Source organism: Petromyzon marinus, chromosome 1 (genome assembly GCF_048934315.1).
Source record: "Petromyzon marinus isolate PM22_M1 ecotype Great Lakes invasive population chromosome 1, UKy_Petmar_22M1.pri1.0, whole genome shotgun sequence".
Classification (NCBI taxonomy): Eukaryota; Metazoa; Chordata; class Hyperoartia; order Petromyzontiformes; family Petromyzontidae; genus Petromyzon; species Petromyzon marinus.
Window position 1 is genome coordinate 20,762,453 of NC_133667.1, and position 72,089 is coordinate 20,834,541.

At 42.7% G+C, this 72,089-nt stretch overlaps 1 protein-coding gene across 4 annotated transcripts; it reads left to right on the forward strand.

Moving 5' to 3' along the window:
• The first annotated feature begins 1,193 nt into the window (after positions 1–1,193).
• On the forward strand, positions 1,194–23,652 carry LOC116952724 (GTP-binding protein Rit1-like). 4 transcript variants are annotated; one of them, XM_032972368.2, is made up of 7 exons: positions 1,217–1,338; positions 3,392–3,455; positions 5,254–5,376; positions 15,647–15,703; positions 17,676–17,749; positions 18,421–18,612; positions 19,897–23,652. In XM_032972368.2, coding segments are annotated over exons 2-7 (681 nt in total). In that variant the 5' UTR covers positions 1,217–1,338; positions 3,392–3,454; the 3' UTR covers positions 20,131–23,652. The 4 variants fall into 4 exon arrangements, with proteins under 4 accessions (XP_032828345.1, XP_032828259.1, XP_032828423.1 ...); XM_032972454.2 differs by lacking the exon at positions 3,392–3,455 and having other exon boundaries at positions 1,194–1,338; XM_032972532.2 differs by lacking the exon at positions 3,392–3,455 and having other exon boundaries at positions 1,226–1,338; positions 5,265–5,376.
• The last annotated feature ends 48,437 nt before the right edge of the window (positions 23,653–72,089 follow it).

The following is a 72,089-nucleotide window of genomic DNA, read 5'->3' on the forward strand; positions in this document are numbered from 1 at the left end:
ATAATCGTCACCATCATCACCATCGTTACCATCAGCAGCATAATCAGTCATCATCAGCATCATAGTCATCATCAGCATCGTCACCATCATCATTAGTCACCATCATCATCACAGTTACCATCAGCATCATCGTCACCATCAGCATCATCGTCACAGTCACCATCACGGTCACCATCATCACAGTCACCGTCACCACCATCATCATCACAGTCACCGTCACCATCATCATCACTATCGTCACCGTGACCACCACCATCATCGTCACCATCACAGTCACCATCACCACCGTCACCATCACAGTCACCATCATCATCACAGTCACCGTCATCACCACCGTCACTATCGTCACCATCACAGTCACCATCACCACCGTCACCACCATCATCACAGTCACCGTCACTACCATCATCATCACTACCGTCATCATCATCACCATCACAGTCACCATCAGCATCATCACAGTCACCGTCACCACCATCATCACCACTATCGTCACCATCACCGCCACCACCATCATCATCACTATCGTCACCGTCACCACCATCATCACCACTATCATCACAGTCACCGTCACCAGCATCATCATCACTACCGTCACCACCACCATCGTCACCATCATCATCGCTATCGTCACCATCACAGTCACCATCACTCTCATCACCGTCACCATCACAATCACCATCACCACCGTCATCACCACCGTCACCATCATCACCACTATCGTCACCATCACCATCACCACCGTCATCACCACCATCACCACTATCGTCACCATCACAGTCACCATCACCACCACCATCAGCATCATCACCACCGTCACCACCATCATCATCATCACTATCGTCACCATCACAGTCACCATCACCACCACCGTCACCACCATCATCATCACTATCGTCACCATCACAGTCACCATCACCACCGTCACCACCATCATCACCACTATCGTCACCATCACCACCGTCACCACCACCATCATCAGCATCATCACCGTCACCACCACCATCATCACCACCACCGTCACCACCAACATCATCAGCATCACCACCACCGTCACCACCACTATCGTCACCATCACCACCAACATCATCAGCAATCATCACCACCGTCACCACCACCATCATCATCACCACTATCGTCACCACCACCACCGTCACCACTGCGCGTGCGCGGCTCGCTTCCTGCACGCACTCCGCCGCCTGCGCCTCGAGCCGCTCCTCCTCCTCCTCCCCCACTGCTCCCCTCCATTGTTGTTGTTGCTGCTGCTGCTGTTGTTGCTGCTGCTGCTGTTGTTGTTGGTGGTGTTCCCGCCTGGCTGCCACCGCTGAATCTCTCGCGGTGAGTGGAGGCCCACGCGTCTCTCGTTCACGGCAGGCAAGCGGGCGCCGAACCGAACGCTTTTAAACGTCCACCACGAACTCGGGCGGCGGTGTTCGGTGTGGGAGGCCTTCGTCCAGCAGTGGATAGGGAACGGCGGCTGTCGCTGACCGATCATGACGACGACGATGGCCACGCCGAGATGTTAACAACATAGCACGGCCGTGGAAGTGTCCGCACTAGTTGCTAGCGCGTGACTGTATCCGTCTCATCAGCTTGTGTGTGTGTGGTCAGTCGGCACTTGCTTGTGAATCGCCGCGGTTGCGACTGTAAGTAGATGTCGCTTAAACCTATAACACCTGGGTCAGTGCCGTGCCCTGCCGAATGCTCGCTGGACGTTGACGGGCACTCGGGTGCACCTAGCCTGGCACCGGCGCCGCGGTGACGAATGGCGGTCGTTGTGTGCGCGCGTTCCGAGTGTCGTGCTGCGTGTTTTATTTATTTTTTTACCTACGTGACTTTACCGAATAGAACCAAAGAGTAAGTTAAGTTTTATTTCACGCGGCACCTTGCCACAACTTTTAAAGGCTACGCGGGGGGTGGGCCTTTTGTCCTTCGTGTGTTAAAGTTGCTGCGCGTATGTACTGTTGTTTAATCTTAAGTGCAGCACAGTGTTGTTTACTCGCACACAGCAAGTTTGCATGGCTATCGCTGCGTCTTTGTTTCCGCATGGCTTGGGGTACCGTAGCCACAGGCCCTGGCTTTGCACCCCCCTGCCGTCTTTGTCTTCCCTTGTCGTTATCAGTAATTGCATTCGCACTGGGTGGAGAGGGGGGGGGGACCCAGGCGTCTTTGTGTGTTGTTTTGGTGGTGGCGGGGCCCTGGTGAGACGCGTGGGGGCTGCCTGCTTATTGTCGGCTTAAGTGTTGTTAAGTTTTGTCACTATTGTTTGTTTTGTGCTGTTGTAAGACCCCCCCCCCCAAAAAAAATATATATATTTGGTTGCGCCGCTTGAGAACTGGGATATCTGATTGTTTAAGGAGCTCATGATTCCACCGATCATCTCGATTCGATTGTTCGAATAATCGGAAAATACGCAAATTGTAAACAAAAAGGTTAATATCTCCCAACTTGTGCCGCTGGACGGTAGGTGGTTAGCAGGGCTTTGTGCCGTCATATACATCAGCAAGGTTATGCTGTGCGTGGCTTGGGGATTTTCCTTATCGATAGCTTGGAGCTTCGGTCATGAGAACAAGGTAGACAAAATCATGCTTTTGCATGGATTTTGTAACGATTTACAAAATGCATTTACGTTAAACATTTGTAATGGAATTTTAGTGCCAGAGTAAATGGCTAAGTTAATTATTCATGCAATTACTCCCATCATGAGTGATATTTTATTGCATACACAGGATACAACTGGAAAACACCAGTGTGTGTACCTCGGCCAATTATATTATTGAAGGCGCAATAGGATACAAATGGTGAAGTAAAGAGTTGGATGTAAGCAGGTTGGAGTACTTTTGAAAAACTTAAGTTAATAAAAGCAACTCACCAATGTGCTTAAAGAATAAAGTTTTAATGAAAGCATATTACCTGCTATGACATGGATCAGAAAACATGGTCCTTAAAACAATTGTAACAAGCTCAAAGTGTGTAACGAAGCATGGAGAGACGCATGCTTAGGTTACATTGAGACAGAGCAACAATTGCACTATATAGCATACTAAGATGATGCAGGCACGGTGAGATGCAAGCTTGGACTCACATGACACAGAAATGGGCATACATGGATCAAAAGGTAACATGGATCAGGCAACAAATTCGAGACATTGTATTGGTCTACATTCAGCAGTTGATGGATCAATGTGTGACGATGAACAGTAACTTGGTCCGACACCAGTCTCGGCTAGTCCGGTGCCAGGGGCACTTGGTGTCAACTGCACTTACGTTTAATTATAAAATTGATTACCTCACGCGTGCTGCGCCTATCCGAATGACGTCATGCGTATAATATATATCATAGCAAGTAACATGCTCTCTCTGAAATGTTTTCCTTTTGACACTTTGGTAGATTGCTCTTCATTGCAAAGCTGGTCTCCAAGAGCACTCCGACCTGCTCTCATCCACCTTTAAAAGTAATACTTTTTATCCCAGTCCACCTTCAATAACTGATCTTGGTATATATCGCCCTGTAATGTTTTCCAATTGCTCCTCTGGCATGTATAAAATTGTTCCGTTGAACAGTTTATGCTTGACCTTTATTTTCCGCATTGATCTCGAACCTCGCACTTCAGTTTTCGATATGATATTCTTGTATAAGTCCCCTTAATAATTTGCATTGGTTTGCTATTATAACTGCCTTCCGCAAATGTGTATTTACATTTTTATTTAAAGCTTTCGTGACTGCAGGGTTTTCATATTCTTGGTTCTTTCGGTAAAGTCACGTAGAAGGGAAACAATGCAATGATAAAAATATAAAACAATTAAATTCTCACGACGTTTTGACTGCAACACAAGCAGTCATCATCAGGTGTGAAACCCACAGCCAAAAAAATTGAAAAAAGTGGCGTTTTTTTACGTTAGCACCACGGAGAGCGATTTGGCAGTTATTCAGATGGACGAGTCCATCTATAATAATAGGTTTTTTCCCCTTTTTTCTGGCAACAAAACTGAAACCTTTTTACGAGGATTCATGTCTGCATTAACCACAATACCTTCAGTCAAAATGCAAACAAAAAACATACTATGATAATATATGCATTGTCCTTGAAACTGATTGGTCCACACCAAGGGACGACTTTCTTTTGAGCCTCGACCAAATTGGTGCTCGACCAGATGACGCCAGAAGGCGTACAGCTCAAAGACAATGCACTATCAAAGTAATGAGGGCTCAGGGTGAGCATATACATCAATAGACCTTTGCCAGTACCAAAATGTAATAATAGGGTTTTCCCCTTTTTTCTGGCAACAAAACTGAAACCGTTTCAGTTTGAAACCGTTTCAGTTTTGTCCATCTATGTTCGGAAAAGAGGAGGGGGGAGACGAAAATAATGGATGTGGTCTGAAAGCCATCGTAAGCGTGAACAATCAATTAAGACCCGAAATGGTTTATCAAATCCTTCCAATGATTGCTAAGCCAGAATCCATCTTCTCGGTTGAAATTGTCTCTGTGTTTGTATATGTGGATAGCCTCATGAACGAATCTCTTATGGTAGCCAGATGGCTTGCAGAGAACCTCTGTCTTGGAGAAGTCAATGTCATGTGAGCCTACTGAATTATAACAGTGATCTGCCACGGCCGAGGTGTTGGTCCTACCGTGTTTTAGGTCTGCTTTGTGTTCACGAATGCGGTCCGAGACACGCCAGGGTACTGTATGTCCGGAATCACATCTTTTACAGACGGAACCAGATCACGGATTTTATGTAATGTGTTGAATCGGACCTGGATCTTGTGTTTATTCACGATTTTGGAGATATTTTTTGTGATCCCCGCAATGTAGGGTAAAGTGATGTTTTTTTATTTTATTGTTTCCCTTCTACGTGACTTTACCGAAAGAACCAAGAAATGTGTATTGGTCTATTTTATATTTTTGATATTTTCTTCTTTGGTTCTTTCGGTAAAGTCACGTAGAATGAGAATAAAATAATAAATTGATAAAATAAAATAACACAATAATATTTATTATTTTATTCTCATTCTACGTGACTTTACCGAAAGAACCAAAGAAGATGAATCATTGCAGTCACGAAAGCTTTAAATCGAAATTTTGATATTTTCTCCAAAAACACCTCCGCTGAGATTGTATGAAGGGAGTACTGAAATATTAGACGTGAAGTCGGATAAAGTGACAAGCTTTTTGCAGTTACTAAGTCACGTGAAATGTTTGACATACATTTGCGGTTCGTTTGTGTGAAATTATTTTTTATGCCATAGTGCATTTTCAGGCTTTTAAGATGGAAGACACGGCAACAGCTTTAAAAACAGAATCCAGAGGCGCAGGTGGAACAAGAGAATACAAGATTGTGATGCTGGGACCTGGTGGAGTTGGAAAAAGTGGTAAGTGTAGCCGGTCTATCCTGTCCCTCTCCTCGCATCGTGAATCCTGCAATAATGGTCAGAAACACCTTCCACCTCACAACACCGCAGCTCCCAATTCCTCACCACAAAGTCCGTCCAAATCTAAATTGGGGGGCAATGCCTCGTACTCTCCTGTGCACGTGGGGCTCGGGGGTCCAATCCCTCATCAACCATTGCATTCACTTCAATAATAGTAAAAAAAAAATGCACCTAGCTCTCCGTAGCTATCAACAGAGTGCACAAAGTATATGTGTGATTAATCACAGGTGAGCTTACATCAGCTACGTAAGCATTTTGATAACTGAAAATATTTAAGCTAGATCGTCACACGAGAATTTGTAAAGTTGTTGACCTTTGTTTTGCGCAGTGACTTCTAGTGACTTCCCAATTTGCAAATCCCTGTATTCACAGGAGCGAGTCAATCTGGAGTTCTTAATTCTATTCATAAACCCTGATAATCTATGGGTAAGATGGACATTTTCATCTTTAACGATGTTGCAGCTACACTTAAGTTTATGCCTTTTTTGTATTGAGTTAGCGTGGATTTGGGAAATGCTGCACATTGTGTTTTGTGCGATATGTTTGAGATAGTCTTATTCGCTTCTTCATTTCTGTTTTGTCCACTCAATAGCAACCGTAGGGCTGAATGACCGTCTGACATTGTCTCCTGCCTTGAATCAGTCTGGCTTTCCTACATATGCCCCCACACTACTAAGACAAAGTAATGTGGGGTCATAGAGTTATGGTAAAGGTAAAAGAGGCATGACATTCTTCACCAGATTTAACCCTTGCTCCAAAAACGATATCTCTCTTGCTGATGCATGCAAGAGATATGCAATGCACATCACACTTGGTAATAAACATGTTAGCGCACGTTTCTTAGTGCACGATTGTGCATTTTAATATGCATACCTGTAGTCTGTGCAACTGCATGCTTCTGCAACTGCACAAGCATGCACAGCCAAGTGTGTACATGGCAGCTGCAGGGGTTGCATTTGTGCATCAGAGTTTTTTTAGGTAAGCACAGTAATGGCACCAACATGCTCGAGCATGCTTGCTCAAGTCCCGTGGAATCATCTCCTACAAATCTCTACTGGAGCTTCAAGACAAACCCCCAAGTGTGGGGGAAATTCCCAGAGCACGAAGGCCTTATTTCTGCTCTAAATACAATTAGTGCAAGTGTAGCCACTCCAACTGAGTCACAGACGTTATTCTTTAGAGGCAACACATTTATTATAACACGTATCTAAAAAGGGGTAACTGCCCCTTTACCAGATACAGCCTAGGGTGGTGACCACCCAGCTAATTACACTATAACGAGGAGTTACAGCTACGAAGGTGTCGGACCCTCGCTCGGGTCCCGGCCACGTGTTGATGCCTTATAGGACATGGAGCTTCCAGCTTGTAGAACGAAGCGACCCCGGTCCTTCTCAGGGACCCACCTTATATCCTCCCGGGTCGGGGCTGGCTCTGCCCAGGCCCCGCCTGCCTTCTCAAGTGTTCTCGCTCCCTCTCATTCCCTCTCGAGAGCTCTCCCTGGACTGTGATTACCCCCTAGCTCCCCCACCTGGGGCCCTCTCTGTGGATGCTCCGGATCACGTGTCTACGGGATCAACTAGAGTGCCATGGCCCGGGGCAACCCTGTCCCTGGGCTGACACTCTCCCGCTCCCCCTTGTGGGAGCCCGCACTACACGCTATGCGTGGTGCCAGCGCTATCCCAGCGCTCACCAACCCCGCTAAGGCTAGTACTACACCCACCTACGGGGTGTACGCGATGACGGTGCATCGCACGCCGTGCTGTGCTAGAGCCGGCATCACACAGCAACCCACGCGGTGCTGTCCAAGACGTAGGAACATCGCACGCCACGACCCTCCCGGACCAGCACCATACAGTGACATCCCCGATGTCACTACACAAGCATTATGCGCAATGACGCTGTATTCTGTAGAAGTAATTGATCTGCTTTGTCTGTGTAAATATTACCTATAGGTCAAGATGCTAGTTGCAAACTTGAAGCCACATATATTGAATGTCTTTATCTAAGACTGCTTGTCTTAAATAAGAGTCCTGTAATAATTGTGAGTGCTCTTCAGTGTTAATTTTGTCACTTGGAAAGTGCCAAGTCAAATAAAGTTAACGGTACTGATAGTATGGTATTGCAATTGGTTATGAATTGCAGTTCCCTTCCACAAGTACAAAATGAAGAGACAACATTATTAATACCTTTCACTGTATGGTTACGATGTCAATACCGGGCTGATTAATTGGAGCGGGTGTTTATAAATGTGGTCATGCTTGGATATTGAAAGAGTTTTTTTTTACAGGTTTCACACAGTACAACGTGTGCAGATCTTAAAGGCTAATATATATTTTAAGATTGGTAAAAAAAAATGCTTTTAATGCGTTTCAGTGGAGTACAATGTAAGTACACGAGACCAACATGACTGTGTATTGCAACACTGTCTTGTTGTTTAATAGCACCATGGTATTTTAAAAGCAAGAATAAGTATGCTTGCGTGTTGACCTTTAAGAGTCACTGACCCTATTTGAACTTTCGTTGTCAAATGCTAAAGAGAAATTGCTTGACGTAACTAGGCAACAATCGTGTCATTGCAGACTTTAAACTTGTGTTGTTACGGTTTAATATTTACACTTGTTCTTCATGCTTTGATTATAACATTTATTGTGGCGTATTTTGCTATACACGTGCAGATTATTGTGTATAGGTGCAGTGGCATGGTCTAGCGGTAGTGTGCTTGCCACTTATTGCAGAGGTTCATGGTTCGAATCCCACTGGTCAACCGGATTAATACTGCACCATATGCTTCACAGTGGATGTTATCCCTGAAGGTAATTCACAAGAGTAGGCCATTGTGTTTGCGAAATGGTACACATTTTCCCAATTTGAAAGATTATCTTCACGTAACTTATTTTGGATTTCCATAGTAATCATCGCCCCCTCCTGCAAATCTTGGCAAGACCCTTTCTAAAAAGATTCATAAGGTTTGGTGATGCTTTCTATGGTAAACAAACAGTATTACACCATTTAATTAAAGATAACAAATATCCTAACTTACATAACTTAGTCTGTATGTGTTGATCATTAGTTGTGGGTAGCAGTAGTGTCGTGATTAGCACATTGCGCTACAAAACTAGCGACCCGAGTTCGATTTCCGCTTATCGTTAACTTCGGGAACGAATATCTGAACTGGTCGTGGGCCTTTCCTAGGTTGACTCAGCATTAAATGAGTACCTGATGTGGTGTGTAAAAATATGTATTGGGGAGACAAAGGTGGTGCTGACCACTTACCCCCTCGTGTGCCGTGCTGACCTTAATAGGTGCTCGCTAACAACACCCCAAAAGTACGTTCAAGGCCAAATTAAGAATCTTTGTTTTCATAATTAGTTATGTCTGTTGACACTTCACTTGAAGAAATAACTTACAAACCTCACTTAATTATCATACAATGAACATTTCCACAGCTGATTGTAGTTTGTACAGAACCAGGATTAATTTAATATAAAAATACTGCAAAAAATATGTTTCAAAATAGCATTGCTATAGCCTATTGTCTCTGCTAATAGCTGAACAGTGGGTGTACTGTTTTTAGTCGGAAGTCTAGGTAAGTGGCAGACCAGCACAAGAAAGTAGGTTTCCATGCAAACACAGTGCCACCAGAAACACTATTTCCACTTTTATTTTGATAAGTAATGATTGAGGTTGACACCCTGACCAAATTAACCCAAGACTCATTAACGTTCAGAATTTATTAATGAGACTGGAAACAAGCCTACAGTGTTACAGTTGAGGGACAGTGTCCATAACTTACATTAATCTATGACTTGTCAGATTAAGTATCAAGGCTTTGGGCTCCATTAATAAAAAAAATAATTCCTCAGTAAAGTGGAAAATTTATTTTTGGATTGTCACAGCAGTTCGTTTGTGATCTGTGGTTATATTTATCATTCACAATATGCTATCTGTTGATAAGTATTCAATTTATGAATTTGCTTCCTTTGGGAATGACAGTCAAAGTACAACTTGGTCATGTCAGGACTAAAACAAGTTTAATTACACAATAATTGTGTAAAAAAAGTTGTGTATCGTCACATTTTATTCATGGACAGAATGGTCACATTTTCCTATCATTAGTGCCTCATCAACTTATATTTCATATAAATGTGAAGAAATTGTAATTTTGCTGCCACATCACATCTGTGAGTGGAACATCCATGATTTGGTAATTCCAGCTATGCTGTGTATTGTGTTTTTTTAATCATCTTTAGAAGAGTGTAAAATGGCATGGATCTGAAATGTTTGGAAATCTGCACTAAACCAATGAAATAAAAGCTGGTGGCATTTTCCGTTTTAACATCCAATAGGTCACAGCACTTTTGATCTCTAACTAGAGACACACGGTGAACCCGTCATTACACTGCCGTACATCATTGCAGAGTAGAGCAATTAACCGCAGCTCCCGATGTGGAACACTTTTTGCGTCCACCACAATACATGTAAGCTAAAACACTGACAGAAGGCTACCCTCTGTCTAGGCAGTGGGACCTCTGCATGAGATGAAGCCCTTAACTTGATTTCCCATGTGTCCATAAAGGCCATGGCACACTCGGACATTGTTAGAGCGATTGTTGTTGACAGTCGTCACAAGCAGTCGTCACTCACAGTGTTTACTATGAGCAACTATAGCAACTAGATAAGGCAGTAACAAGAGTGACAGAGTTATGTCAAGCCAATGGAAACAGTTTGTTGAAAGTGAACAATGATTGGTCTACAGACTGCTGCTCCTTTTGGTAATCGAGAGACGGCTGTCTGTGACTCTTGATTGCAAGTTGCCATCCAGGTACCCACGAGGGGGAGCTGTGATCATTTGGCCAATCGATATGTATATATGTTGTACTTCTTTCGCACTGTACGAAGCCAACCTTCCTAATCGGTGGTGCCGGGGAAGGACAACAAACTAAACACAAATACGTTTACAATATAAAAAAAAATGATATGGCAACCATTGCAGGTGACTTTGCTGGCAACGGTTGCCCCAAAATTTCCCTCGTGTATTATGACCTTGAGGGGTATGATGCAATAATAAAAAAAATCTCCAAATTGGCATAGAGATGAAAGGCCAGCCCATCCTAGTGTGATTTTGCGCAGGCAATGCAATAAGTGGCCCTCACAAACTTGTGATGTTTCAGATGTATTCTTTCTCACCGTACTTAGCCAACTGTGGTAATTGGGGTGAAAGACTGCGACATTACTCGGCTCATTTAAAATTAAGAACGGTTGGTGAGGCAAGTTATGATTACAATACACATTGTTAATATTACAAGAAAACTTTACAGTGTAGTCAGAAGAAATTGCAGATTAAGGACCGTCTTTCAGGTTATTTAAGTGAACCACAGTGTACCTGAACCATATGCAGAGCTATGGGCAGATGAGAAAAAATATGTTAACCTTTATGAATGTTATATATTTCATCTTAAACTATTCATAATAACAATTTACATCCCTCTGTCAATGCACTGCTGGATGAAGGCCTGCACATGATGTTGCCACCCCTGACATCCCGCTATGCCAATCATCTCCATCTCTGTGGTTTTCACCCTGTCCGACACATTGTCCCATGCCTGCCATTGCATTACCAGGCGCGTCCATTGGCCGTCATCTCCTGTAATGTCCTGTCCAAGAAATATTTTATTGACAGTGTCTACAATTTGCATTGGTTCCTGTTTCTCAGTTTATTTGGCACTTGCTTCTTTGCACACGTTTCCGATTATGTGTTGTCAATGCCCATGTTTTCTGTCCTGTAGGGCATTGCCGCCAATGATAAAACGTGGTGTGCATTTGTGTCATTACTTCACATAAAGTCCTGGTCACAAAAGCAAAGTTTGTGGGTAATAATAGCCATTTTCTGTACTTTTGAGGCATAAGCAATTAGAAAATAACAGGAACAAAAATCGTGTTACAGAGTGTATCAAATTCAGTTTCCAAGCAATGTTCCATTCTAATTTGGTTCACCTCTTACGTTGTTTTGATCATGATTCAGCTTCTATTATTGCCCCAAGTATACTTATCCTGCTGTGTAATCAACTTTTTGCCCCCTCTATAGGTTACTTACAATAGTTAATCACATTTGTTATTTATAACTTCTACCTTGCTCTTGTTTATCATTAGTCTACCTTTGTGGTCCTCTTCATGCAGTTCATCAATCATTTCCTGCAATATATTGAAATGTATTTATTATTGTTTTTTTATTTTATTAGAAGACGATCTAGTTAACGATTCGTAAATATGATATTGAAATAGCTTTGACACAAACTTAACCGTGTGTTTACCCTGTCTCACGTCTCGCAATGTACACCACTCGTGCCTCGGCCTTTAAGGAAATAAGATACACATGATGGTGGGATGGCACTTAGACTCTGGAACATAGTGGCCTTAATAACATGCTTTTAGCCTACGCGTGGGAGGAAAATTACATTTATATTGTCACAATGATATTTCTTCGTCAACGTCCAGCTGGAAAGTGTACAAAGGACCATTGATGAGGTACATGTGTGTAATTTAAATGAGAGCAAGAGAAACACATGGTTGGCTGCGTACGGTGTGAAATACGTTTCAACAACCATATGTATGCAAATTAGAAACAATATTAACCATGACGAAAAGCGGGATTGGGCAGGACACATGACTGGCGGTCGAGACTAATGCCAGAGTGGCATGCAAAGCTGGAACGTGCTCGTGGAGATACCCACCATGGAGATGGGAGTGCTGAAATTGGCTCATTGGCATATCACGGGACCTTGAGGGATTACATTGCATTGGGGAGGCCATCATCCAGCAGTAGGTAGCTCATGACGTTATGATATTTAACACTTACACTTCTGCGACCAATATCATCCATAATACAGGTTTTTTTTTGGGTTAGATTGCGGAAATATATAAATGTGTCGTTAAACCCGTCACTACGCGACACAGCCAATTAGTAAGGGTTGTTACGTAAACAGAACATGCCAATTCGTTACTAGTGTTGAGGCGTAAATGATGACTCGGAGGCAGATCTTCGTGTAGGGGCTTGCGCCAGTTTTATTAAGACCTCTCTTCGCACACGACTCCGTGTACTGCACACTCACTGCCTACACTCCACACCCCAGGGGAAAGGTACTGGGGAGGTCCCTAGCACACCCACAGGCTACCTTAGCCTGGTGCCAATTTCCCCCTACCCCGGGGTCCCATCGCTCCCCCGGGGGAAGGTTACTGGGGAGGTCCCTAGCACACCCACAGGCTACCCTAGCTTGATGCCAATTTCCCCCTACCCTGGGTCCCGACTTCCACCCTTCACGTTCCTGGACTCTCCAGACGACCCTGAACCCGTGACGGGTTCCAGCTTAAATCCCCCAGGGGGACATGACGTCACTGTCCCGACCCCTGTGCATGACGTCACCATCCGTGACATCATACCAGAAGGCGAGCGTGACATGACGTCACTAACTCCTACTCTACACTAGTACAGCACACCGGTGTGTTGGAGAGACAAGCCACAAGATCAGTGGGCCCACAGAATGCGCATTAACCCCCCCCACCCCACTTCGAGCAAGTGTTGTCACATCTACGCTTCTATTTAAGGAACGAAACAGGTGGACATCTCCACAAATCTGGCTGTCGCCTGATGAAGCTAGTTGCAATTACTGGCAAAACTTCATACTCAGATTGTAAATGCTGTGGCTTGGCTCTTCAACACACCAGTGTGCTGTACTAGTAACTAATTGGCATGTTCTGTTTACGTTACAACCCTTATTAATTGGCTGTGTTGGGTGGTGGTGGTATGTGATCTAACCCAAAATAAACCTTTTATGGATGTTATGATATTTGTTTAATTTGCTGTGCATAGGGATTTCTACTTATATTCATGAGTTACTGCTCTAACGTTATAATGCAATGCCGTGTACTTGGATATCTTGATTCACCATTTGATTTAACATTCTCCAAACGTTTTCCTTATAAGCATTTTGCAACTTTACCAAATGCATCATAACCATATACTGCATATGTTTAATATGCTACGCTCTTTATTGAAGTGCACATGTTTCCTTAGTTACTGGTTGTTGTATGGCTTGCATATTTTTTGAAGACACAGCAACTGTTTATATAGCAGAATGGTATAGTTCTATTTATGTAATCTGTTGTAAAAGGACTTCACAAAACTTGAAATGGACTATACAGTCTCCACTATTAAATAGTATACCTTGCTGTGATTAAGGTATACAGCAAACACAGTGAGAAGTAATCAAAAACTTGGCAATTGTACAATTGTACAATTGCCAAGGCCATACCCACTGACAATTTGTGAAAAGTAGGTGCCCAAAATGTTTACCATTAATCAGAAGTGAAGCACAGTCAGGCATAGGTGCTCCTCAACCATTACCAATGACATTAAGAACAATAAATCGCCAGTTTTGTGACAGTGGATGAAACATGGGTCCATGATTTTTATCTGGAAATTAAAGCTTTGAAAATTGAGTGAAAGCACCATGGATCGGCTCTACAAAGAACATGCATTCTGATGAGTTATTTAGAAGAGAGAGCAATATTAATGAGGGGCACGATTTGTAAGTTATGCAGTACACAACTCCTATTCTGTGATTGTTGCAAAGTGGTTAATTTAATTGAGAACAAAGTTAGCCAATGCAGTCAAAGAAAGGCGAGGAAAGTTTTGATATCATCTTCAACCAGGATGTCACTCTAATTTGCACAATTTGAGTTGCCATGGTTGGAATTCATGATGTTGGATTAAAATTGGTTGATTACCTTTCACAATCACCAGACTCAGCTTCAATAGACTTACACTTTTCCATTGTTAAGAATAAGCACTTGCAGGAAAATATATTTTAGTGACAATTAAGCAATGTGTGATTGATGAATGGTTTTATGAGCATGACAACGTTCTTTTGGCTTGGAGATTAAAGGACTGAAACGTCAGTGGACCAAGTTCATTGTGCACAGGGAAGATGTATGAAAATAACACAACTATATTGCGGTCCGTCGTGCATCAGATGTCAAGCTGCAGACATTTTCACCTCCCCTTGTGTATACTGTGCATATGTTTTTATGGTTCGTTTTGAAGCGTGGACTAATACATTTATTTATTCATAATAAAGGATTTTGGGTTAGATCGCATTTTTTATAAATGTGTCATAACCCTCCACCACCCGACACGGCCAATCAGCAAAAAAAGTGTCACGTTGACAAAAGACAAATAGTTCACTACTTTAGCCCAACGGTGTGTTGAAGAGTGAATCCACAACATTTACAGTTTGAGTAGTACGACGTTTCGCTGGTCATTACATCCAGCATCATCGGGCAATTCGCCAGAATGGTAAAGCCCTCACTTGCTCCCTGTCTTAAATAGAGCAGCAGGGTGACGTCATCATTTAACTCATTTAAGCCTACGTGTTAAAATGTATTTCTGTTGCATTTGTTGTTGTGCAATGCATTCAATTGTGCATCATGAAAGTGCACTCTGATGATGACCACTGGGGTGATCTACATCTAAAACTGGAGCTAATGGCATAGAGTGGTTATCAGTAAATTTTCTTAAAATAAGCTGGCAAAACAGACAAGTGGAAAAAAATACAAAGGGAAGTATCTTCAATGGCCAGTTATGCCACAGTGTTAGTGGTCTACATTTTTCAAGACTTCAACAAAACAAAAACGTGCATTCAATTGTATGGATTTTTAATATATGTTATGTGGCAATGTTAAACATCTGTCAATTTAAAGCTTTCGTGACTGCAATGATTCATCTTCTTTGGTTCTTTCGGTAAAGTCACGTAGAATGAGAATTTATTTTATCAATTTATTATTTTATTCTCATTCTACGTGACTTTACCGAAAGAACCAAAGAAGATTAAACATCTGTCTCTTGATGGCACTGAGCTATGGTGAAAATTACCCTTTTCAATGGTTGTTACCAGTCTCGTCATTGAACAACCACTATTAGCTTACCATAAAGTTGTAGTATTTGATTAAACCTGGAGGAATGATGGAATCGGTTTGACCTGCAACCCAGAAACTTAAAATGTTGTTGACCGTTCTTTAGATTGCATCACCCTTTCAGATTACATACATACGAGTCACTGTGTTTACTGTAAGTATTTGTCAATGTTAATGAGTCAATGGCTAGAGTTATTAAAATACAGCTGTGTTCTCACTACTCTACATTATTTTTCTTCAGCAATGACGATGCAGTTCATCAGCCACCGCTTCCCTGAAGACCACGATCCAACTATCGGTAAGGACATTTCAATTCACGTCTTCATGTTATAACCGCGATATATTTACAATTAAGCAAAGACTAATTGTGTATACCACTTGACCTACACAAGAACATAATGCCTTAACTGGTGCCATTCAGTCCAGGTCGCATTATGGGTATAATATTTGACTTTCAATAAAACATTCAAATCCCATTCACCCAGTATGAAAGCTTCAAATCAAATCAAGATTTGCTTGACATAATTATGACCTTATGGGAACTCGACAGTGGATGACTTATGGCAACCACTTACCTTGGCAGATATCAGCCCAGCGAAGATGCAACATTCCCAGATGGTTAAGTAGAAGGTCGTATTGGATAGGAAATAGGAGTCACGTTCTGAAGACTGGTGGCATTGGTCCCCCAAATATACATGCATATATTTTGGCAGGACAGCTAAAATCAATGAACTGGTGTATGGAGGAAAATAATTTGACCTGGTTGCTATTGGTGGTAACAGAGAGGATAACCCCTGTCTTCACAATACACTTTCAACATTTTACTTTATAACACTGTCCACTGGGTTGAGAGCTCTACACCTAGCTCATTCGCTTGAATGCGGAAACCAAATTACCAATAGCCAGTTAATGAGCCACACAACTCAAATTATGAAGCTCTGAAATTTTTGAAAACAAACAGGCATCAGTCCATTATCTCCATTAACAGTCCATTTTGCGAATAGGGAGCTGTGTGCTTAATAATGGTACATGGCCTCATTGTTCTGGCACATGGACATTATTCTTGGACTATGAATTATATTTAAACACTTATACTTAAATTACGATACCTTCCAAGGTCATTAGATGAGATGCTTTTCTTACAACCATGTGGATATCCGAAATATTTAGTAGTCTTACACTTTTGGAACAGTGATCATATCTATAAGTCCAGAAAGTAAACAATTGGATTGATGAAGATTTTTTTATGGCATCAATCGCATGATAGATGATACATTTCAATACCTTACCCTTCGCTTACTGGAGTTCATCTTGCTAGGTTTATACCAATCTTAACCGAGTGCAAGAGATGTTCTAAAGGTGCACTGCGTTACTTTGCGCATTCTATTGGGGTCTCGCCCTCTATCTTAACAGAGTGTGTATCAAGACCACTTGATCATAACATCGTACCCTTCCCACAGGCAGCCGTTCTCAGAGAACCCACATACAGACACGAGCTGAGACCATGCATCATTTGCCTCTATTTCAGCGGTTGTCATAAAAGCCCCTCCCCCTCTCTGGCAGAGTGACGGAGGAACGTGAAACATGAAACATGTGGCAACTGCAGAGCACACCTCGCCCACCTGATTAGGACACAATCTCTGCCGTCAAGGCTCTGCTCCTGGGCCTGTAAATGAATTTGTGTTGCTGCCAATATTTTACTTTAAAGTGCTGAAAAACGTGCTTTGTTGGCCTTCGGTGTTCGTATTTTTTGTGTGGAAACTTCGTAAACAGAAAATGTAATATGCAGTTGTAGGACAATGTAAAATTGAGTTGTGATGGGTGTGATAGCCTTGGTACATGCGGGGAGCGGTAGTGTAGCGGTTAGAATGCTGTGCTACGAACCTGGTGACCCGAGTTTAATTCTTGCTTACGGAACTGGTCTTGGTCCTCCCATAGGTCGACTGAGCCTCAAATGAGTACCTGGTACGGTGCATAAACTTCACCAATGGGGAGATAAATGCGGCCAGGATAGTGCTGGCCACCCACTCCTTCATGCGCCGCGCCAGCCTTCATAAGTGCTCGCTAACAGCACTTGCCCAAAAAGTCTGTTATGGCAATATGGGGGGATCTTGGTCTTTGTTGTTGACATGTGCAATGTATAGCTCAGTATTTGATCATGTGAATGTCTATGTATAACCCTTTTTTATTAAACAAGAGTATTAAAGTGAACAAGCCTCCTGCCCCAGCTAATGTTTGTGATAACTGACCTTATGTACTTTGTTTTATAGAGGATGCCTATAAAACACAAGTCCGCATTGATGATGAAACGGCACACCTTGACATTTTGGACACTGCAGGACAAGTAAGGCGTACATCACAATTCTGGCTATGTTTTGCACTGTATAACCATTGTTTAATTTCCGTATTTTCAGCCAAGAAGTAATAAGAGTAATCCGTTGCCTATTGTTCCATGTAAGAAATATGGTGAATGGAGAGACAGTATCTCTCAAAGGCTGTATGCCTGTAAGCCAAAGGATTGTTATGTTAATCATCATGTTGCTCTGTAATCTGTAGTGGGAAAAATATAGAAAACAATCAAAGCTTTCTACGCAGGGGACATTATGTTTGTCTTTTAATAGACTTGCCTGCAGGCTTTTTAGAATGGACCATTTTTAATACTTTGCCAGAGGTTTAAAACAAAATATACTTACGAGTCTTTTTTTTTTCCTTATGATACTACCTTTACAGTTGTACTGTGCAATATACTTATAATGGTATGACCTTTTACGAGCTCATTTTGAAACCTGTAATTTTGGAGAGAAAGAAAAATCACTTTTCTGATTCATGTCAAAGGATGTGTAACATTTACAGCAGACAGCATACACTGTCATCATTCCATGACTGCTTGACAGAAGGATTCAATTAATCAAACTTATGCAGGGTGTCTTAGTACGAATGCATGTCATATATTTGTTCATTTCATATAAATGACGAACATTAAACAGTTTACTTTGCCATTTAATTTTCCATTAGGCGGAGTTTACAGCCATGCGTGACCAGTACATGCGCGCAGGCGAAGGATTTATCATCTGCTACTCCATTACCGACCGCCGCAGTTTCCAGGAGGCTGCTCAGTTCAAACAGCTCATCTATCAAGTCCGTCACACGTACGAGGTTCCTGTGGTGCTTGTGGGCAACAAGACCGACTTGGGAGAAATTCGCCAGGTGAACAAATCACTTAAGTGGCATTGAACAAACATTAACTACGTGTTAAACTCAAATGATCAAACTGAATTTGTGCACCTAATTCTATTTCAGCCTCATGTTTACTGATCATAAAGTTTATTCCAAGAACTCGGTGGACCATGTATAGGTACCCTACTGAAATAGTATGGAGAAATTATACAGGAAACAACAACATATTTCAATGCCTCTTCATGTCTCCCACCAATCCCAATGCACTTTTTAAAAATAATTAAAACCACTGTTCTCTAACACATGGGGCAATCGCTTTCACACATTCAATATCATGTCGAGAAGAAATTAAGAGGATCATTAGAAATCAGTGGTATTTATATAAATAGATCACCCTTTATTCCAGCACTTTCATTATTTTGGTGTAGACTGAAATATGCAAAATCAGGATATGGGAAGTACAAAGATTAGCATTTTTGTAACAAAGTATCCCATTAGATTAACCAGTGTTTTTTTTTCTCTTACCTTTTTTAAAGTCCATTTTTACTCATGGTATAAATTTAACATAATGCAATATAGACTTTAATCATAACGATTCACTGGCACCACCACAGCAATAAATGTGCAATTCAGCTTCAGATTTTAGCAGCATTTTCTGGCATAAAATAGGATGAGTGGTATTGCTCTATACCTAAGTGGATTTTGTGTGCCGTGACCCTGTGATATGGCGTATAGATGGCAGCCTGAGCTATTTGCGAGTGTTCAGAGTGGGGTGATAGATTGTTCTGCTGTTTATAACCAGTCTTTATTCTTTGAGATGTGTGCTTATAATGAAAGTCCACAAAGGGGAAGTAAAATGTGGAAGTTTTTTTCGTTGAAAAGAAAAATAAACTAGTGTTTTGGTCAATATATTCCATTGCCAATTGTGCAAGTCAGCATACTTGAATACATTTTTGTCAGCATTCAAGAGCAGACCAATTAGCATACATTTGGTAAGTGCATGTTTCCAGAATTGAGGCATTTAGATCATTATATTGTAAATCACGTGAGATCTGTTAATGATCCAATTAATTCAAAAATAAAAAAAAAATGTACGTACACAAAATTGTCGAATGAGAATATTCGAACAAAACAATATACTGGAACATGAATCATTGTGACAACTGCATCTGCAGATACATGGATACACTGTGCTTTGGAGAGCACATTTGCTCACATTCATATGCTTATGGGTGTGCTATTTATGCAATGATGTTTGTGGTCGTGAATGGATCACTAACCCAGGCCTATCCCAAATTGCTCTGCATTCTGCAGGTCTCGCAGGAAGAGGGCCGATCACTGGCACGAGAGTTCAGCTGTCAGTTCTTTGAGACATCAGCCGCGTTGCGGCAGTACGTGGACGAGGTATTCTACGCTGTCGTGCGGGAAATCCGCCGCAAGGAGCACGACGCCATGGTGGCGATGGAGAGACGGTCCAAAAGGAAAGACAGCCTTTGGAAAAAGCTCAAGGGCTCCTTGAAGTCTAAAAGGAGAGAGAACGTCACATGAGTTACACATCCCGCATATGCCTTCGGCGGCTGAGGATGTTTACACCTCGCAAGCTGGCACTAATCTCTATAAATCATAGGTTAGACTCGTGCACTGTGGCTTCATGTGTTTCTCAATATTTCATCAGGTTTTGTTTGATTAGTTTGAAGCGGGGTTTGTTTACGGCACGTGGAACGGTGCCACGTACCGTGGAACCCGCATAATAATATACAATTTATGAATATTATTCACCACCCTTACACACATCACTGACTTAAACATCTGTGCTTGATGCAAAGTAATATTGAAATACTTTATCTTAAAAATGTAAAAGTCAGTGTCTCCTCGCTAAATGAGCGTGGGGAAGTGCTTTGTCTCCCTTTTTGGAAGGTTTGAGGCAGCGCTGGAACTTCCACATTTCTCAACAGTGGCACTCAAGACGGATGAAAGGCCGAGTCTATTCTGGCCCAAATGACCAAGTCGCCCAGTATAACTGCGCCGAATAAAAAAATAAGTGTTTTACCTCCTCTTGGAATATGTTGAAAGCGCTGGACAAGAGTGGCAAGTTCTCAAGTAGGAAAAAACTAATTGATTTGAATGAATAAATTGGTTTACGCCGCTAATATGGGCAAATTCTTAACCCTCCAGCACTCAACATAGCCAAACAAATCACATTTATTTGGCTGTGTCAATTGTGAATATTATTATTGGCCATGAAAGCCTGTGATAAATTATATTGTTGTTAGACAGAAAAACATCACTTCATCTCCGATAGGCAATGACTGTTCTAATTTTTGCACTTTTATCTTAGTAGCATTTGTACAATGATCATGCATTTCTCACCCCATTGAAATCACAAAATGTCTTATTTTGAAATCTCGTCTTGAATGCTAAAATGAATAAGAATGTAACTTACCTTGTATGTTTACATAACAATGGTCACAGGTTTTCCAATAATATACACACATCTATTTTCCCAATGTTTAGAAGGTCACCTGTTTTGGGGTGAATATACCTTGAAGTATAAGGATGACTTTGCATCAAGTATGGGTAGCTAACTACTTTGCATTTTATTTGGTCAGTGTGAAACTTTTTTTGGCACAAATACAAGAGTGATGTTAAGGGGTGGTGGGTGCTGTAGATTTGAGGGTATTTTCCTTGTTTGTAATTTTTTATGATCGGGAAGTTAACCGCCAGTTTACTTTTAGGACATTCTTTCAACTGAAATATTGACTTGTGCTTAGAATCACTGTATTGCTCATTCAATAGTTGTTTATTTATATGACCACTTCAAGTAAATTATAAAGCAAATTTGCAACAACAACAACAAAAACGTCAAAGTAGTCTTTTGGACATTTACATTTCCTTAAACTTGCCTTATGTTTACTGTAGTTCAACAGAATTATGTTCCAAAAGTTCAGTTAGCATGGTTGTTCTCACTGTGAGAAGGGTAAGACGCTTGAACGTGATTACATTTGGCTTTCTAAATATTCTATTTTATAATCCATTTGCCTTCATGTAGACATGGTAGGGCAATTTATCACAACTGGACACCTACCTTTTTATTCCACGTGCTTTTGCATTTTAAATTGAATCAAATATTGTTATGATCGAGTGTCATGCAAAACTGATGACATGGTAAAACAAACTGCTGATAATTTCACAATAAACTGTAGATGTTATAGTTGGAGCTTATTTATTTTGTTTCAGGAATGAAATGCTATTTTTTGTTAACATTGCTCAAGTTGTACTTATTTATAATCCATTTATAATTAAACACATTTAGATGTAAATGCAAATAATTACTAACATAGACTAATACCAAAAACATGTTGTTTACTGTTAATTTTAGTTGACACTCTAAATTTCAAAGTTTGTCATTTATATATGTAAAAAACATACAATTAAAAAAAAGCTGATTCCATTAAAGCAAAAGTATTAGAAAATTATGAACAAATCCTTCAGCAGTGACAGTTAAAGTTATTGTGGACTATAATATGCTTACATATTCAGTCCTTCAAAGTAATCTTCATTAGTTGAAGATTTATGATCTTGCTCCATATCGTTAATTTGTAATTTTGAATTCACCTCAGGTCTACGTTGCAAAGCAAAATGACAGTTGCAATACAAAAGGTTATAAAAGGGTTATTGAAAGAAATCACCAGTCAAAACTGACAACTGGAATGGGGTGTCCAGAACATGGTATCCACATCATGTTAATGAAGACTAATGTTCATATCACCAAGACTGTTTGCAAATGGTAATCATGTTAACTAGTACTCTTTGGTTCTTGCGGTATAGTCAGGTAAGTATAAAATAATTATTTGTTTTATTTTCTACCTACGTGACTTTACCGAAAGAACCAAAGAGTATGGATTCCTGCAGTCACGAAAGCTTCAAATCAAGATTGAATGTTAACTCGTGTTCAAATGCTTGTAGTACATGTTACATGATGTATAACGGAATTAAGAATGCATTAGAGGAAGATTCAGTGTGGTCAGGACTGTCTTAAATACTCCTGAATGAGGCTTAACAGGAGGAATACGTAGCCTGATGAGACATTCCTATATCAAAAGCTGGATGAATTCAATTCACTCAAATGCCTGTTTTCTAAAATGTAAATATTTGATTAAAATCCCAGTTGATGACGTTTACAAAATTGAGTCAGTGACCAGAGGGTGACATCTGTAATGTTTTCTTCCAATCAACTGGAACAAATGCCAGCCTACGTTCATGTATTGCATAATAATACAATTCAGAGTCTACCTACATTTGCCTTAAGAGCTATTTTTTAGCCTGTATATGGAAGCTATTATTGTACTTGTGGTTTAGAAAATGATGTGTATTTGGGAAATAATACTTTTTTAATAGCAGCTTTGTCTAGAATCTAGCAGTAAGAAACATTGAGAAAATTATCACTTGTTTAAGTAACTTGTTGTAGCCCATAATACTATGATCAAGCAGTTTGCCATTAACATGTGTATGTTTAAATGTGCACAATTTCCAAAGTGCATACTTTAACAAAGAATTATGCTGTGGCTACTTTATTGTCAGCACAGTGAAATAACTTATTTAGGTGCCTTTTCCATGGGGAGCAGTAAATAATTTTTGCAATTTACAAAAAAGATACTGTAAGTTAATTGCACATTTTTGGTTTTAAAATTCCTGCACGAAAAAAAAATCTTAATAAAAGGCCAATACATAAATGAATTAAATAGAGATATTAAGATTTTCAATATGAATTGTATTAAATGGTAGCTTTATGTTTATTGAGTAAATAATTAACCGCATTTTTACAATGGGTTATGCCGTATTTTTATTATCTACTTGGATTTAAAATAGGAAAAATATAAAAAAACTCGCCCCTAAAAGTGGTTATTTTCAGGATGAAAACCAAAAACGGGTAATTGTGAACATTGAACACTGTTGCTTGGTAGCTGTTTTATGCGAATCGAGATGCCATCTGTTTTTAATTTGTGTCAAAGCTGTTGAAGCCTGTTTTTACAGTTCTAATAAATATTGTTTCATTTTGTCTGTTAATAAGTCTTACAAAGCGTTGTGTTTGTAATTTAAGACGTGAAATTTTGTTTTAATTAGTCAACTTTAAAATGTCTGTTCTAAAATGTAGCACATGCCATAAAACATATAATTCTGCAAGGATATTAAATGAAGTGTACAGTAATATTTTACAGCCCTTCTGTCAATCCACCGATGAAACCCATCCCAAGTTATGTTGGTCGCAAGGGTTGTCTAACGATGTTCACTCCTGTGCAGGCTGGTGAAGTGTGGCCCCAGATCGGTTGACAGGGGGAGATATCTTCCCCATCTGTACTAAAGTGTAACCCATCAACATTTATAAATTGGTAGCCAATCCAAAATGTGCCACTTTGGGTGTCCATGCATTGTTTTGTTCAGAGCAGATTCATGGGAAATGGGATAATGTCCAGGATCTGCAGTTATAAGCTTGCATATGATATATTTTTGTAGCCACAATATTTACTATTTATGCATCTGAGTAGGATGTTAAAAGTAAGCGTGACTTATTCATAACGTGTATGTTGAACTTCTTTCGCACCATACGTAGCCAACAGTGATAACACTGTAACACAATTTTTGTTCCTGGGTAATGTTATTTCGTAATTGCTTATGCCTAAAAAATATAGAAAATGGCTATTATTCCCCACAAACTTTGCTTTTGTGACCAGGACAGTGATATTTTGAAATTTACATATTTTTCAATGAGAAAACGGGCAAATTTGTGTCTTTTCGTTCACATAGTCAGAAAAACAACATGAATCAATATTAACATGTATTTATACTAAAGTAATACAAAAAATACTACAAAAGAGTTAGAAGTGAGTAGTTTTTCGAAATTTACGATTATACTGTAAATCACTTTCACGAATCAGCCGCCAAATGTAGTCTCCCATCATGTTCTCGTTTTCTGTCCTTGGTAGCGGCGTTCAAAGTCTAGTATATCCTGGTGGAAGCGCTCGCCTTGCTCCTCCGAGTACGCTCCCATATTCTTGAATTTATAAAGATGAGCATCAAGGATTTGGACTTTTGAGGGACATCCTACAGCCCATTGTGTCGTAGTTCTTCACCAGTCTCAACCAGCTGCACATAGTTTTCGACCTTGTGATTGCCCAGGAAGCCACGAACCGCTGTCCCAAACCGCTTTCTCCTTACTAGTGAGCTTCTTGGGGAATTCATTGCACTCCAGGATCCTCTTTATCTGTGGTCCATTGAAGACACTGGCTTTGACATTTGCCTCAGACAGCTTAGGGAAGAAGTCTTGAAGTAACTTGAAGGCTGCCAACTCCTTAGCTACAGCTCTGACAAATTGTTTCATAAGGCCCAATTTTACATGCAGTGGTGGCATCAGCACCTTCCGGGGGTCCACCAGTGGCTCCCACTTGGTCCGCGCTGTGGCCAGTCCCGCCTGTGGTAGTGCACCTTGGTGTCCCTGCTGTCCCAAAGACAATGATAGGGAAACTTGGTAAAACCGCCTTGGAGACCCATCAGGAATGCCACCATTGTTAAGTCTCCGATGATCTCCCAGCCGTACTCATCATACTTCAAGGCATCCAGCAAGGTATTGATGCTGTTGTAATCCTCTTTGAGGTGCACCGAGTGAGCCAGGGGAAGAGACGGGTACTTGTTACCATTATGGAGCAGCACGGCTTTGAGGCTCCTGGATGAGCTGTCAATGAAGAGGCGCCACTCATTCTGGTTACAGGTGATTCTGATTGCCTCGAATAGACTGGACACATTGTGGCAGAAGCAGAGCCCATCTTGACAGGTGAAGAAGCTGCAAAAAGGTTGGTGATGCATCCTCTGATCTGCGACTTGCACACTTTCATCCAACAAGTTCCACTGCTTAAGCCTAGACGTCAAAAGCTCGGCATTGGACTTGGTGAGACCAATATCTCTGATCAAGTCGTTGAGGTCTTTTTGGTTGGGGTAGTATGGGTTGCTGTCCTCAGCTCCACCTCTGAAATTGTCATCTGGATCTCCAATGTCTTCCTCGCTCTCTGACTTGCTGCTCCTAAAGTCGGCTGCTCTCTCTCCAGGGGAGTGGGTATGGGGTGCTCATGGCAGTGGCACCGGGGCAATGGATGAAGGTCCGGATATGTGATAGGTGCATTCTTGGAAGGGTCCACCATGCAGAAGTAGCAGTTTCTTGAGTGGTCAGTGGGTTCCCGCCAAATTCTTGAGATAGTGAACTTCATGGCTCTATTTTCCCCTCTGTACCATCCTACAAAAATACATTTATTTAACCCATGACTAATGTGTAAGAGATCCTCGCAACATTGTTCATATATGATATATATTTTTTCAATAACATGGAAAATTGTAAAACATTTTAAATTTAAAACTTTTCCAATTAAAAAAATGTTAACTAATTTAATAGCATAAAATTCCGAGCAACATTTGTCCATCTTACCTTCCAGAGTTTTTTTGCATTGCTTGCAGGTGACATGAGGTGCGTTTGTCTTGATCCCTGACAGGCATGCCGAAATATGCTTTATAGGCATCACACATCTTAGCAGATGCTTTCAGAGTACTTTTTCGCTCTTGTCTTGATAAATTGGCCGCAGACATTGCAAAATGCATCTGCCGGATGCTTGCAGCCTCTTGATGCCGTCTCAGAAAAATGCAGATATGTATCCACTTAGCTGGAAGCCTACCGAAAGAACCAAGAATATGAATCACTGCAGTCACGAAAGCTTTAAATCAAAATTGAACTGGTGGGCTTAAGGCCCCTGTATTTATACTACTATTTGTATTACTGGAAAGTTCTGGAATGTTCCAGAAGTTACTCCAAGTTTACTCAGCACTGAATCTATCTGGAATATTCTGGAAAATAGGTAAATTTCAAAATATCACTCTCCTGGTCACAAAAGCAAAGTTTGTGGGGAATAATAGCAATTTTCTCTACTTTTGAGGCATAAGCAATTAGGAAATAACACTTACTACCCAGGAACAAAAATAAAATTGTTACACAGTGTAATCAGAAGTATGGATACAATAATACTTAATTTTACAATATTCACTATCAATGTACTTTTTTTTATAATATGTATTTTACATAACACTGGCTTAAAATGGAATGACGATAGGTTATTTCAACATTGAACATGATCACGTGAAAATGTTTTTGCTAATATATTGTAGACGACTACGGTGTATATGAATTCTGAGTTGTGAAGTGAAGCTTAAGCTTGTAAAATGCATAACTAATTAAACTTAGGTTGCTGTTCCTCTCACATGCACACTTGTGGTAGCAGGTTTTAATTTTGCATCCGTGTCTTGCAATTTTCTTTTCAAGTTTAATTTTGGCTTTATTTGTGGAGAGACCGTTAGAAAGTAAATTGCGTATCTTTTTACCTATATTCTCCGCAATGATTTTGTGTTTTATGACTGGCATTTTTTTCTGTGTAGTCTGGAAGAAACTATAATCAACAATAATTATGCTTATGTATTTTCCTGGTTGCATCAAATCTACACTTACGATTAACACCGTTGTCTACGTACGGTGCGTAAGAAGTTCAACATACATTCACCCTATGTTACCTATAAAGAGAGCAGTGCTTAGCGATCAATGCTTTCGCTGTACTAGTGTAGATGGAACACTTAAAGTTTGTATCCTCATGTTCTACCCTTGGGAGTAATGAGCCCTGTCTGCCTGAGTGGTGCATCTCAGACCGCAACGTGGTCTACCATGCATTTTTGCGCAAAGACCACCACATGCTGTCCTGCTTATCAGTGCTAAGCCTGTCGGCATTGCCGGTAATAGAATTGGGGTCAGGAGCACCAGATGGCAGAAGTCTGCTGAAGCCGTAAAACTCCCTCGGCTCTGGTTGGGAGTGTTTTTTTTTACCTTGCTTTGAAGGTGACAACAAAGTCCTGCGTGTGGACTCATTAGTACTTGAGCTCCGGGATAATCATGGTATAGGGCAGCCAACTCGCAGCATCAACGACGGCCAATGCACTTAGGCTTTTGGGCTGCAGCAAAATCCAGCTGGAGTAACCCCAACAGCAGTAGGCATGGCCTGGCATACATTAGCAACACATTGGTCGGTGCAGATGATATTACAAAGTCTGAAATCCCAGATGGGCCGTGCTTGTCCCGATTCCACACTGTTTAGAGAAACGCAGTCAACAGATGAAGGCTATGGTCGGGCTCCAGCCACGAGCCACATTTGGTGGGGCCCTGTCGTGAACTGCACCCTCACTTCCGATGTGGGCTGTGCAAATTTCTGCACCATCACCAAGCTTCCTTTATAGAATGACCTTAATCCGCACTTGGGTTCAACCGCACTCGCACAAGGCATGACTGTGGGCCCGGAGTGTCCACGATACTTTTACCTAGTGGCAGACGGTGCACCTCAAGGTGTGCTGTGCACTGCAAAGAGCAGGTGCTTGGAACCATGTTCTCCCTCCTTTCCAGATCCGCAGCATGGCCTTGCTGGCTTCCAGGACAGTCGAACCTCTTTTTTTAGTTATACCTGGGGGATCGGTTGGATATGGTTCTCTGCACGCTAAACCTGTTTGGTGAGATATACCATTGAGTATGTAATGGTGTCGGTGCTGCCAAAGGAATACAAAAAGTAACCACTCATGACTAACTCCGACAGTGAGGCAGACGACCAGACTCCATCAGCACAAAATGGAGGGACATTTGAGAATTGTTGCAATCAGACCATGTTTTTGATGATTCCTGTTGTGAGAAATGGTTGGTCATTATCAAAATCCCTAGTTGATGGTGGTGGTGGGGCAAGAGTAACAGTTTTGCGCAATGCTTTGGTGATGATTGTGAGGAGTATATTGTGCCTGTTGGTGGAGGTGAGGAGCGATTTCATGCCTGGACGTGGTCACAATAACCGGTCTTGCCCTTGGTGGTGGTATTTGTCAGAAAAGCCATCTCATGCCTGGTGGTCTCATACCGAGTGGTACGCCATGGTTATGTGTTCGCGAGTGACACCATCATGCCCCTGGGCGGGTAGTGGTTGGTTTTGGTTGTCACGAGGAATGATGGCCTTGTACCAGGTGTCAGTGGTTGTTACGGATGTCGCTGCGAGGAGCAACCTTGATTAACAAAAAAAACATTACTTTGCCCATAATTGGCCTGGGCGGATCACATGAAACGACACCAGGGAAGCGCGCAAGTTGGAGTAAATGTGTGGGGGCTGATGCCCCCCTCCCCACTCGCCATTAGGTGGGGGCTGATCTCCCCCTCCCTCACCACGAGCGGGGGGGGGGGGCGCCACGTCTACTTGGTGGGGGCTGATGCCCCCCCCCCCTTCACTCCCCATTAGGTGGGGGCCGACCTCCCACCTCACCCACCCCGGGCGGGGGGGGCGCCACTTCTAATTGGTGGGGGCTGATGCGGGGGGTCATTACGTAATTGTTTGACTCGCCGCTGTGTGGGGTTTAATTAATAATTTCCACTAAGCCGTTGTGTCAACAAGGCGACCGCTCCCGGGCGCGCGGCACCTCCCACCCACGCGGTTTCTCGGCGTGACACTAGAGCGTGTCTCACAGCTAACACTGCGGTGTGCACACAGATACACGTGACACTAGAGCGTGTCTCACAGCTAACACTGCGGTGTGCACACAGACACACGTGACACTAGAGCGTGTCTCACAGCTAACACCGCGGTGTGCACACAGACACACGTGACACTAGAGCGTGTCTCACAGCTAACACTGTGGTGTGCACACAGACACACGTGACACTAGAGCGTGTCTCACAGCTAACACTGTGGTGTGCACACAGACACACGTGACACTAGAGCGTGTCTCACAGCTAACACCGCGGTGTGCACACAGACACACGTGACACTAGAGCGTGTCTCACAGCTAACACTGTGGTGTGCACACAGACACACGTGACACTAGAGCGTGTCTCACAGCTAACACCGCGGTGTGCACACAGACACACGTGACACTAGAGCGTGTCTCACAGCTAACACTGTGGTGCGCACACAGACACACGTGACACTAGAGCGTGTCTCACAGCTAACACTGTGGTGTGCACACAGACACACGTGACACTAGAGCGTGTCTCACAGCTAACACTGTGGTGCGCACACAGACACACGTGACACTAGAGCGTGTCTCACAGCTAACACTGTGGTGTGCACACAGACGCACGTGACACTAGAGCGTGTCTCACAGCTAACACTGTGGTGCACGCACAGACACACGTGACACTAGAGCGTGTCTCACAGCTAACACTGTGGTGTGCACACAGACACACGTGACACTAGAGCGTGTCTCACAGCTAACACTGTGGTGTGCACACAGACACACGTGACACTAGAGCGTGTCTCACAGCTAACACTGTGGTGTGCACACAGACACACGTGACACTAGCGTGTGTCTCACAGTTAACACCGCGGTGTGCACACAGACACACGTGACACTAGAGCGTGTCTCACAGCTAACACCGTGGTGTGCACACAGACACACGTGACACTAGAGCGTGTCTCACAGCTAACACTGCGGTGTGCACACAGACACACGTGACACTAGAGCGTGTCTCACAGCTAACACTGCGGTGTGCACACAGACACACGTGACACTAGAGCGTGTCTCACAGCTAACACTGCGGTGTGCACACAGACACACGTGACACTATAGCGTGTCTCACAGCTAACACCGTGGTGTGCACACAGACACACGTGACACTAGAGCGTGTCTCACAGCTAACACTGCGGTGTGCACACAGACACACTAGTGACACTCACGTGTCTCACAGCTAACACTGCGGTGTGCACACAGACACACGTGACACTATAGCGTGTCTCACAGCTAACACTGTGGTGTGCACACAGACACACGTGACACTAGAGCGTGTCTCACAGCTAACACTGTGGTGTGCACACAGACACACGTGACACTAGAGCGTGTCTCACAGCTAACACTGTGGTGCACACAGACACACGTGACACTAGCGTGTGTCTCACAGCTAACACCGCGGTGTGCACACAGACACACGTGACACTAGAGCGTGTCTCACAGCTAACACCGCGGTGTGCACACAGACACACGTGACACTAGAGCGTGTCTCACAGCTAACACTGTGGTGTGCACACAGACACACGTGACACTAGCGTGTGTCTCACAGCTAACACCGCGGTGTGCACACAGACACACGTGACACTAGAGCGTGTCTCACAGCTAACACCGTGGTGTGCACACAGACACACGTGACACTAGAGCGTGTCTCACAGCTAACACTGCGGTGTGCACACAGACACACGTGACACTCGCGAGCGTGTCTCACAGCTAACACCGCGGTGTGCACACAGACACACGTGACACTAGAGCGTGTCTCACAGCTAACACCGCGGTGTGCACACAGACACACGTGACACTAGAGCGTGTCTCACAGCTAACACTGTGGTGCGCACATAGACACACGTGACACTAGAGCGTGTCTCACAGCTAACACTGTGGTGCACGCACAGACACTAGTGACACTAGAGCGTGTCTCACAGCTAACACCGCGGTGTGCACACAGACACACGTGACACTAGAGCGTGTCTCACAGCTAACACCGCGGTGTGCACACAGACACACGTGACACTAGAGCGTGTCTCACAGCTAACACTGTGGTGTGCACACAGACACACGTGACACTAGAGCGTGTCTCACAGCTAACACTGTGGTGCGCGCACAGACACACGTGACACTAGAGCGTGTCTCACAGCTAACACTACGGTGTGCACACAGACACACGTGACACTAGAGCGTGTCTCACAGCTAACACTGCGGTGTGCACACAGACACACGTGACACTAGAGCGTGTCTCACAGCTAACACTACGGTGCGCGCACAGACACGCGCCGGCGCGGGCAGCCGTTGATATTTTAATATGCGCGCGCGTCACACCCACACTGATTTATAGTCGCCCACACACCGTCGTACGCCGATCGCTGTCCCACCGCTCTAAACACGCACGCATGCACCACGCGTCACGTCAGTCTGTGCTAAGATTTATTTCCCGGAGCGAATAGGGGATTCCCTGTTTATGTCCCCCTCCAGCCAGCACCCTTCGGACAGCGCCTAACCTCCTATCACCTGGCCGTCGCAGAGTGCGTCTATCCTCCAGCTCGAGCTGACTGCGAGCTGGGCTGAATTGGCCCCCTCCCCCCGTACTGACTCACCTCTTCAGCTGCCCGATGGGGGCTGGGGAAGATGCTCGCCTCGGAGACTTTGCCTAGGCAATCGTTTTCAGCTGCACCCTGCAGGCGTCCCACAGACGCTGAAGGCGGCTGGTATTCTCCGCCACTCCAGAAGAACTCTGATCCCATTTGCCCTCCTTCCTCCCTTATGTTCCCAAAGCCCGTTAACCCCCTGGTCATATGACGTCATCCTGCGCATCCAATCAAATCCTCGTTGCAGCCGTTTTGAGCGCTCTGGCCGTTGGGTGAGGGGGGGGGTGACGTGACCCCCCCCCCTCACCCAACGTCCATTGTCTCTGTACCTGCGTTCCCCACCGTTGACTCACCGATAATCCCCTCGGGTCCTCTCTCTTAAATCCTCCTATATGCCTAGGGGCTTTTCCCTCCCACCCCACTGTCTACACTGCCGAAAGGTGCTTGCCTTGGGGTACCATCCCCCGTGCTGTGTATGCTTCATTGCGGCCGGCCTGTAAAGCTCCATGCCCCCCTTTTAGGGGGGGCCGCCATGTAATTCGGTCTGGGGAGCTCAGCCAAATTCCTGGTCCGGGGAAACCGTGGAACATCCCTGTTAATGGGGTCCTCGGGTGAAAACCCATCTTGCCAGGTGATCCCTCCTAGAGACCCTACGGGGGTGCATGTGAGTGTTTAGTGGGGCGTGCGTGCGTCGTGGGGGGGGGGGGTGCAAGGAGAGGGTAGCGCCGGCCGAGCTGCTCCGCTGTGGTGGCACCACAAATGACGTCACACCAGAGGCTGTAGCCTCCAAATGAAGTTGCTTTCAATTGAAATACAACATTAATTATGAAGTTTACAAGGAATATGGGAACAATTATACTGCTTGGCAAGTAGTCATAATGTTCCTGTCAAGTATCCGAGAGGGGGTCTATACATCCTGTTGGGGCGGGGGGGGGGTGCAGCATTTGGCTTGCCTTTGCTATTAAAAAAGATTGCAGTGCGTCTGCCTTCCTGCCTGCAACTCCACATGCCTCACGCAATTCTTGTCAGTAAAATTGCACAAATCAGTGTAATGATAATAACAATATTCCAGGCATAGAGCATACAAACGGGCATGAGTAAGCATACGTGAGTATCGTTTTGTAATGAAATGTTCTCGTTTCAGCACAAACCATGCTGTGCATTTGTTACCGGGCAACTCTTCCCACAAATCACTGATAAGTTTCGATGGTTTCAAATAAAATAATTGTTGGTTGTGTTTTTTTTCCCAGTTGGGTCATAGCCAGTGGTGTCACTAGTGGGGTGCGGGAGGTGCGGACCGCACCGGGTGACACCACCACAAGGGGTGACACCAAAATAACTGTCTATAACATTTTTTTTGTGCAGTGTTTCAGCTGAAATGTGTTATTTTAAATAAAAATATCCCCGTAGTTAGTTATAACAACAAAAGCATTTTTCGTAAGTCCAGCTTACATGTACTGTATCAATATACCTACAAGGATTAAACTCTATGCTAATTTGCTTTTTTAACCTTCTAATGCGCTCCGGTCAGAGCTGTCATTGTTACCCAACTACAGTGATGCTTCGAATCACGTGGTTTCGTCTGCACGCGTTGCAAGTGTAGCATCACTATTGTGTACACGAGATGGCGGCGGCGTGTGTAACAGTGTGTGAGTTGTTTTTGTGAGTTGTTTTGCGTGAGTATAAATTGTGCGTGAGAATGTGTGAAAATGTGAGTGAGAATGAGCTGTGTGTGAGCTGCGTGTGAGTGAGCCGTGTGAGGGTGAGCCATGTGAGAGTGGCCGTGACGAGAGGGACTTCTGCGTTCGTGTGTGTGTGTGATGGTGTGGTGATGTGCACTTTGTGTGTGTGATGGTGTGGTGATGTGCACTCTGTGTGTGTGTGATAGTGTGGTGGTGTGCACTCTGTATGTGTGATAGTGTGGTGTGTAGGGGCTACCGTTGTGTGTGTTAGTGGGTGCCAGCCTATTCCCCCTGGGATCCTAGACTGAATTTACTCTGCCTGTCGCTCCGCTCTCCACTCTCGATTAAATCACTCAAACTCACTTCTCTCTCACTCGCGCTTACTTCCACTCTGCTGCGCTGAACGCTGTAGAAGAACGAGGCTGTGGGTCGTCTCCGTAGAGGGTTGAGCCTGGCTGCGCTGGAGCTCATTACACGGACGTCTCTCTCTCCTGCTCCGTGGACCTTGATGACTGGAAGAAGAACTCTGGTCCCGCTACCCTAAGCCTCCGCGCTTTTATCCACCCTAAAGGCATTCCGTTGCTCTCGCGCTTGCCCACCCGTGCTCTTTCATATTCGGATCCGTGACCTTACCTAGAACAAAAGCTATTTAGATGCTTCCGCACCTGTGCCTGCCCTGTCCATTCAGAGGCTGAGTTATTCTCGTCTCTTTCACATTCGGATATGTAATCTTACCTGTCACAAAAGCGTTCCGCTGTTCCCACCCCCCGTGCTGCCTTGTCCATTCAGATTTCAGAATGCTCCTGTCCCGTTGTTATTGGGGTCCCTAATTCTACCTATAACAAAGGCGTATCGCTGTTCCCACGCCAAGTGCCATGTGTGTGTGATCTCATCCGCGGTGGCTTTACAGCCCCCTGCCGTGGCTATGTAATTATAATATCAGGCCACGGCGCCGCGGTGCTGGTCAGCCTCGGAGGTAGGTCACCCAATTCCCCGGCCGCAGGAAACCATGAAGCTCGATCCCATTAGGGGCTTCTGGACGAAAACCTGTTGGCCAGGTGACCCACCCCGCGGGCCCTATGTGGGGCATGCGTGTGCGGGGTGTGCGTGTATTCATGCGGGGGGGGGGGTGGGGAGCGGCGAGGGCGCGCAGCGGCGGCATCGTTACTCCCCGGTGGCGGCGTCACGGCAGTGGGTACGGCCCCGACGGAGCGGCTCCGCTGCAGCGGCACCACAGGTGATGTGCACTCGTGTGTGTGTGTAATGGTGTGATGGTGTACACTCGTGTGTTTGTGTGTGTGTGATGGTGTGATGGTGTACACTCGTGTGTGTGTGTGTGTGATGGTGTGGTGATGTGCGCTCATGTATGTGTGATAGTGTGGTGATGTGCACTCGTGTGTGTGTGATGGTGTACACTCGTGTGTGTGTGTGTGATGATGTGGTGATGTGCGCTCGTATGTGTACCTGGCACAGCCTTAGTGAGGCCTGGTTGGTTGCGCACGTGGCGCAGCCTGAGTCAGGCCTGGTTGATCGTGCACCTGGTGCGGCCTGGGTGGGGCCTGGTTGGTCGTGCACGGTGACACTGCCTGAGTGAGGCCTAGCTGATCATGCACCTGGCGCAGCCTGAGTGAGGCCTAGCTAATAGTGCACCTGGAGCAGCGTGAGGCCTAGTTAACCATGCACCTGACGCAGCCTGTGTGAGGCCTAGGTAATCGTTCACCTGGTGCAGCCTGAGTGAGGCCTAGATAGTACTGCACATGACACAGCCTGAGTGAGGCCGAGTAAATCGTGCACCTGGCGCAGCCTGAGTGAGGCCTGGTTAATCGTCCACCTGGCGCAGCCTGAGTGAGGCCTAGTTAATAGTGCACGTGGCACAGCCTGAGTGAGGCCTAGTTAATCGTGCACGTGGCACGGCCTGAGTGAGGCCTAGGTAGTACTGCACATGACAGCCTGAGTGAGGCCGAGTAAATCGTGCACCTGGCGCAGCTTGAGTGAGACCTGGCTGATCGTGCACCTGGCACAGCCTGAGTGAGGCCAAGTTAATCGTGCACGTGGCGCAGCCTGAGTGAGGCCTAGCTGATCGTGCACCTGGCACAGCCTGAGTGAGGCCTAGTAAATCATGCACAAGGCGCAGCCTGAGTGAGGCTTAGTTGATCATACACGTGGCGCGGCCTGAGTGAGGCATGGTTGTGCAAATGACACTGCCTGGGTGAGGCCTGGCGGATCGTGCACCTGGCGCAGCCTGAGAGAGGCCTGGATAATCATGCACAAGGCGCAGCCTGAGTGAGGCCTGGTTGACAGTGCACCTGGCGCAGCCTGAGTGAGGCCTAGTAAGTCGTGCACCTGGCGCAGCCTGAGTGAGGCCTGGTTGATCGCGCCCATGGCGCACCCTGAGTGAGGCCTAGCTAATAGTGCGACGGACCACAAGCTGTGTTCCTGCCAAGGCAGCATTGCCACGGACCCCAAGCTGTGTTCCTGCCAGGGTAACATTGCCACGGACCCCAAGCTGTGTTCCTGCCAAGGCAACATTGCCACGGACTCCAAGCTGTGTTCCTGCCAAGGCAACATTGCCACGGACCCCAAGCTGTGTTCCTGCCAAGGCAACATTGCCACGGACCCCAGGCTGTGTTCCTGCCAGGGCAGCATTCCTACGGACCCCAAGCTGTGTTCCTGCCAAGGCAACATTGCGACGGACCCTAAGCTGTGTTCCTGCCAAAGCAACATTGCCACAGACTCCAACCTGTATTCCTGCCAAGGCAACATTGCCACGGACCCTAAGCTATGTTCCTGGAAAACTTCACGGAGATCGTCAAGACGGCCAAGGGTCGTGAATGAAGAGTCCCCTGTGTGGGCTTCAGTGGGGCCGTCTGGTCGGGCAGCAGAGACACGAGAGGCCAAGAAACGACATTCCAGTCGTGGGCTGAGCTCAAGGAGGGCTAGCTCGAGTACCATCCTGCAGCGGGGAAAGCGGTACAGCCGAGCCCACAACAGCCAAGAATCTGCTGTCCCTGTCTGGGGGGGGGGGGGCGCTGTTCAACCCTAGCACATGGGCGAGAACCCGTGCATGTGTGACGAGTGCAGCAAGACGTTTTCTCGCGCTCGGCCTACAAGTATATATTTTTTCTTTTCCGCTTGTGTGTTAATCTGTGTTTACCCCGGATATTTTAGAGATGGCAATTCTCCTGCTGTGTATCCTACTGCTGTCCCTCTCGGCCATATCTAGTGCCACACTCAACTCTACAAACGGCTACCCTCGTTACTTTGCGTCCATACTTGTTGCTCGATTTGCCACTACACCTGCTAATGGAACAGCTCATAGACACTTCTACACTCCATCATTGTATCCTTTAAAACCCTATATTTGTCCCATTACTTCACCAGCACTCCTTCCAAACTTCATTCTGCTCTTAAAAATAACACCATCTGCGAGCTACTGCTATTCGTCCAAGGTTTGTCGCTCTTCATTCTTTCACAGAAAATACTTGTGCAAACTATTAATTCTACTTTTCTTATTTCTGGGTGGAATTGAGCTTCATCCTGGCCCAAATGAAAATTACTTGTATAATTCTGTAGATTTTTCTGTCAGGAAAGGTGTTGGTGTTCTACATGTCAACATCAGAGGGCTCGTGATTAAATTAAGTCAACTAAAACTAGAAGTGGCAAATCTTGACCCAGATATTTTTTACGTAACAGAAACATTTCTCACTCCTGCCATCAATGACTTGCAGATTGCGATTGACAACTACAACCTTTTTCGGCTTGACCGAGGATCTAAAGGAGGTGGAATTGCCATCTATGTTCGTAATACTATTGCACGTTCACTAGCTCACTCCTTGTTTAAAAAATGTTGCTTTGAAGGTTTTGCTCTCAGAATAACTCTCCCAAATAATCAACAGATATTGGTAGTGTGCTGCTATCGACCGCCTAGTGGGAAGGATGTTGAAGCTGCATCTGCACTGAGAGAGCTTTTTGGGGGCCTCCCTAAAGGTGAAATAGTTTTAGTGGGTGATCTAAATTGTAATTGGCTAAACCCACCGGCCGTAGCCACATATTTTGCAGATGAATTTAATCTGTTTCAATTAATAAATGTCCCCACAAGACCCAACCTAAAAAATCCGGGACAGTCATCTCTGCTTGAAGTCCTATTGATAAATGCCCCTCACAATTTCACACTGATTGGTGTTCTGGGAAATAGCCTTAGTGATCACTCCTCAATTTTTGGGGTGAGATCATCAGCCAGACACAAAGCCCCCCCTAAATTGGTTGACAAGCACTCTATGAGACACTTCAGCACTCAGGCATTTACTAATGATGTGCTTCACTCGGATATTGATAAGGTCTGTGATATCCCCAACCTGACTACGGCTTGGGAGACCTTCAGGTACACGTTTCTCCAAATTCTTAACAAACATGCTCCATTGGTTAGATTTATAACTAAAGGCAACCGCCCACCATGATTTGATCCTTTGATTACAAAGCTCATGAAAACTAGGGACAAGGCTTGGGCATGTGCTCAGAAAAGTAATTTGGTCAATGACTGGCTAGAATACAGGATTTTAAGGAATAGATGCATCAAAATATCAGGCATGCAAAAAATGCCTACTTTTCCTCCACTCTCCTGGAATCACATGGAAATGCCAGGATTTTCTGGAAAACAATCAAATGTATCGAAAAGGCATCCAAAACAGACAATCTGCCCGTTCAGCTTAACTGAAATGGGGAATATTTTTCAGATCCCTAAAAAATAGTTGACAATTTTAACCTTAATTTTTCTGAAGCTGGTATTCTTTTTGATAATGTATGGGGAGTCACCCCTGCTCATGCAAATTCCTACACTTCTGTCCAAACATTAAACGAATTTAGTTTCCAGCCAATCCACGAAAGTAATGTTCTGAAACAACTGTCCTACCTCAAAGGGTCCTCCTCTACCGGAGCAGATAGTATTCCCGTCTTTGCTCTACTAACTGTTGGTCACCTAATATGCAAACCTATAGCTCATATTTTCAACCTGTCCATCAAAGAAGCATCAGTTCCTCTAGAATGGAAACATTCCTATGTCCGTCCACTTCACAAAGGGGGCCCTAAAGATGATCCAAATAACTACCGAACTTATCTCAATTTTGTCCCCTTTGATGAAAATTTTTGAAAAATTATTGACCTACCAAATTAGCAGTTTCCTGTCCACCAACAATCTACTACATCTAAAACAATCTGGGTTCCGAAAAAAATACAGCACCACATCTGCTGCATTAGACTCTCTGAATCACATTTACAGTAGCCTTGATAATAAGCAGTACTGTGCCTGTCTTTTTCTAGACCTGCCCAAAGCTTTTGATACAGCAGACCACAACACCCTGCTTAGTAAACTAAGTTGCCTCGGTTTTTCCGAAAACGCAGTAAAATGGTTACAATATTACCTCTTTTCTCGCACCAAAACTGTATTCACAGATGGTTGGAGGTCAAACAGTGTTAAGATAACAAAAGGGGTTCCACAGGGTTTCATCCTCGGCCCCCTTTTGTTCTCTTTTTATGTCAATGACTTGGGCACTGACCTGAATCATTCCAGGGTAAAAAAATTAGCAGATGACACGATACTGATTACTGCTGGCTGCTCTCCGGATTACGTGATTGCTAAGCTACAGGGTGATTTCAACAAACTACAACATCAGCTAGTTGCTCTTAAACTTGTCATGAATACCTCCAAAACCAAGGTGCTATGCTTCTCACCAAGACTAAAGCAGAAAGTTATTTTTCCCCAATTACATTCCTTAAATAATTATCAAATAGAGCAAGTCAAGATCTATACGTATCTTGGGGTCATCCTGGATTCAAAACTGAATTTTGAAGATCACATTGATTATATTGGTAAAAAGACAAAAATAAAAAGGGTTTTCTGTATCGACACAAGCACTGCTTCCCCTCAATGTTCCGTTTGTAATTGATAAAAGCTACCATACTGCCTCTACTTGACTACTGTGACATCGTGTATAAATCAGTCCCAAGTACTGTACTGAAGAAGCTTGATTTCATCTATCACTCGGCCTTAAGATTTACATTGAACTGCCCATATAGGACTCACCACTGTGATCTCTACATTGGGTCAAACTTAACATCTCTTAATGTTCGACGGCTTGTGCACCAGATCTTATTTATTCACGATGTACTTACAAAAAAATCCGCAGACTATCTGCTGGATCTCCTCTCTGTTTCAAAGAACAAATTTGACCTCAGGTCTTCGCTCATTTACCAGCTTCACATTCCCTTTTGCCGTACAAAAACTGGAGGAAGAGCCTTTGCTATTGATGCCCCCGGGGTCTGGAATGCTATTGCCAATAAACTGCAACTTGAATCACTACTTATGAGATCTTTACTCAATACTGCTCTAGAGGAGTTGTACACCCCTAGCTGCCACTGCTATTCATTGGCGTAAAATAAAATGTTTCACTCTGGATGACGCTGCAAAGTATTATCTGTATTTTGATTTAACGTGCTGATCTTAAAGGTGCATTGAAAATTTTGATACTCCGACTGATGCTTCTGTTGTTGTGGAGTAACTCATGCAGCCAGCTATGGCTCTAGGATTTGGTGTTACATGTTATTTATGTAGTTTATTGTAAAAATTCGGTCACAGTCCCTATGATCACTGTTACATTGCAATTATGGCTTTATGTTTTGGTGATTTCGACAACGTTTTTTGGTTTGGACATGTTTGTTTTGTTGTAGTATGGAGTTAGACTGATGGACTTAATCTAAGTTTTCTTGTGGTTGTGGTTGTTGTTGTTTGACTTGCATCCCACTGGGATTTTTTGCACACAGCGTTGGTGTACGGTGCTTTTTTCAGGAATATTTTGCTGTTTATTTTTTTCATGGATTTTCTGTTTGCACAGTCACATAGTCACTTTAAGATGTTTTATTGTTCGTGTTTTTGTGTTTTTGTTTGTTGTGGTTGCACCCGATTCAAGAGCCGAATGGCTCACAGGGCTATACCAAAATAAATAAACTGAACTGAACTGAACTCGAAGGGAGGCGTGGCCGGGGCGGGACCTGGGCACGCCGATGCCCATATAAGCAGCCTCCTCACGAGGTTCGAGGCTGCTCGTATCAAGAATGAAGATGCATCGTGAAGACGCCAAGAAGAGTCAAGCCTCCAGTCAGTGGACCTGCCAGTAGCCCACCTGGCTGGGTCACGCTAGAGTATCTGAGAGTTAGAGAAGTGTGTGTTAGCTAGAGTAGGTCGGTGGTCCCCACCCTATGCGTAATGTAAGAGTTTACTGTTGTGTTCATTAATAAATAAGTATTGCCTCCCAAGAAGTTGTGTGCGCCTAATTCGAATCCACTACACAAGCACGCGCTGTTGTTTTTGTCGCTGCAGGTGTTTTTTGATCGTCGCTGATTTTGTCAAATTTTCTGGTGTTTTAGCTACAATATTGTGGTAATAAGTATTTGTGAACCTATATCAATAACTTTTTTGAGAATGAAGAAGTAATTAAAGGAAACATTGTAATTTAAAGGTGTAATTTAAATTTTGCTAGTTGTTTACGTCACTACTATTGCCATTATATTCAGTGATATACAGGAATTACGATTTACGAGTAACAGTACAAAAAACATTACTATGGATTCTGTATGGTCTGGTTCGGGTGTAGATCCATGAGGGGTGACACCATGAGTTACCGCACTGGGTGATACCAACCCCAGTGACGCCACTGGTCATAGCTAATTTAAATTATGCATTTTTACGTATGTGCACTGATTACGTATGTATTTATGTTGAACTTCCTTTGCACCGTACGTAACCAACCGTGCTAATCGGGGATGCGGGGGAAGAACAACAAACTAGATGTAAAAAGCGTTTCTAAAGAAATCAGTTGTCAATCTAGATTTTAAAGGGCATACATAGCTCCATTGGCTTCTGAATAATTATACATCTGTGGTTTCCAAGTTAATTGTCATTAGATAAAGGGCACAAAACTTACATCTTTGCAGTAAACATTATGGAATAGGTGGGATCACGCAGTTCACCCAACCACACGGGACCTGCCGATCGATTTGCCCATTGTTTCAACTTCCACATCAACAGATTAAATCAGTGATCTTTGGATTGCAAGTCCAGCGGCAGCATCCCAATAATGCCCAAATAGTTTTATGAAGTTCCTATCTTCAGTATACGGATATACTCAAAGGCCAGTATATTTGTTTGTAATAACTTGGTTTTATTAAAGTCAGCTCCCTGACCCATATATTTATAAAATCTAGCTTTTTGGAGTGCCTTCACACAAGTCATTCCATTGTAGCGTTGCCATCTGTCTGGGTCAGTCTGGGAGTTATCATCTAAGTTTGGGTGGCAGGAATCGATTTGTACCAAGATCTAGTGGTATATTGTGTTGAACTGGTATTATTATGTTTTATCGTTGTGTACTTGTTTACCCAGGAAGACTAATCGAGTCTCAATACTATTTTTCAAGTGCTTGCAGTAGGGGCAATATTGCCATGTGTAATCCCAATTTAGTAGTTTGCAGGTAGCTTCTCGGCATTGGGATGTTTGTCCAATACCAGTTACATTGCAAGTTTTGTTTTAGCTAAGGGAAGAAACCGGAGAACCTGAAGAAAATGCATACAGAGAGAACATACATACTCCACACAGACAGGCGCCCAAGTCAGGAATTTAACCCATGCCCTTCTTGCTGTGAGGCATGGGTGTGGCCACTGAGCAACCCTGCCGCCCAGGCTTTATTACACAATTTCCGCATAGGTGTTGATAGACGTCGGCTGACTTGAGAAATGTGTCTAGGTCTGCTCTGTCGAAAAAGGTGACAACCCTTGCCCAAGGAACTTCACAATGAAAAAAAACCCCATGGAACTCTACAAGCATGATAATTACAACCGTTTAATTTTTCGTTTAAAGAGGGGGACAGAGGGTGGGGGGCATACATTTTTAATTATTAATACTGGTACCCCATTACAATAATAAAAACATGCTTTTCAAAGAAGTCCCACCGCAAAGTACTTGGCAATGTGCCTATTTAAGTGATCACGCGGCAAATGAGTCAGACAACCCCAGCTCCAAGAGATCTTAAAATCCCTGCTTGCAACTATCGTCAGCTAGCTGAGACCAGACCACTGTGGGTTTGAAAGGGGTCCTAGATGGACACCCACCACTGGAGTGAGTGGAAGAATGGCAGGCGCATCTTACAGATGACAAGTCGATGGCCAGTGGGCAGATCAGCTCCACGGTAGGTTCTGGTGTCAAGGACATGAGCCTGCATCCGCTGGTCCGTAATTATGTAGTCCAGCAGATGTTCTTGCTTGGACCTGGCGTGCATCCATGATGTAGTGTGGATGCGCCGATGCCGGAACAGCGTGTTCATAATTACAAGCCCATTGGCTGCACAGAAGTCCAGCAGCCTCCTCCCGTTATTATTGAGCTGATCAGGCCCATGCCTTCCAATCACTCCAACCCAAGTGTCTGCGTCATGACCCACTAGGGGGGGTCATAACCGTTACACATACATAAACACACACACACGTGCAGGTGGATGCACTTTTGGCTGAAGAACCAGGCAGGTTTCAGAATAGGGCAGAACTCTAAAAGAGAGGTTTTCAACTAGTAATGTTTGACAAATATTGAAACGATCAATAAAAGCGTACACCATAATTTAGTTAACTTCAAGAGAGCCTTTCATCATGTATGGCAACAAGGACTATGGGCAATAATTATAAAAACACAATATAATCTCGAGAATAGTAAGGACAATCAAATGTCTCTGCATAATGCAAAGAGCACGGTACTGGTGAGAAGTACACTTAGCGACTAGTTTTGTAAAATAGTGGGGGAGTGTGCCAAGGCTGACTACTTTCATCAAATCTCATGAGTCATTCCTGAGAACACATTGTGTCAGATGTCTTGGAAAATTATGAATGTTCAATGATTGTAGTGAGGAATATCTGCAATCTTAATTTCGCGGATGACATGAATTTGATTGCAGGAACAGTGGCATATCTAACAGAGCATGACATCATTTGACGTGATGGATATGATTGCGGTAAAGAGGAAGGTTAATATAACAGAAAAAAAACCTGTAGACAATCTCATAACTGATATCTGCATAGGTGGGAAGAAGTTGTAAAGAGTAAAATCGTTCACTTCGGAGCAACCATCAAAGATAAGACAATGAAATCAACAGCAGACTAGCTGCTGCAATTCTAGATTTGAAGCTTTCGTGACTGCAAGGATTCATACTCTGTTTTTTTCGGTAAAGTCACGTAGGTAAAAAAAAGAAAACTACATTAAATCACGACGTTTCGGGCGCAACACAAGCGTCCTTCTTCAGCTGGGGACAACGTAGCGAAAACACAAACGCTTAATAAGTGTGTCTCAGAGATGGCTGTGACGAGGGATTATATAGTCGCGGGGCATGGAGAGAGGGGGGGCATGGTGAGTGTGGGGGCGGGGTGAGGGCTGGGAGGTGAAGTTGGGAAGCCGAGGGAACGCTGGGAGGCAACGACTTGGGCCGAAACTGGGGCTTTGTGACTAGCAAACGTCAAAAGGGTATGGGCAAACACGTGTATCGTTCACATCCAACATCTGCCTGCTACGAGCAATAGTTATTTCTACAGTGGTATGTGGCTGTCAATCGTGGACACTTACTGCAGAGACAGAATAAGGAATACTCGAATTCGGGATAAGATCCCTCAGAAGATTACTACAAATACCATACACAGTTGAATTCACAAAATGGGAGAACGCCTACCACTGTTGACAATGGCGCTGAAAATGATAAGATGGCTTGGACTGGTGACACGAAAAGGGGATCTCTCCAACATAATTCCAGGGCATGGCGGAAGGATGCAAGTGGAGGATAATCCAATATCAATTGAATGACAAATGTGATATCATGGATGGATAAGCTGGTACAAAACCTGACAAGGAATGCAAAGGACAAGGAAACGTGAATAAAGAGTTGACAGCAGCGGCTTCACTGGCGCTCCCACCACCATTGCAGTTACAGGAGAGAAGAAGACAACCATACATATATACGTACAAATATCATCACCAGACATTGTCTATCCAGTGTTGGATGAAGGCCTCTCCATGTAGTTATAATTCGTGATCCTGTAATGCCAAAAATGCTCCGGTAGATGAGGTGCCCTCATTGTTCAATCTTCATGGTGGAAATCTTCTAAGATATGTTTTTTTTCCTTAGGCTGCCACTCCATCACCATTTTCATCCATCAGCTACATATTCCTTCAAGCCGATGCATGCTGCCCAAGTCTCGTTACTTTTGATAACTGTCAACAAGGTGTCGCTACGTTTCGATTTGTTCTATGATACAGTGAGGGAAACAAGTATTGATCCCCTGCTGATTTTGTACGTTTGCCCACTGACAAAGAAATGATCAGTCTATAATTTTAATGGTAGGTTTATTTGAACAGTGAGAGACAGAATAACAACAAAAAAATCCAGAAAAACGCATGTCAAAAATGTTATAACTTGATTTGCATTTTAATGAGGGAAATAAGTATTTGACCCCTCTGCAAAACATGACAGTACTTGGTGGCAGAACCCTTGTTGGCAATCACAGAGGTCAGACGTTTCTTGTAGTTGGCCACCAGGTTTGCACAAATATCAGGAGGGATTTTGTCCCACTCCTCTTTGCAGACCTTCTCCAAGTCTTGATTTAAAGCTTTCGTGACTGCAAGGATTCATATTCATATTCTTGTTGTGGTTTTCACACCTGATGATGATTGCTTGTGTTGCAGTCGAAACGTCGTGAGAATTGTATTGTTTTATAATTTTATTATTTCATTGTTTCCCTTCTACGTGACTTTACCGAAAGAACCAATATAATAAATACATCTCCAAGTCATTAAGGTTTCGAGGCTGACGTTTGGCAACTCGAACCTTCAGCTCCCTCCACTGATTTTCTATGGGATTTAGGTCTGTAGCCTGGCTAGGCCACTCCAGGACCTTAATGTGCTTCTTCTTGAGCCACTCCTTTGTTGCCTTGGCCGTGTTTTGGGTCATTGTCATGCTGGAATACCCATCCACGACCTATTTTCAATGCCCTGGCTGATGGAAGGAGGTTCTCACCCAAGATTTGACGGTACATGGCCCCGTCCATCGTCCCTTTGATGGTCTATGTAGTGTATCTAAAACCCATTGTGCAAACAATGCTTCTCACGTCCTCCTCACAGATTTCTATCGTATGCACATGAATACTCAAATACACAAATTACTCTCCTGCCTCTACTCTCTGCACGTTCACGAGTGCCATCCCTAATAAATCTACGGCAATCTCTCGTTAATCGCTGAGATTAGGTTCCTGGAAAATGCCGCATTAGGCAAATCTGTGGTTGGTAAAGTCCAGGGCCTCTGGGAAATAGGGGGTTAGGGGAACCACAACTATGGTCAGACTCATCATAGCCGAACTAAGTTGCCTGTTTATTAAACACTGAATAAAATGCAGTACATTACACAATAACATAAATAAACATTACATTAACTTTACATAGCTTTAATGTTAACAATGATGATGATAACAATAAGATAATGATCCGCGGTTGGCGAGGGATTCTTGTAATCAACTTAGTTTTGGAATGCTCACTTTAAAGCCCCATGCATGTAGAGCTAGTTAATCAACCGGTGGTTAAAGGCCTACCCAGGCCATGCAGATCGTGGAGTTATTTGACCATACTGGGGCACCGCGGTGGCAAGATGTTAACTACTTTGCCTGGTATACAGGAGGCCGTGAGTTCAATCCCGACCCTGATACCTGTACATTTGGAATTTAGAAGTTCTCCCCGTGGTCACGAGGATTTTTCTCCGGGTCCTCTGGTTTTTCCCCACCACATTTGAAAAAAGGGGTTAAAGTATTTGGCTGCTTTAGATTTCCACATGATATAATTTGTGGCTGGGTTTATAGTTTATAGTAGTTTTAGTTTACTTCACTATGGCGATCAGTGTGGGTTGTTGAAGGTGGGGAGCATAATATTTTCTGGCACGTGTCTTGACGGATACTGTAGAATCCGTCCAGGTCTCGTCGAGCTGCATTGGCTTCTGGTTGCCGAACGAATACATAAGGTCGCACTTATTACACAAAAACTGATTGCCACAAATGAACCACAATACCTTGCTGATCTTGTAAAGGAGCATAAATTATCACGTGAACTCCGGTCATCCTCGCAGCGGCTTTTGGCTAAGCACTGCATCGCGTGCTTTCAGATGAGCTTCTGCATCCATCTGGAACGCTTTTCCTTCCAATATTAAGAAGCCACTGGAGCTATCCACTTTTAAATGTAGATTTAAAACTCATTTCTTTAGAACTGCTTTTTGTGCTTAGTTTGTTGTCCTTTCCCCACATCTGATTCGCACGATTGGCTACGTACGGTGTGAAAGCCGTTCAACATACAGTACGTAGATGCAGAGCAACAGCTACAATTTCACATTCAAGTGATTAAGTCAGATATCCGTGTCACTAGCAGGGGAGTGTCTCCTTCGTATTTGTGGATCGGGCACTGCGTCGTTAGCTGTTGTTCAGCCTGTTCTTGATGACCACAGTCGCACACCGGAGAGTTTTACATTTTCCATTTGTGGAATTTATAGCCACAAATTTTGATGAAGATTGTTCGAATGTGTTTCCTTTGTCAGCATGGATTTATTTTAGCATCATATGCCTTTGTAAAAAATATGTCACTGATAATCTCATCACAAGCATGTACAGTAATTAATTATCTATAAATATGAATCCAAAGCTAAAGATAGTTGAAACCGTGAGACCTTCCACCCCCTTGTGGGTATCACTGGTCATAATTGGTGTTGTATTGTTAGCTTCAGATGGAAGGTCATGCAGTGGATGCAGTGAATTTATTCGCTGTTAGAATTGCAGACCAAAAAGTGGCAATTTGCACCTAACACATTCAATGAGGTGGGAAAAGAGAAGAGGATTATAAAGCCCGGAGTATATTTGCATGGGGCATGAAGGAGAAACATACGAACAGGTTTCCACTCTAACATTTTACCAAGGTGTCTCCATATTGAAATGAGCGTGGAGTAGGTGCCATGTTTCATTGGAAATTATACATGAAGAACAGTGGAGTAATGTGAGAAACTTCCAAAGAGCTATGTGTCATGGAAGTACAGTGAGGGAAAAAAGTATTTGATCCCCTGCTGATTTTGTGTGTTTGCCCACTGACAAAGAAATGATCAGTCTATAATTTTAATGGAAGGTTTATTTGAACAGTTGAGAGACAGAATAACAACAACAAAATCTAGAAAAAACGCATGTCAAAAATGTTATAAATTGATTTGCATTTTAATGAGGGAAATAAGTATTTGACCCCTCTGCAAAACATGACTTAGTACTTGGTGGCAAAACCCTTGTTGGCAATCACAGAGGTCAGACGTTTCTTGTAGTTGGCCACCAGGTTTGCACACATCTCAGGAGGGATTTTGTCCCACTCCTCTTTGCAGATCTTCTCCAAGTCATTAAGGTTTCGAGGCTAACGTTTGGCAACTCGAACCTTCAGCTCCCTCCAAAGATTTTCGATGGGATTAAGGTCTGGAGACTGGCGAGGCCACTCCAGGACCTTAATGTGCTTCTTCTTGAGCCACTCCTTTGTTGCCTTAGCCGTATGTTTTGGGTCATTGTCATGCTGGAATACCCATCCACGACCCATTTTCAATGCCCTGGCTGAGGGAAGGAGGTTCTCACCTAAGATTTGATGGTACATGGCCCCGTCTATCGTCCCTTTGATGCGGTGAAGTTGTCCTGTCCCCTAAGCAGAAAAACACCCCCAAAGCATAATGTTTCCACCTCCATGTTTGACGGTGGGGATGCTGTTCTTGGGGTCATGGGCAGCATTCCTCCTCCTCCAAACACGGCGAGTTGAGTTGATGCCAAAGAGCTCCATTTTGGTCTCATCTGACCACAACACTTTCACCCAGTTGTCCTCTGAATCATTCAGATGTTCATTGGCAAACTTCAGACGGGCATGTTTATGTGCTTTTATGAGCAGGGGGACCTTGCGGGCGCTGCAGCATTTCAGTCCTTCACGACGTAGTGTGTTACCAATTATTTTCTTGGTGACTATGGTCCCAGCTGCCTTGAGATCATTGACAAGATGCTCCCGTGTAGTTCTGGGCTGATTCCTCACCGTTCTCATGATCATTGCAACTCCACGAGGTGAGATCTTGCATGGAGCCCCAGGCCGAGGGAGATTGACAGTTATTCTGTGTTTTTTCCATTTGCGAATAATCGCACCAACTATTGTCACCTTCTCACCAAGCTGCTTGGTAATGGTCTTGTAGCCCATTCCAGCCTTATGTAGGTCTACAATCTTGTCCCTGACATCCTTTGAGAGATTTTTGGTCTTGGCCATGGTGGAGAGTTTGGAATCTGATTGATTGCTTCTGTGGACAAGTGTCTTTTATACAGGTAACAAGCTGAGATTAGGAGCACCCCCTTTAAGAGTGTGCTCCTAATCTCAGCTCGTTACCTGTATAAAAGACACCTGGGAGCCAAAAGTATTTCTGATTGAGAAGGGGTCAAATACTAATTTCCCTTATTAAAATGCAAATCAAATTATAAAAATTTTGACATGCGTTTTTCTGGATGTTGTTGTTATTCTGTCTCTCACTGTTCAAATAAACCTACCATTAAAATTATAGACTGATCATTTCTTTGTCAGTGGGCAAACATACAAAACAAGCAGGGGATCAAATACTTTTTTCCCTCACTGTATATTACATATCCTATCTTTGGTTTCTTCCCCTTTTCCTCGGTCTTTGTTATATTTCTGTTTAATCTCTTCTAAAGAACATGACAGAGTTAAAAAAAAAAAGAAATGGGAGAACTGGTCTGGGCAGTCCACGCGGTCACGTAGACAGGGTGCAGTATTACTCTCAAATAAAATTACAATCAAACTGGGGCTGACAAGAGGCATGCAACCTTATTAAGGTCGTGAAGCCAAATTATGCTGGTCTACTATAGCATTCACACCATGTTGGTGTTATTGCTGCCTGTGCTCTGGTATAATCTTCCGTGTGCTCATTTTGATATGGTTTTGGGGGAGACAATGCAGGGTTAATAACTACGAGGTCACAATTTCTGTTTATGGCTTCGAATCTGAAAGTGAATAAAAAATTGCGGATTTTTTATGATTATTATAGCGTGCACATCGGTTGTATTATGGAGGTCATTGACCCTGGGCAAAGGGATATGGAATTTACATCACTGGCACATAGCCAAACCCGCACATGAACACGATACAATGTACATTTCAGTGGGGATAACATGAATATTAATTGAAAATGCACAATACGCCACTATTCAGAGAGAGACTACCTTGACACCTCAGCTGATGTGGCTACCGTGTTACCTTGAAATGTCACCTATGCAGTTCAAACTACATTTTGATGAGTCAACGTTGAAAGAATATGCCATATTTAGCATTTAGTAGAAGTGTTAGTAAATTAGGGCTATGGCCTTGCACGATACAATTGAACATTCAGTGCTGCTATATATTACGAGTAAAAGAATGCTCGCAGTAGACCCAATATGTTTTTCGGCAAATAAACTGTATCGGTTTGAATTATTTGTGCATGCACTGCATTGAGACCCGATCAGGCTCAAGTCATATTCTGACTGGTTGATTGAAGGATCCCATTTTCAGATTAGAAATGTGTCATATTTCTTCATGCTAACGCATCAGTTAACTGTAAACAAAATAGTGTTGTCAATTAAACATTGTAATACAAAATAATTCGTGTAATTGTCTCCCCTCATTAAAATAAACATGCAACCCATCGGCCCAATGGTCATCTGGGAGGTCATAATTTCCGCAGCATTGATTCAGTACGTAATTTCAACAGTTGATGAGACTATATCTAAACGGATCCAGAGTTTGCTTGTATTGAATAAATGCTGCTGAAATTGTGCACTAACAGAAGGCAGTGGGGCCGATGGGTTGTGTAACATATATATGTTTTTTTTACGTGGAGAGATAGACATACAGTGACTCCTCTACTTACGAACATTCGACTTACGAACTTGCAGACATACGAACATATCTGTCCATATATCCAGTTGCCTGTTCGGACCAAGAGTCATAAGTTCGACCGCAATGCAATAGATGGCGGTGGTGGCATCCAAATCTTGCAGAATAATGAAGAACCAGTAGCATCTGTATCTACAGGAGATTATACAACTTTTTAATCCATTCCCCATGTTTAGTTTACATGTTGTATAACATGTTTGGAATCCATGCTCTTTGGGTCTTTTGGTAAAGTCACGTAGATAGAAAAATCATAAAATAAAAAAACCACGACCTTTCGATCGCAACACAAGCAATCGTCTTCAGGTGAAAAAATACAGCAGGTGGACTGGTGAGGCATGAAGAAATATAGCGCTATATATATTTCTATATATAGCGCTATATATTTATATATATTTATATATATAGCGCTATATATATTTCTATAGCGCTATATTTCTATAGCGCTATATTTTTCTTCCTTCTTGTCTGTTGAGTCTGTCTCTCCCCGGTTACTTTTTGCTTAACTGTGAATAACACAACCAATAATAGATATTCATTGTAATTTTTATAAATACATTACCCCCCCCCCCCCTCTTTGGTCTTCGCACCTGATTGGGTCACAAGTGATGACATCACATTTATACCTCAATTTAAGACCGAAACAGGAGGATTTATCCACAATTCTGGCTAGGATGGTTGTAATTATCGCCGAAACGTCATCCTCCAATTTTTTTTACGTCATGGGTTTACTCTCCAACACACCGGTGTGCTGAACTATGTTCTGTTTACGTGACAAACCTTACTAGTTGGCTGTGTTGGGTGGTGGCAGGTTTAACGACACATTTGTATTTACTTGATGTAACCACAAAAAAACCCTCTGGATGATGATTATGATTATTATTACAGCAGTTAAATTACTGAGAAAATACCTGAGAAACAAATATTTTTTTTCCATGAACTTTAAATTCAACCTCGATTTGAAGCTTTCGTGACTGCAGGAATGCATACCCTCTGGTGGTTTCGGTAAAGTCACGTAGATAGAAAAAACAATAAAAGAACACGACGTTTCGGTCGCAATACAAGCGTCCGTCATCAGGTGAGAAAGAATGATCTGTTGTTGTGGCTTTATATAGGCACCTGACGGTGCTCTAAGTCATCTTATTTTATAACAGCCACATCTCCATGTACTCAGACACAATGGTCCCAATTTATCTATCGTTCTCCTACATGCTTTTGCATAATTTTGCCAACAAGTGCAAATTCTGCAAAAAGCAATTTCTCCATTAAATGTATCGGTTTTTTTTTATCCCAGTTAAATAGGCTTGGTGGGTGAAGTTGGATGGTGGGCGGTAATTGAGGCATTGGGGCGTGATGAGTCATCAACACCTGAACATTTTAATGCATTTAGAAGTTCATTTGTAGATTGTCGGACACATTTGGCCTCCCGTTACATGGCTGCACAATGGTAAAACTCATTACATTTCAGTCGGATAACTCGCAAATTAACCTAATGCTTTAAGAAAAATGAGGACGCTGATGACTCAACTATGCATGTATGTGCTAATACTGTTTAAAGTGAAGAGGTTTAAGTTAGGCAAAATGTGTTTCTTTACAATGGCTTTGTGGAACCAAACACAAATTACAAATGTAATTTCTGACAAAGTAAATCGTTTTTCTCAGAACAGTGCAAGTCAACAGAGAGAGAATTACTGTGAATAATTCGTCCTATGTTCAATGTATCAATGTTTCTGACACGTATTAAGCAGACAATATGCTTCCTTCCAATATTTGTCTCTCCATGCAAAACATTTTAAAGTATATATATTTTTTCACAACCCTTTCAGCAGGATTAGTTTAAATACAAGCAAACGCTGGACTGGTTTTAACACCATCCATTATGCTTCACGAACTAAAGCTGTTGTGACCCTAAACATAGCTCACTTTATAATAGAGTCATAAATTATGTAATAATTCGCAGTCATTCTTGATTGGAAGCTTTCGTGACTGCAGGAATCCATACTCTTTGGTTCTTTCGGTAAAGTCACGTAGGTAGAAAAATAAAAGAAAAAAATATATGTCACGACGTTTCGATTGCAACACAAGCGGTCGTCCTCAGGTGGAAAAATAATCCAGCAGTGGAACTGCTGAACCAGGAAGAACACAGCGAGAGAGCTGTTTTAACAAGACGTTATATATGTGGCGAAGGGCAAGCAGGCGGAGTCTGAGCTGGAAAGGAATTCCATCCCCGCACGCAAGCACGTCAGTTGTGTTAATGGGGGAGATTAGGGAGAGAGATAAGCATGAAATGAGCTTCCGTCGCCGCATAAGAGTATCGTCCCCACATATGCGCACAACAGCAGTGTTAATGGGAGATTAGCACTATGTTGATGGGAGAGATTAGGCAGAGAGATTAGCGGGATTAGCAAGTTAATGTCATGTCTATGTGTAACACAAGCTGCTGCAGCGCTGCCAACTGCGCTGTGAGAGGCAAGCGCGTGCAAGCAAGAGAACCACCGCAACGGTGGTCGCGCCAGTGAGACACACAGCCCATCACACAGCCAGAACCATCGGTACATTGAGGCTAAGGGAGCAGAAGTGGCCATGTTAGTGAGACCCCAGCCCGTGAATGCAGAGGCACCAAACAGGGCAATGCATATTTTGATTTAAAGCTTTCGTGACTACAGGGATTCATATTCTTGGTTCTTTTGGTAAAGTCACGTAGGAGGGAAATAATAAAATAATACAAATAAAACAATAAAATTATCACGACGTTTTGACTGCAACACAAGCAATCATTATCAGGTGTGAAAACCACAGCAAGAAAATTTGAAAAAAGTGTGGTTTTCACACCTGATGATGATTGCTTGTGTTGCAGTTGAAACGTCGTGATAATTTTATTGTTTTATATTTTTATTATTTTATTGTTTCCCTTCTACATAGAAGTTCTATGTGACTTTACCGAAAGAACCAATAATATATAGGGCAATGCAACTCAGAGAGTCGGAGATAACAGCCAAACGGCAGGGAAGAATGGAAGCACCACAGCAAGTTACGAGTTTGCTTGGTTAATAACGTCCTTCCAATGATTGCTCAGCTTATACCCATCTTCTCGGTTGAATTGTCTCTGTGTTTATATATCTGGATGGCTTCATGGACAAATCTTTGATGGTAGCCCGACGGTTTGCAGAGTACCTTGGTCTCGTAATAAACAATATTGTGCAAGCCCACTGCGTTATAACAATGATCAGCCACGGCAGAGGTATTGGTTCTGCCGTGTTTCAAATCTGCCTTGTGTTCGCGAACACGGTCTGAGACATGTCGTTTCGTTTCCGCAATGTAACTGCTGCTGCAGACACAACTTAGTTTGTAGACAACAGGGTATTGCATGTGAGGAATGACATCCTTCACAGGTGGGATCAAATTTTGATTTAAAGCTTTCATGACTGCAGTAATTCATATTCTTAGTTTTTTCGGTAAAGTCAACGTGACTTTACCGAAAAAACTAAGAATAGGTGGGATCAAATCACGGATTTTGTGTACTGTATTGAATCGGACTTGGATCTTGTGTTTGTTTAAGATTTTGGAAATCTTTTTGGTAACACCTGCTATGTATGGCAAGGTGATGGTTTTGATTGGGTCCTCAGATTGTGGTCTCCCCATGGTTGGAGATACAGCTTTGCGGATTGTGCGGTCTGAGTATCCATTCATCTTGAGGGGCTGGTACATCAGGATTCAGTCCCTGTCGGACCAAGTCTTCAATGATTGCTATGATGTCAGGTACAGGTATCTTGGTGAAGAGAGAGTACATCGAAGTTGACAAGCAAAACATCTGGAGATAGTGAATATCCTTGATTAGAGAAACCAAGTGAGCTGAATTAAGTACTGCTGAGGTGGTCTTGCCCGTGAATGGAAGCAGGGTCTCAGACAGAAATCGGGCCAGTTTGTAGGTAGGTGAGTTAATGGTGGAAACGATAGGACGGAGTGGAGTACCTTCGCAGTCCTTTGTCAATCCAGTAAGGGATGAAAGTCTACCAAAGCTGCATCAGTTGTTTGGCCATCCTTTACCGTACTGGACAGTATGGGTTGGTTGGGTGGCCCAGGACTGGTTCAAATATCACTTGCCACTGTTATCAATGGCTGGGAATTGGACTCAAGTCACAAGGTTTATTGCTAAATTCGCTAACCGCTGCAGCGCTACTTCACCATATTTTTTATATTATTTTTTGTTATTTATTCCACATCCTCCCTCACATCATACATTGTAACATGCTGACATTCTGGACAGCATTACCAGTTGTAGTGACGGTATCAGGCATACCGGACTCATCAGAGCAGGTGGGGGGTGGGGGGGATTTTCTTTGGGGGAGGGGGGTGGGGTGGGGTGGTCAGGTCATCGCCACTCTGGGCTCAGGTATTTAAGACTGGTCTAAGGTTTAAGAATTAACCCCTTGTACGTGTGTATTCTTCTTTCTTGTCTCTGGGCTTATAGCTCAGATGCTCCAGTGCTGAGGTTGGGCCAAATTAATACAACCATTGAGTATGGGAAGGGGGGTTCGTGATCCTTCCACGCACTAAATATGTTTTTTTCTGGCTGCTGTATTGAAAGTCCTTAACAAAATATTCTGTTCTCGAGTCAGTCCCACTTCTCGTAGGCCCATAGGATAGTTTCCACACTTATTTTTACAGATGTATTGTTAATCTTATTAAATTACCCCCATTATATGTTAATAGAACTCAGAAATAGTCGGACATGAACGGAAAGCATGTTCATTATATATTTTTGTAAATTCACAATATTTTACATGTACAGTATTATTTAAAGCCAGAGAGGGCGGGGACTGATGACAGAAGTTCGATTCTAGCCACGGCTAACGTCAGTGGCAATGAATAACCTAGAAATCCTGTTCGTGCCCACTCAATCTCAAAGCCGCCGCATGTATTAGCATCGTGAAGGACAGTCAGATAATGCCATAACTGACACGGCATAGGGGGGGGCCTTCATCCCATAGGGGATTCACAAATCAACTATTGCCACGCACTGTCCTTGTCATTTTGAGGTTACGTAAAAGCTGGTATTAATCATACTCGGCAAACGTATCACTTCACAACTGTGTACATTCAGACCACTTCAATGAATGTGTTTCACTTTCCTTTATGGCGCAGTTCCAAAGAACAGTTAATGCTGCTGAAGGCAAGTATAATTGCCGAAATTGATTTCCAGCAGCAGCGAATAATGAATGCATGGTGATGCCACTTGGACAAATTGCCTGAGATACATGTCACCATTGACGTCATTGCGAGCGCATGGCAGCTGTAAGTCATCACGGCGCAGAGACTCATCTTGTCACGGCCATGGTGAATATCATTGTACAGCCTCGATGCTTCACCGTAGCATGCCGTGTGTAAGTTGTTATTTGAAATGTGTACATTTGTAAAATTATTTCTAACCGCAGTCCTATTTATATGTAATTTATTAGCTATAAATTGACTGCAATATTTAAACACGAGCCACCGTAAAATGGGTTGATTTGTATTGTTGTATTCGCATCTATGTTAAGGCGTTATTGAATAAGATCATCTAGCTCTAATATATTTACATTACATCAGCCAACGAGGGCCTGTTTCATCCAAAGCCGTATTAGAATTGACCATAATTAATTGCACACTAATTAATCTATTACGCAGTAGTTGATGTATAATTAAAATGATCGCTCATATTGTGACTGAATTATCCTGATCCCTTTAGACTTTGTGGTTTATGCATATGAATTAATTAAACCCGTTATAACCAGCTTAGAGTCCACCGGGAGCAGTGGGCTTAATCCATGTGTTTGTGGCAGCTGTCTTTATTTTGAGTAGAACACTTTTCATTCAATAAATAAATAAATGTGCCGTTTAAAAATACATTTATGCAAACCAACACACCTGATGATGACCGTTTGAGTTATGGTCGAAACGTCGTGAGAATTTTTTATTGTTTTTTATATATATATTTTGTTATTTTGTTGTTTCTCTTCAACGTGACTTTACCGAAAAAACTAAGAATATAATAACAAACAGCAGTTCATTTTACAGAAAATATTGGTGAGTTTAAACTGCCTTTCTACCAAAATTTGTTTTAGGCTTTCGTCGTACTTTGGATGAGGCTACTTAAGAAGATGCCCTCCATCCCCCAATATTCACGTTTTTTTTCCGCACTAACGCCCCACGTAAAAAAAAATATCCATGAATATTGTCACAAAATTAAGTCAGCTCTTAAAGTTTCCGGACACGAGTCCGTTATGGTCGAATTCTCCAAATCCAGCGTTCTCAGAAGTGTTCTGGCATTGCAGGGATGTGTGCATTGTTGTCATATTAGATACACCACTTTGAATACATAGATACGTGAGTTTAAGTGATAAGAGACTGGTGTTCGAGGCAGGAATCGTGTCTAGTACTGTACAGATCAGAGAGCTGCACTTTAACAAAGCAATTCGAAAATAAGTGTCTGTTTTTTTTTAAACACAGGTACCTGTAGAGGATACACAGAATGTCATAATGGCAGGATAGGGTAAGCTTCAGCCAAATCCCACAACTGCTGCACATTTGACAGCTGACCTCAAAGGTCCAATGACTGGATCCTTCCATCTCGCTTTAGGTCATCACCTTGGCCACCAATCCCTGCTTCCCACAGATAATAGATTAAAGGATTTTTAGCGGATATGAAGTAAAACCACAGCACTGCAATTGCTTCCTCACACGACTGCAGGTAGGAGGGCCTCCACTGGAGGGAGCTTTAAAGAGCTCCTCTCGAGGTTACTTGGCCTACTCTTCCACACTGGCCAGGCGCCTTGGAAGAGGTAGCCTTGCAATCATCTAACTGCGGTGTATAACCATTTATACTGCTGCGTGGACAAAGGTGAGGGGATTTAAGCTGCCCATGGCTTCCACAGCTGCTCCAGAAGGCCTAACCAGCGACACACCACTGCATTTGCATTGTGCAAATGCAGTGGTGTGTATTATTGTATTCAACAGTCAAGCCATGAATATTATTTAGGTATTTATTATATAACTGATGCTAATCATATTTTCAAGAGAGGCACCAAAGGTGATTTATTGTTGAAATGACCATTGAGGTGGTTCTCATCTCCTATTTACAGCTCTAAGCCACAGGAATAAATCAACATTCCTATGGCAGGGGTAAGTCTCTCCATAGGACAACCACTGTTAACTTCCCCAGAAAGTTGTACTTATTCTATTGACCCCAGAGGGATGATGGGTTGAGTCAACAACCAACCAAGATTTGACCTCGCAACCTTCAGATTGTGAGTTGCAATCGAGCGTGACATCTGGTCTACCACTGCGACACCTGGGAATTACCGTGACGCACATTTATCTTGGATCACGATTTAATTTTGCTTCATGTAAGTTTTTTAAATAGTGCATTAATTTGTCTTAGTGATGCTGTGATTAAAGCCATCGACCCACACTTGTGTAGCGTACTAATTCACAGACACTTGGAGGAGGTACTCTTTAATTCCGGCCTATCACAGCCTTTAGGGGATAACCACCCACCGGGTCGGGACAGCCAACATGCTGCCAGACCCACAGCTTGAAGAGGGTGAAGATCACAACGACGAATTCCACTCCAGATCGCAGCAGCCCCGATTATGAGTCGGAGCACGCCTTATATCCTGAACAGCGTGGCCAGGCTCCGCCCTCGTCCACGCACCCCTCTGGATCCCCAGATGGCAGGTGCAACTGGTAGAACGGGCTGTTATCCCTAATTCTATTGTCTACCAATCACCCAGCGGCACGCGCTCCAGCGACTCATCCCACGTCACTACACTTGGACTGTTTGAAAGTTCACAACCAGGTTGGGGGTACACTCGGCCCATCATCCACCTTGGCTTGATAAAATGACACCCAGTGAGAAGGCAACAATGGTTGATAATGAATATATATTAGCTCCTACCATAGAAACATGGAATTTCCACCAATGGCTTAGTGCTGCCAATGGTAATAAGTACTGCCCATTAGTTTCACCATGGAGATTGACATGTTGAAATAACAGTGAACGAACAGGGGTGTAAAAATAAGGGGATCGACCAAACACATATTTTTCATAAATTACCCCCTGTCTGATTATGCGTGTCATGCGCACAATGCACGCGGTTTGACAGCCCACAAATAATTGAGTCTGGGGTTACATTTTTTGCCTTATTTCCGGATAATGTGTGACTCTCGTATCTGAAGTCCATCAGTAATGTCAAAAACAAATCTCACATTATCTGCACATCAGTATCACTTGATAATAATATTCGCATGCCAAACATTCTTAATTGTTTTTCATATTCTTTGGTTGTTTCGGTAAAGTCACGTAGATAGAAAAGTAAAAATAAAGTGAATTAAAAATAAAAATAAGAAAAAAAATAAAACCACGAATGTAGACTGTAGCCTGGTTCTTAATCTGAGTGAGTGTACTGGCAGTCTATAATGTAGGCTGTAGCCTGGTTCTTAACCTCGGTGAATGTGCTGGCAGTCTATAATGTAGACTGTAGCACATATGCCCCGCCCACTTCGTTCTGACACCACGACGTTTTGTTGGCACTGCATGTTCCATGCTTCCACCGCCGCAGCGCTTGTGCCACGCCCACTTTTTTAAACCTTTAAAAACGGTTGCCTTCAGTGACCTCCCTCTTTCCTCCTGAAGACGATCGCTTGTGTTGTGATCGTCGTGGTTTTTATTTTTAATAATTTTACCGAAAGAACCTAAGAATAAGTCTACATTATAGACTGCCATTACGCTCACTCAGGTTAAGAAGCAGGCTACAGTCTACATTATAGACTGGCAGTACGCTCACTCAGTTTAATAACCATTGCTACTGTCGACATTATAGACTGCCAATACGCTCACCACGCTTAAAAACCAGGCTACAGTCTCCATTATAGACTGCCAGTACACTTACCCAGCTTAACCATTGCTACAGTCTACATAATAGACTGCCAGTACACTCACCCAGCTTAATGACCATTGCTACAGTCTAAATTATAGACTGCCAGTACACTCACCAAACGTTATAACCAGGCTACAGTTTACATTATAGAATGCCAGTACACTCACCGAGGTTAAGAACCAGGCTACAGTCTACATAATAGACTGCCAGTACACTCACCCAGCTTCATAACCATTGCTACAGTCTACATTATAGACTGGCAGTACACTCACCAAACTTAATAACCAGGCTACATATTCTTGGTTCTTTCGGTAAAGTCACGTAGAAGGGAAACAATAAAATAATAAAAATATAAAACAATAAAATTATCACGACGTTTCGACTGCAACACAAGCAATTATCATCAGGTGTGAAAACCACAGCAAGAAAAGTGGCTACAGTCTACATTATAGAATGCCAGTACACTCACTCAGATTAAAAACCAGGCTATAGTCTAAATTCGTGGGGGTTTTTTATTTTTTTATTCACTTCATTTTAATTTTTCTATCAACGTGACTTTAACAAAAAAAAACAAAGAATATGAATTCCTGCAGTCACAAAAGTTTGAAGTAAACATTCTCAATTGTGTTTATTACTTAAATGCTATGTTTGTATTAATTAGCTATGCCTTAAATATTGTGAGAACATTTTTTTACTTGAAATTAAAATTGAAATGAATCTATTCTGTCAATAAATGTATTTTTGGTAAGGCCCTATTACAATACAGTACTTTAACATGTCCTTCCATCTCCATACTGTACAGTGCTTGCATTGCTATTCACTTTCCCTTTATCTCGTCCCCAGCGACTGCACAGAAATTTCCTTTGCTGACGTATTCGTGATTTGATGTAAGCACCACAATGACAGACTCTCTATGTAACCCTTGCAGTGAAACGACCTCATGAGATTAGACATCACGAGCATTATTATATGCTAACATGACAGTACTTTATTTATAAATGCATATATTAAACATAAATACTTTGTTTTTAGGAAATATATGTATATCATCGTTTTCATGTTCATGCTATGCGTTTTAGGAAGAGCAATGTGGCTCATTAAAATAAGGAATGATAGCCACGGTAGAATGCATCTACATGCAGTAGTTAACAAAAAAACAGCAGAGCATCATTAATTTAATAATTTAATATTGTGGTGAAGAGGGCCTCAGAAGCAAAGCCTGGAATGACATTCCAGCCATCGTTGGAGTGGCAATACAGTTCATTCAAAATAATCACCTTATATATAACTCATTTGTCACAAGTCAATTACTTATATGTTCATGGCTGGATTGATGTATGAGAAAAGTACACCGTTAAGTATGTAAGACAGGACCTTTAATAAAGGAGGCCAAATGCCAAATTTGTGTTTTCATTGATATGTTCTCAGTATGATTATATTGTAACAGTACAAGGCACAATGATAAAAATTATAACTATATACAATAAAAATACATGATCTATTGAGCATTGGATCCAAACTGTTTCAATTCAAAGAAAATCAGATAACATTGAATGATCGGCGAGATCATGATTGGGTTATAACCTGATTGGCTCGTTAAAATTCATGATAAGCTAGAAGGGATGATTGTATTTTTTTATGGTAACAGAAATGATACATTTCTATTTAAAGCTTCCGTGACTGCAGGGATTCATCTTCTGGGTTCTTTCGGTAAAGTCACGTAGAATGGAGATAAAATAATAAAAATACTAATAATAACAGAATAAAATTCTCACGACGTTTCGGCCACAACACAAGTAGCCTTCCTCAGGTGAAGAAACAGGACTGTCCGGAAGACAGCGCTTGAGTGAAGCCTGCCAAGCTTAGCTGCGTCTTTTAAGCTGTGTGGGAGGAACAGAGCACCTTGACAAAGGAGTTTACATATAAATTAGCATGTAACTGGGGGATTAGCATGATGTTGATGTGAGGGAGAGATGAGCACCATGGAGAGCGACGAGCTCGGAATGGAGGAGGGGGGAGAGGAGTTTACATATAAATTAGTATGTAACTGGCATGATGTCGGTGTGAGGGATTAGCACCACGGAGAGCGACGAGCTTTGTTCAGACGGACGAGCCCATCTATGTTTGGAACGGAGGAGGGGGGATAGGAGTTTACATATCAACAGTAAATTAGCATGTAACTGAACAAAGCTCGTCGCTCTCCGTGGTGCTAATCCCTCACACCAACATCATGCTAATCCCCCAGTTACATGCTAATTTATATGTAAACTCCTCTCCCCCCTCCTCCGTTCCGAGCTCGTCGCTCTCTGTGGTGCTCATGTCTCCTTCACATCAACATCATGCTAATCCTCCAGTTACATGCTAATTTATATGTAAACTCCTTTGTCAAGGCGCTCTGTTCCTCCCACACAGCTTAAAATACGCTGCTCAGCTTGGCAGGGTTCACTCAAGCGCTGTCTTCCGGACAGTCCTGTTTCTTCACCTGAGGAAGGCTACTTGTGTTGTGGCCGAAACGTCGTGGGAATTTAATTATGTTATTATTGTTATTTTTATTATTTTATCTATATTCTACGTGACTTTACCGAAAGAACCGAGAAGATACATTTCTAATGTAAAAAAAATCCTGATTCTACGACAGATGTATTTAAATATTCCATTATTGAGTTCACAATACTCCTGGGTTATATTTTTTGGTGAAGAAAACACTTTAATTTACAGTACTAAAGTAGTTTCAGCAGCAAAGAATAATAAATGTGTAATAATTTCAAATGTGAGAATGGGGCCAATCCACTGGGATTATTTTAAAAAATCAGGGTACTCAGGCATCTAGCCACGGCAGGACCGAGTGGGCAGACCCTCTAACTATGACGCAGTTTTGAACAAGTGGCAAGATAAATGTATAATGTATAAAAGATCAAGAGACTTACACCTGTCATGGAAATGTGGACATTTTCGCCATTGTCTGAGTGTCGCTACAGGAGATTCGCGACATCATTATGCTGTAGAATGTTGTCGCCATGTGTGTTTTTGTTCATGCTGCGTTTTTTGGGGTTTTTTTGCTCCGCAAAATGTACAACTTAAAAACATTGAAACAATCAGTTTCTGAAGAAGCTCCCAGCATATGGAGAGAAATGTTGGACATCATGCTGAACAATACTCGGAGACTGCTACCCCATTGTTCATTTTGGCTGAAAAAAGCCTTGAATGTTGCTATTCAGTAATTATAATTGGGCTAATCCAGATAAATGATACCATTTATATGCGTTTTTGCCCATTATTCTGACCTTTTTTCATGGACTAGTGGTGATTTTGTTAACAATTGGCGTGATTACATTTTTTGGAATTCTAATAGGGCCCTGTTCACTGCTGGTGTGTTGCATTATGCAATTTTGACGTATTCTGCTCCACCATAATTTGACAGGAATGCTCCCACAAGATGAAACTTGCTTAACCATACCAGAATGCGTTACACTGCAGCAACGGATATGATGAAGAACCATCATCATCACCACTATTATCATAAACAGCATCGTCATTCCACTTTCTCATCGTAGTCTTACCCACATGCATGGTTTCTCCCCTGGGACACATGAGAGGTAAAGAACAGCGGCTTTTAGCTGGCCATTGAACGAAGGCGGTTACTGCATTGCGCACTTTCAGATGCGCTTCTGCGGCCGTCTGGAACGCTCTTCGTTCCGATATTAGGAAGCCACTGCAGCAATGCACTTTAAAATCTCGATTGAAAACTAATTTCTTTTGAACTGCTTTTTGTGTTTAGTTTGTTGTCCTTCCCCCACACCTCCCATCAGCAGGGTTGGATGCGTACGGTGCGAAAAAAGTTCAACATGCATAGTACATGCAAGTGGCTTCTCATGCTTCTGTTGGTTGTTCAGCAGCTCACCTGCATCACACCCCACAATGACCACCCGCTCTGCAGATATGGTAACAACCGCCTCACTCCCCAAACACACGGGAACCATCGCTGCAAAATCTTCTTTGGTTCTTTCGGTAAAGTCACGTAGAATGAGAATAAAATAATAAATTGATAAAATAAAACAACACAATAAAATTCAATTTATTATTTTATTCTCATTCTACGTGACTTTACTGAAAGAACCAAAGAAGATGAATCCTTGCAGTCACGAAAGCTTTAAATCGAAATCGCTGCAATAGTTGGACCCCACAGTCTGTAGATGACGGCGAGGTGGGTGAACACTGCTTCCGACGGTGTCTACATTGGCCAGGGAGAAACTAATATTGACCTATATTCTTGGTTCTTGCAGTAAAGTCACGCAGAAGGGAAATAATAAAATAATACATTACAATTCTCACGACGTTTCGATTGCAACACAAACAATCATCATCAGGTGTGAAAACCACAGCAATCAAAACGTCGTGAGAATTGTATTTGTATTATTTTATGACTTCCCTTCTACATGACTTTACCGAAATAACCAATAATATGAATCCCTGTAGTCACGAAAGCTTTAAATCGAAATGTAATATTGACCTGTTTTAGCTCTCAGGGTTTCCCCTGGTTAAAGCGAGCCCCTATCAACCCAATAGTTTTTATCTGATGTGGATTTTTTTTTTACACAAAATTCTGATATGAAATGATCCTGAACAGAATTGATGGTGCAGCTCCAGAGGAAACAGACCTTGTATTTGTGCTCAACAAATTTACCCCTTAAATATTTTATATATTTTGAGCCAAGACATGACACACACTGAATTTAAAGATACATTTTCATGATTTATTTGAATAAGCACCAAAAATCATTTAGACTAAGGTGTTATGTGGTCTTCAGCCTAAATCTTGCAACCTGCAGCTTGATATCCGAATGTAGACGATATTCATAATTATGCATTAATTATGCAGTGTGCAGAATGACAACGCCAATTTCCCCTGAATAGGACTTCATGCACAGGCAACTTCTACAAATAATACACAGGTAGTCTGGAATAAATACGAACTCAGATATGCAGAATTACTCTGATTTGGGATGATGTGATTTTACATTACTATTATCCATGCATATTTGCAACACTAAATAAGTGTAGCTGTGGAATTGTAGTTATAAATGGAGCATTAATAGATGCAATAGACCACATCAAGTGGAATTATACATTGACATTGATTTATTTATTATATCACGAGTTGAGAATCCATTGAGACAACAGGTCTCTTGCTAGGGTCACCGTGGTCAACAATTGTAAAAAAAATCTAGTACAATTATTACATAGACATACTGAGCTAAGGGATCTACTAACGATATTCCATTGCCTTTCAGCAGTAGTAAGCAATCTGAGGCGATCAGACCATTGCACTTGAAAAAGTAGTTTAATAGTCATGATTTCCCAGTTTTTGAACCCAGGATTTAATTGACCATGACCCACCTCACGGCATGACTCAAGTTGGAGTCCCGCTCATGGCCAACACCAGTGACGTATATTTCCACCTCCGATTAGCACGGTTGGCTACATACGAAATAAGTTCAACATACGTTGGTGATGGCTCACATTGGACAAGATCATTAGTTCTGAGCCACTGGGCCACCTCCCATATATTAACATCGCAACCTATAGTCCACAAATATTGGCGAGCAAATATAACACAGCATTACTATTGTAGTGGATTAACACGCGCATGCAGTGGGGGAATGGTAAAGACGCGCGAGTTATGGACAGTGGGGGGGTTACGTGGGGCCGGCCAGGTGTGGCGGCAGGAAACTGTGCGGTAATGACGGGCCAATTAAGCCGGGGAGCGATGTACGGCTGTGATTGGCTGGGGTTGGTGTCAAGGGCGAGGTGGCGCCGGGATGTCTGGGAATAGAGGGGGGCAAGTAACAGGTGCGGGGGGGGGGGCGTCGGTGGCACGCGGCCTAATTGATTGGTGGGTAATGAGAACGGGGATATATTCGGGAGACACGGGAAGAACGAGTTGAGTTGTCACTGGGTCTGGAACGAAGCAGGTCGGGGAGAACCGGAGCGAAGACATCGCAGACCGAACAGGCTAGCAGTAGAGCAGAGACACGCAGAGAGAGAGACGGAGACACGCAGCAAGAGAGAGACGGAGACAGAGGCGGAGGCAGAGAGAGACAGAGGCGGAGGCAGAGAGAGACAGAGGCGGAGGCAGAGAGAGACAGAGGCGGAGGCAGAGAGAGACAGAGGCGGAGGCAGAGAGAGACAGAGGCGGAGGCAGAGACGAGGCGGAGGGAGACGGACGAGCTGCGGAATGACGGAGTCCCAGACGTAATGTGAAGAGTTGTAATAATAAAAGTGGTGTCGGAGAAAACAAGAACGTTGTCTGTGTCAAGTCGACCACTACACTATTGGGGCCATTTTACACGAACCAGAATTCACATACTTTGAGCAGTGAACGGTAACCAGGTGCACAAGTTGTGCACGTTAAATAACTGGGTCCACAAAGTTTAAAAGACCGTAGTCGAAAAAAAAACCCGTTGTCATCTGTGTTCAATAGTTGCAATAGAAAAACGTAACTTTAATTGGATACGTATATTTTCAGTCAGGGCATGGTCCAAAAATAGCGCTGCTTTTTGGATTATTGGACGGTAAATTTCCACCATGCATCGTGGCCATGAAGTCTGAGCCATACAAGTACTTAATATAATTTGCACGTTCTGTCATTGTTATACGTGCAGTACAAAAGGCGGGCATGACGGCGATGACCAAGACAATTTGCAGTTGTTGGGATAAAATATTAAATATTTATATTCCACATGGAAACATGACGATACGCATAAAATGATTCAGCAATTGTGCAATCTACAGTTTTAATTTAGATTGTACAGCCAAGAGCTGTATTTCACAGCAGGCATCCATTCTTTCCGAGTGATCATTGAGATGAAACTGCGAATTAAATTCAGTCAACATGGCAAATTATATCCCAAAATTATAACAATACACACGAAACAAAATCATTATCATACATTGTTTATCCACTTCTAGATGACAGCTTTCTCATTTTATTGCCATCAGTTACAACAACATATGAATTACATATTCTAAAAAGGTACCTGTAAATAAATTTCCCTCGTTTCAAGATTAATATTTTTGCTTGCATACATTTACATAAATTAACGTTGTGTATCTCTATTTTCATAGAGCAAAAATTATATATGCAGACAATATTCCCCTTCAATTTAGATATTTCAATGCTAAATTCTATGCTAATTCCTTTGTCAAGGGGTGCCTCTGCGGATGTGTATGCTTTAACTTTAACATAGCCATTTCTGTGACCAGTCACAAGCTAATCACTCAGCCATTTCAATGCTAAATGATATGCTAATTCCTTTGTCAAGGCGCTTTGTTTCTTCTCACACAGCTTAAAGGTCGCGATCTGAGCGTGGCTTTTTCACTCCAGCGCTGTCCTCCAGACAGTCTCGTCCCTTCACCTGATGAAGGCCGCTTGTGTTGTGGCCGAAACGTCGTGAGAATATTATTGTGTTATTTTATTTTATCAATTTATTATTTTATTCTCATTCTACGTGACTTTACCGAAAGAACCAAAGAAGATGAATATTCCCCTTCATATATCTGTTTCCACATAATACACTAATAAACTATTTATTATACATTTAAAACAATATTTTGTTCTACATTTTTACGTGAAAAGAAATAAACGTAAAGGAGACATTTTCTGCTTATCTATTTAGGACCCATTTCTAAGACCCTTGCATAATAGTGGTTTTTGGGTTAGATTGTGTAAATATTTGTCATTTAAACCAACCACCACCCGACACAGCCAACTAGTAAGGGTTGTCACGTAAACAGAACATGCCAATTCGTCACTAGTACAGCACACCGGTGTGTTGGAGAGCCAAGCCACAACATTTACAATCTGAGTACGACATTTTGCCAGTAATTACAACTAGCTTCATCAGGCGACAGTCAGATTTATGGAGAAATCTTACTGTTTCGTTCCTTATATCGAGGCGTAGATGTGTTGACCACACTTTTGCACTCTTGCACAATGTGTGGGGGTGGGGGGGGTTACTGAGTCAACGTACATTATGCATTCGCATTATGCGAGCCCTTTGAACTTGTCCTTCCTGTCTATTGTGTTTATTAAAATAACACTACCAACGGTAATCGCTATTGAGGTATGCTGCCCTTTGTAGGCATGCATGTAAACAATGGATTATTTGATGATTCACTTCCATGCAGCACTAAGGCGGTAGCTATCCGAACGGTTAAAGTTATTTTGATTTATTTCAATTTCCATAGATTCTCTAATTAGTCTTGCCTAGTCGTAGCTAGTTTTACACAAAACTTCAACATTATCAAAATCAATTAAGTGTCCTTGTTGGCACGCCTGTTCTGCTTCTGCTGACAGTTGTATTTGAGAGAATTTAATATTTCTCTGTTGTTCTTTCAGTCTCGTGCTGATCATTCGTTCTGTTTGCCCAACATAACATTTACCACACGGGCAGTTAATCTTGTACACACCTTCTGTTGATAGCTTTGGTAATACATCTTTTGTACCAGATATTAATTTCTGTATTTTATGTACCGTGCCAAATCTGACTCGGATGTTTTGTTTTTCCAAACATCTGGCTAGTTTATCAGTTACTCCCGCAATGTACGGTATTTTGATCGTTTTAATTAATTGGACAGTTTCAATGCTCTTGTTATTTTATTTGGTTTTGGTATTCAATGCCCTGTTGATTTGTGCATCATTGTAACCGTTCATTTGCAGCGCATCTTTAACATGTTGAATTTCACTTCTCAGACTTTCATCTGACACTTTCTTAGCTCGATGAATGAGCGTCTTGATAAGAGCAGATTTCTGTGCTACGAATTGGCATGTTCTGTTTACGTGACAACCCTCACTAGTTGTCTCTTTCGGGTGGTGGCGGGTTTTAACGACACATTTATATATTTACACGATCTAACCCAAAAACCTCTTATGGTCGCGAAAGCTTACGTGTTAAAGATCCTTGCATTTGACACCTGGCAGTTCACAAGCATTGATTCAAGCAAACCTGACTTTGCTGCTAAGACACTGCCATGTTAAAACCGATCTAGAGTTTGCTTGTACTGAATCAATACTGCTAAAACTACTCACTCCAAGAAGGCCACAGGGGCTGCTGGGCTCTGTTAGCATGTTTGTATCTATTGTTATTTATATTCTCCACAATGACGTTCATGATAGTTTTAGGGCATATAACTACACACAGTGGTGGAGACTCCAATGCTCAAACATTACAATGGGGTGCACAACTTTTTGCTCATCTGAGCTCGTTAGAGCTCATTTAAGCGGGATATACTTTGTTGACTTACAATATAGTACGTCTCATCTACAGTAATCACAAATAATTAATTTCTATGGTGCACAGCTTATGACTGTAATTTCATATCAGAGCTCACAGTACGCTGCACACATAAAATGTTTTCAATATGCACTGGGCACACTATGTGTAAATGTATAATACTACTAATACATTTCAATGCATCAGAAAATGCAAAAGTAGCGTGCATAACATTGTAAAACATTCTATTGTACCTCGATATGCAATATCTGGCGGAAAGAAACCCATTAACATTCACGCCACATTGTCCAAGCAGAGAACATGTGATCATAAATGTGCCTGAATATTCTGTGGGCATGCCTACATGCATACATAACAATTGTTATTCCGTATTTTTAAGCAGCTTTAATGGACACGTAAGTTGTCCGAGTCTGTGCAAAATGTATTACGCTGCCTTACATAATTGTGTCGTAATTTAAAGTACATGATGTGACAATGGACTGCCTTCAGATAATTGTTTTTTCAGAATTAAAACAAAAGTATCAGGAAAAAAATGGGGTGTGTATATTTACATTATACGGTGTAAACGTTTACTTTTGAAAATGTAGCCAATATGATTAACTTTTTACCTATGATCTCACATTTGTACGTCATAACTGTATTATTTCCCATGAAATGAAGGGATGTACACATATGGCTGCATCGGGAAGTATTAATTTTATTTTTCCACGTTTAACAGAGTTCACAATGAGTCAGACACCACTCACCAAGCTTATAGCACAATTACCCATCATTGATTCAGCAAAACATTTCACTTATAATGCTTTGATGTCAAAATATACGCATTGCTCTGAATTAAACAAGTGCTACTATTGTACCTCGTTCATAATAAAACGCTATAATCACTCAGTGGGACTGCTGCAGAGGCTGCATGTTTAATGCACTCAAATGGAATAATGCTAAGCAGAGTAGCTTGTGCAATTAAGTGCAGCTGAATAAGGGTGCTTGAAACATATTATTTTTTTCCATCGGCAATTGCAAGGCAAAGCGACTAACTCAGTAGCCAAAACTGTTTGGTAATATTCTTGGGTCTTTCGGTAAAAGTCACGTCGATAGGTTCAAAGAAAATAACAAAAAAACTACGACGTTTCGATTGCAACACAAGCAATCGTCATCAGGAGAAAAAAAATAGCGGAAAAGCTGCTGATCCAGGGTGTTTTAAAGGTTTGAAATGTTTGGTGATATTTTCCGTGCAAAACTACCGATCTTGAAGCTGATTATGAATTTGATGAAAGGGATAACTTTCATCGCTTATGAGTCCTGTATCGTGAAATTTGTATTACGTGGAAATGTTGGTTATTTCCAGCTAAGCAGTCGACGTTGTGTTACCGACTCCTTACAGCAGAATGCCACAAAATGAACCCCAGTCTCTAGGCGTGGCTAAACATATCGGTGTTAAGTCATTAAACATGGTGCTCGACACTTCACCGAGTATTGAGCATATGAAACTAATACATGATACTCTTTGGTTCTTTCGGTAAAGTCACGTAGGTACTGGAATCCGAAATTTGCACCTACGTGACTTTACCGAAATAACCAAAGAGTATGGATTCCTGCAGTCACGAAAGCTTCAAATCAAGATTAATACATGATTAAAGTTTTCAAGTTTCAAGTTTAATTTATTAGGTATAGCCCTGTGAGCCATGCGGCTCTTAAGTCTGGTGCAACCGCAACAAACAAAATATGAATATACATTGCAGAAAACTATTACACCACAAACAGACCAAAATAAAGCTACAAAAACAATGTAACAACAGTAATAATAGGAACTGTGATTTTAAATTTAACAATAAACGATATACATAACACGTACGACAAAAACCTGTAGCCATAGCTGGCAGCACGACTCTCCCAGTGTATGATGTGTGAGTGAGTCAGCAGCAGCGTGAGTGTATGATGTGTGAGTGAGTCAGCAGCAGCGTGAGTGAGTGTATGATGTGCGAGTGAGTCAGCGGCAGTGTGAGTGTATGATGTGCGAGTCAGCGCACGATGTGTTAGTCAGTGCACGATGAGTGAGTCAGTTTATGATGTGTGAGCGAGTCAGCGGCAGTGTGAGTTAGTGAATGATGTGCGAGGCAGCGCACTATGTGTTAGTCAGCGCATGTTGAGTGAGTGAGTGTATGATGTGTGAGCGAGTCAGCGGCAGTGTGAGTGAGTGTATGATGTGCGAGTGAGCCAGCACACGATGAGTGAACCTGTGTATGATGAGTGAATGGGTCAGTGGTTGTGCGAGTGCATGGTGTGAGTGAGTCAGTGCATGGTGTGAGTCAGTGCATGATGTGTGAGTGAGTCAGTGCATGGTGTGAGTGAGTCAGTGTATGATGTGTGAGTGAGTCAGTGTATGATGTGTGAGTGAGTCAGTGTATGATGTGTGAGTGAGTCAGTGCATGGTGTGAGTGAGTCAGTGTATGATGTGTGAGTGAGTCAGTGTATGATGTGTGAGAAAGTCAGTGTATGATGTGTGAGTGAGTCAGTGTATGATGTGTGAGTGAGTCAGTGTATGATGTGTGAGTGAGTCAGTGTATGATGTGTGAGGGAGTCAGTGTATGATGTGTGAGTGAGTCAGTGTATGATGTGTGAGTGAGTCAGTGTTTGATGTGTGAGTGAGTCAGTGCATGGTGTGAGTGAGTCAGTGTATGATGTGTGAGTGTGTCAGTGTATGATGTGTGAGTGAGTCAGCGTATGATGTGTGAGTGAGTCAGTGCATGGTGTGAGTGAGTCAGTGCATGATGTGTGAGTGAGTCAGTGCATGGTGTGAGTGAGTCAGTGCATGGTGTATGAGTGAGTCAGTGCATGGTGTGTGAGTGGGTCAGTGTATGATGTGTGAGTGAGTCAGTGTATGATGTGTGAGTGAGTCAGTGCATGGTGTGAGTGAGTCAGTGTATGATGTGTGAGTGAGTCAGTACATGATGTGTGAGTGAGTCAGTGTATGATGTGTGAGTGAGTTAGTGCATGATGTGTGAGTGAGTCAGTGCATGATGTGTGAGTGAGTCAGTGTATGATGTGTGAGTGAGTCAGTGTATGATGTGTGAGTGAGTCAGTGCATGATGTGTGAGTGAGTCAGTACATGATGTGTGAGTGAGTCAGTGCAAGGTGTGTGAGTGAGTCAGTGCATGATGTGTGAGTGAGTCAGTGCATGATGTGTGAGTGAGTCAGTACATGATGTGTGAGTGAGTCAGTACATGATGTGTGAGTGAGTCAGTGCATGATGTGTGAGTGAGTCAGTACATGATGTGTGAGTGAGTCAGTGCAAGATGTGTGAGTGAGTCAGTATATGATGTGTGAATGAGTCAGTGTATGATGTGTGAGTGAGTCAGTGTATGATG

Excerpts from the sequence above, each read along its gene's own strand:
- LOC116952724 (XM_032972368.2), top strand. Across the intron at positions 5,377-15,646 it reads TGGTGGAGTTGGAAAAAGTG|CAATGACGATGCAGTTCATC; the intron begins GTAAGTGTAGCC and ends ATTTTTCTTCAG. Across the intron at positions 18,613-19,896 it reads ACTTGGGAGAAATTCGCCAG|GTCTCGCAGGAAGAGGGCCG; the intron begins GTGAACAAATCA and ends TGCATTCTGCAG.